The sequence below is a fragment of the Heteronotia binoei genome, chromosome 18, assembly GCF_032191835.1.
Source record: "Heteronotia binoei isolate CCM8104 ecotype False Entrance Well chromosome 18, APGP_CSIRO_Hbin_v1, whole genome shotgun sequence".
NCBI classification, from domain to species: Eukaryota; Metazoa; Chordata; class Lepidosauria; order Squamata; family Gekkonidae; genus Heteronotia; species Heteronotia binoei.
In genome coordinates this window covers 18,499,665-18,565,929 of record NC_083240.1, presented here as the reverse complement: position 1 = coordinate 18,565,929, position 66,265 = coordinate 18,499,665, and the positions used below count along the sequence as shown (strand labels likewise).

The 66,265-nt window shown below is 46.5% G+C and overlaps 2 protein-coding genes and 1 non-coding gene across 3 annotated transcripts; 2 read left to right on the top strand and 1 right to left on the bottom strand.

Moving 5' to 3' along the window:
• The first annotated feature begins 8,304 nt into the window (after positions 1-8,304).
• On the top strand, positions 8,305-42,794 carry LOC132587372 (ATP-dependent RNA helicase DDX19B). The gene is made up of 13 exons (XM_060259648.1): positions 8,305-8,470; positions 15,875-15,923; positions 16,517-16,570; positions 16,996-17,049; positions 19,819-19,954; positions 26,349-26,441; positions 26,656-26,758; positions 29,027-29,141; positions 30,994-31,171; positions 32,248-32,485; positions 33,971-34,133; positions 35,474-35,665; positions 40,275-42,794. Exons 1-13 carry the CDS (start codon positions 8,414-8,416, stop codon positions 40,334-40,336), a joined length of 1,494 nt encoding a protein of 497 aa, XP_060115631.1. The 5' UTR covers positions 8,305-8,413; the 3' UTR covers positions 40,337-42,794.
• On the top strand, positions 19,220-19,360 carry LOC132587425 (small nucleolar RNA SNORA57). The gene has a single exon (XR_009556433.1). It is a non-coding gene; the product is annotated as a small nucleolar RNA SNORA57 (small nucleolar RNA).
• A 1,071-nt stretch (positions 42,795-43,865) lies between the features above and the next one.
• UBXN10 (UBX domain protein 10) lies at positions 43,866-53,284 on the bottom strand. Its single transcript, XM_060259382.1, has 3 exons — positions 53,039-53,284; positions 48,703-48,823; positions 43,866-47,210 (listed from the first exon to the last, which is right to left on the bottom strand). The coding sequence occupies exon 3, from the start codon at positions 47,193-47,195 to the stop codon at positions 46,302-46,304; it is 894 nt and encodes a 297-aa protein (XP_060115365.1). The 5' UTR covers positions 47,196-47,210; positions 48,703-48,823; positions 53,039-53,284; the 3' UTR covers positions 43,866-46,301.
• Between the last annotated feature and the right edge of the window lie 12,981 nt (positions 53,285-66,265).

Sequence of the window (66,265 nt, the reverse complement as noted above, 5' to 3'; positions counted from 1 at the left end):
GCATCCAGTGCCTTTCCCCAAAACACCCTCCAAATTTCAAAAGGATTGGACCAGGGGGTCCAATTCTATGAGCCCCAAAAGACGATGCCCCATCCACTATTTCCAGTGGAGGGAAGGCATTTAAAAAGTGTGCAGTCCCTTTAAATGTGATGGCCAGAACTCCCTTTGGAGTTCAATTATGCTTGTCATAACCTTGCTCCTGGCTCCATTCCCAAAGTCTCCTGGCTCCACCCCTAAAGGTAGGCGAGCTTAGCCTTCTTCACGCCCCCAAAGAACGGAGCGGATGCAGAGGAGTGCGACGAGGATGATCAGGGGCCTGGAGACCAAGCCCTATGACGAAAGGCTCAGTTTAAGCTGTGGAGTCTTGTGAGCAAAAATTCTACTTTGCGAGCTACCAGCAGTAAAGCTGTGAGAGAGCGATTTAGCTGCTGACTAAATTGGTTTGCTCTGGAGCCATCCTTCCTGAGCCAAGACAAAAATGTGTGAGCTGGAGGTTAAAAAACTGTGAGCTAGCTCACACTAACTCAGCTTAGAGGGAACACTGGAGCTGAGGGACTTGGGAATGTTCATTCTGAAGAAGAGGAGGCGGGGGGGGCAACATAATTACTCTCTTTAAGTACTTAGAAGATGGCGGGGAGCTGTTCTTTTGGCAGCAGAGGAGAGGACTCACGATAATGGGTTTAATAATAGTCTGATAGAGAGGGGCTGTGATTCAGTGGTTGATCATTTGGTTTGCATGTAGAAGGTCCCGGGTTCAACCCCCAGCGTATCTAGTTAAAACAATCAGGTAGCAGGTGATATGAAAGCCCTAAATATTGGAGAGCTGCTGCCTGTCTCAATATAGACAATACTGACATTGATGGACCATGGGTCTGATTTGCTATAAGGCACCTTTATGTGTTCAAAAAGACAAGCTGTCACCAGGATCTCCTCCCTGACGGCTGTGCCCGAAGAGGAGGGCTATGAAAAAAGTCTAACTTCTGGCCATTTGCACCAGTTAAAAGGAGGGGACGGATAAAAGAAGCTGTTCTGAGGACCTTAAATAGGCACGGGTCTGGATAGAATGAAGCTTGGGTGGTACAAAAGCGCTTTACGAAACAGCTCTTTCCCAAAAGCCAGCAATTTGACTGATTGTCAGCTGTCAAAAGCTGAATTCCATGGTGTATTCTCAGCTATCGAATACTGACTGCCATTATATGCCAGCAGCTTCTACTTGTCTCTTTTGTCATTCAGTATTTCTGAGGGAACGTGAACCGCTTTTGACAATTCTTCTCTCTTTTCATGTTAAAGGCAATTTCAGGAGGCATGCTGATAATATTTCCATTTTACAGGCAAGCGGCCGAGCCAGAAAAGCTACAGCCCACCCAAAGCCACGTAGACTCATGGGGCAGCCTTATACTGAATTAGACAATCTGAGACCCAGTGTGGTGTGGTAGTGAAGAGCAGCAGACTCTAATCTGGAGAACTGAGTTCGATTCCTCACTCCTCTACATGAAGCCTGCTGGAAGACCTTGGGGCAGTCACCATTCTTTTTGATGAAAGCGGGAGAACTGAAAGGGAAGAGTGTGCCAAAGAAGAGCTACAATCTTGTGAACCTTCAAACTCAAAGCACGCTATGTTTCTCTATTCAGTTGCTTTACATCTGAGTTTGGTTTATTGATATTCGTTCTTAGACCATATATATATATATATAAAAAATTATATATATATATATATATATATATATATATAGCAGGGGTAGCCAAACTGTGGGCTCAGTAGCTACATATGGCTCTTTCACACATATTGTATGGCTCTTGACCCACTGCTCCATCAGCCAGCTTGGAAAAGGCATTTCTCTTTTTAAATCATTTCGCCAAGCCAGCCAGCAGCTTGAAAAATGCATTTAAAGTTGCTTCCTTTCTGCCTCCCCCTCTCCCCCCACCTTCCTTCCAGCTCTCAAACATTTGATGTTTATTCTATGTGGCTCTTGCGTTAAGCAAGTTTGGTCATCCCTGTTCTATAGTCTCTACCTCCCAAAGTGGGCAGGGGCAAAGCCTTTCCACTAGGGTTGCCAAGTCCAATTCAAGAAATATCTGGGGGCTTTGGGGGTGGAGCCAGGAGACATTAGGGGGCGGGGGGAGCCAGGAGCAAGGGTGTGACAAGCATAATTGAACTCCAAGGGAGTTCCAGCCATCACATTTAAAGGGACGGCACACCTTTTCAATTCCTTCCTTCCATAGAAAATAATGTATAGGGGCACCTTCTTTTGGGGCTCATAGAATTGGACTCCCTGGTCCAAACTTCTTAAAATTTGGGGGGTATTTTGGGGAGAGGCACTAGATGCTATACTGAAAATTTGGTGCCTCTACCCCAAAAAACAGCTCCCCCTCAGAGCCGCAGATACACGCGGATCAATTCTCCATGATTTTCTATGGGAATAAATCTCCATAGGGAATAATAGAGTTTCCAGCAGACATTTCCCTCCCCTCCCCCCGCTTTCTGACAACCCTGAAGCGAGGGGAGGGTCTCCAAACCAGGGGATCCCCTGCCCCCACCTGGGGATTGGCAACCCTACTTTCCACATAGGGAATGTTCTTTTATTTCTCATCATGTACAGCGGAAGGGTGAAGCACCTTACTAAGCTGAAGGCTTTTCTGAGCTTTTTTACCTCCAGGGATGTTAAATAATCTGCTGGCTCAACTGTATTTTTAATACTTGCCCTCATAGTAGTAAACTGGCATTTACATCTGATTGTGATGAAACTTGACCAGATGACACCCGTCTCCAGGTAGATTCTGCAGGAGAAAAGGTTTTGCAGTGCCGGATTAAACCCTTCAGAGGCCCCTAGGCAGTCGAACTCTTGGGAGCCCCTCGCAAATTATCTCAGAGTCTGAGTGCCCATCACACTGCCCACAGCCCCTGTTGCAGCCTGCAGGCACCTTCTTAAAAGCCCCTTTGACTAAGCTGCAGGGGAGAGGCAGAGAGAGGCAAACTTGGCAACAAAGCCAACAGCAGCTGTCCCAGACAAATTGGGCAAAGAGCAGCTTAGTTGCTGGCTGCGCATGCAGGCTGGGAGGGCTGCAAGCAGGGGGGAAACTGGGGTGGCGGGAAGCTGGCCTGGGGCTCCTAAAGGCGTGGGGGCCTACTTGACCTAATTGTTAATCCGGCTCTGAGGTTTTGTTTTGAGGAATAAGATCCCTCTTTTTACCCCTTTCAGGTGGACTTAGGGCGCTGTATGAGCTAACAAGGAATAGAGACAGATCTGAAAAGAGCCCCACCTCCTCTTTCTGCTTCCATTCTGTGGCAACAGCCTCACTGTGTGGGTGCAAAGGCATGAGAGGAATGCAAAAAGAGCTCTTGGCCCCCTTCATCTCCGAGGGCCAAATTTCAGGTTGTCTGCAAGATCTGAGTTTTCAGATGCTTTTAACTTTCATGCAACTGCAGGGCCTGGTTCAGGATTGCCAGCCTCCAGGTGGAGCCTGGAGATTGCCCAGAATTACAACTGATCTCCAGATGACAGAGATTCCTGGAAAAAATGGCTGATTTGGAAGACGGACTCTAAGGCATTATACCTCTGCTTATGTTCCCAGGGCTTTTTTTGAGCAGGAATGGACAGGAACAGTTCCAGCTGGCTTGATGTCAGGGGGTGTGGCCTAATATGCAAATGAGTCCCTGCTGGGCTTTTCCTTCAAAAATGCTCTGCGCAAAACAATGGTGACTTCGGGGTGTGTGGCCTAGTATGCAAAAGAGTCCCTGCTGGGCTTTTTCTACAAAAAAAAAATCCTGGATGTTTCTATCCCTCAAGTCTGCTTTCTCTAAGCTCTTGCCCCCCCCCCAAAAAAACTCCCAATCTCCAGAAATGTCACAACCCAGAGGGGCCAACCTTAGACCGGTGGTAGGTTTTTTTTGATTGAGTGGCAATTGATCAAAATGCAATGCGCTAATTGAACAACTGGTGTTCAGCTATCTGAACAACTGGTGCAGGAAGCAAAGTCAAGGGTAAGCTCCTCTGTTCAGACGGGCACTGATCCTTTGGACCCCAAACTTTGCCACGTGCCAAACAGCCATCTCATAATTAGGATTTAACACAGATGAATTTCTCAACACCTGGACTTTATTTTTTTTCTCTTGAGATTCTCCTGTCTGTCTTTTCAGGCCTCCTGCTTTGGCTAGCTTGCCTCTCCAAACGGCAGCTGTTTCCCATCAACAGTCTCCTTGTGGCTCGGCGTCCTCAGTACACCCTCTTGGGTCCCGCAACACTGTTGCCATGGTAAAGGCTGTGATGTCACCCTGGAAAAAAACAAGGCAGTGAGACCCCAAGTTCACGTTGGCGCAAAAAGCAAGCAGTGTTTGGAAAAGGAAAGTTAATTAGGCAAGAGGAGGGGAGCAGGACACATTTTTTTAAAAAAATGCAGCACAATCTTACATCAAGGAGCGTAGTTCATACCAAACAGCAAACGTTCTGGACAGATAATTCTGGGGACTGGAATGACAGCCTCCGGACAGAGAAAAAGAATGGGGAAGGGAGAGGAGAGGAGAGAGAAGGGAGGAATTGGGCATTCATTAGGTGATGTTTCTCCCCCTCTCACTGGGAGACTTTTTTTTTTTTGTTTCCCCAGACATGAGAAGTAATTGCACCAATTAATTTCTGCACACCACATGCTTGTTAAAGCAGCCTTACTGGACCAGTCATGCGATCTGGTACAGATAATGGGGCTCAAACAAAGAGAGGCCCCAACACTGTAGTCCCATTTCTGAGTGCTGCTTGTAGGGTTGCCAACCTCCAGGCGGGCCCTGGAGATCTGAAATTAGAATTGATCCCCCAGATGACAAGAGATCAGGCCATGTGGAGTAAATGGCTGCTTTGGAAAGTGGGCTGTATGGCAATCTACCCAGCTGAGGTCCCTCTCCTCCCTAAACCTTGTCCTCCCCAGGCTCTATCCCTCAAATCTCCAGCAATATCCTAGCCTAGAGTTAGAACAAAGTTTGAGTCCGATGGCACCTTTCAGACCAACAAAATTTAATTCTGGGCCCCACAACCTGGATAGCCTAGGAAAGCCCAATCTCATCAGATCTTGGAAGCTAAGCAGGGTCAACTCTGGCAAGTACTTGGATGGGAGACTTAAGAACATAAGAGAAGCCATGTTGGATCAGGCCAACGGCCCATCCAGTCCAACACTCTGTGTGTGTGCATATATATGTAGCCGCCACCACCTCCTGTGGCAGTGAATTCCACATGTTAATCACCCTTTGGGTGAAGAAGTACTTCCTCAGCAATTTAATTGAATGCCCATGAGTTCTTGTATTGTGAGAAAGGGAGAAAAGTACTTCTTTCTCTACTTTCTCCATCCCATGCATAATCTTGTAATCTTGTAGAGATCTTGTAATCTTGTAGAAATAATCTTGTAGAGATTGCCATGACTTCCATGGGACACCAGCAGTTGGGATGCAGAGGCAGGCTTTATTCAGCCCCCTCCCTGAATATCCTTCAGGCCCTCAGTAGGGGTCAATCACTAGAGATTGCCATGACTTCCAGGCACCTACACATACACACTGTCTCACACACCCTAAAAGAACACAAAAATATCGAAGAAGAAGGAAGAGGAAAAGAAAGAGGAAGAAAAAGAAACTGGATTTATATCCCGCCCTATACTCTGAATCTCAGAGCGATCACAATCTCCTTTAGCTTCCCTCCCCCCACAACAGACACTGTGTGAAGTAGGTGGGGCTGAGAGAGCTCTTACAGCAGCTATCCTTTCAAGGACAACTCCTACAAGAACTATGGCTGACCCAAGGCCATTCCAGCAGCTGGAAGTGGAGGAGTGGGAAATCAAACCTGGTTCTCCCAGATAAGTATCCACGCACTTAAGCTCTACACCAAAGCACTACACTTAACCTCCTCCAGCAAAGGAGGAGAAGGAGGTTTAATTCTGAGTATAAGCTTTCATGTGGATGCACACTTCTTTGGATACCAAGAACTGGTAATCCTAACTGTTGGCAGATTCAGCCAGAGTTCTTTAGTGTTGTTACATGTATGTCTGCATGTGTGTAATATTGCCCTGCCCTGCAATTAATAAAGATGGATATTTGAAATAACATCCAGGTCAGCAGTACTGGAGGTTGAAATAGACAGTGGTGGTTGATCTGTCTCCCTGACCTGGATGACTCAGGCTAGCCCAATCTCATCAGATCTTGGAAGCTAAGCAGGGTTGGCCCCAGTAATGAGTACTTGGATGAGAGACCACCAGGGAAGTCTAGGATTGGTGCAGGGAATGGCGAACCACCTCAGAACGTCTCTTGGTATTTTTGTAGTTTTGAAATGTGTGTGCACCTGGAAGTCATGGTGACTTCTGATGACTGACCACTACTGAGGCCTGGAGGATATTCAGAGACATGGCTGAATAAAGCCTGACCTTATCCTCCCATCTACTGGTATTCCAAGGAAGGCTCCCATTCAAGTACTTGCCAGAGTTGACCCTGCTTAGCTTCTGAGATTCTATGAGATTAGGCTTGTCTGGGCTATCCAGGTCAGAGCCACCTCTGGACATTTTATGCCTTGAAAACATTATGGGGTTGTCATAAGTCGAGTGCAACCTGACAGCACTTTACACCACTAGATCTGGTTTCGATATTTAGTTTCCGCACCACAAAGAACTGTGCCATAGAAGGGCTGAATCATCCATTATGTATTTTATGATGTTGTAAGCCGCCCTGACTTTGTGTGACTTTGTGAGTGACTTTGTGACCAACACTGAAGTCCTCAAGAGGGCGGAGGTTACAAGCATCGAGGCACTGCTGTTGAAGACGCAGCTGCGCTGGGCAGGGCATATTTCTAGGATGGAAAACCACCGCCTTTCCAAGATTGCTCTGTATGGCGAACTTTTCACCGGCCATCGAAATAGAGGGGCACCAAAGAAGAGGTACAAGGACTCCTTGAAGAAATCCCTTGGCACCTGTCGCATCAACCATCACCAGTGGTCTGACCTAGCCTCAGATCGCAAAGCATGGAGGCACACCATCCACCAGGGTGTCTCTTCCTTTGAGAACACACGCATAGCTGGTCTTGAGGACAAAAGGAGATTGAGGAAGAATCGCACTGCTACAGCACCAACCCCAAATCAGACTTTTCCCTGCAGCCACTGTGGCCGGATCTGCCTGTCCCGCATTGGTCTTGTCAGCCACCAGCGAGCCTGCAGCAGACGTGGATTACTGCACCCTTCTTAAATCTTCGTTCGCGAAGTCAAGCCGAGAGAGAGAGAGAGAAGCCGCCCTGAGTCCGCTTGCGGAGAGGGCGGGATATAAACTGAAATAAATAAATAAATAAATTGAATGCTGACCCTGCCTTATAATTCCAAGCAGGTGCAAAGCTGCTCACAGGATCATATGATCTTTAGAAAAAGCTCATTCAGCTTGCTTTAGGTTTCTAAGTCATTTGGTCATGCACAAGGACGACAGGAGCCAGTATACATACAAAGTTCACACGTTCCCTTTGCAGGTCTCATTTTGGGCAGAAGCTCACAGGAGCAGAGCTCTAGAACCGCTAATTTTTATTGCGCTCTTTCTTACCACCCCCTCCCAATACTTGCTTCCAGGCTCCATTGCATTCACTATTCAGAAGAAAAAAAAACATGATTAGCGTTCATGGGAATTCCAGATATTTCAGCAGTAAATACATTCAGCTACTGGAAGAATTCAGAGACCCTGATAGAGTTGCTGGGCCTGGTATTCTCCCCCACAAATTTACAACTGATCTCCTGATAGGGATGCCATCCTCCAGGTGGGACCTGGGGATCCCCTTGGAATTACAGCTCATCTCCAAACCTATAGTCAATTCCCCTCGAAGAAATAGATGCTTTTGAGGGTGGACTCTGTGGTATTGTACCTCACTGAAGTCTCTGTCCTCCCCAGGTTCCATCCCCAAATCTCCAGGACTTTCTCAACCTGGATCTGGTAACCCTAATCCAGACTTCATCGATCAAATCCCTTTGAGGAAATGGGCAGGTTTGGAGGCGGACTCTGCAATTACAATCCCACTGAGTTCCCTTTCCTCCCTAAACTCTTGCCTGCCCCCCAGATCTCCAGGAATTTCCCAAAGTGGAGTTGGTAATCTTTAAATCTTAATGGTAATTTCAGACGGGGAAATGCAAACGTAAGTCTTGGCACTAGAAACGACCGTAAGCTGAGAGAAGCCTTCCCGAATGCCTTTTCTGGAGAGCCCCGCCAAGGAGAGGAAGAACTTGCAGTTTCCGGAACTGCAGCTCTGGAGCGGCGTTTCCCGGACGGGTTGCCTTTAAAACCGCACCCCGCCCGGCCCTCGGCTTTCTCTCACGCCTGCGCAGTCCCTTCCAGCGGCGCCATTGCGGGTGGCGGTGCTTGTCCGGCCTTCCCCGCTCCCTCTTTCCTTCCCGCCCCTTCCTCCCCCACACGAAGCATGGCGACGGACTCCTGGGCGCTGGCCGTGGACGAGCAAGAAGCGGCCGCGGAGTCGGTGAGGGGCGGCAGCGCAGCGGTGCAGCCGGTCGGGTGGGCGGGAGGGAGTGGGGGCTCGAAATGAGAGGCGTCGGCGTTTTTTGAGTGAGGGGCCGTGGGGTGGGCGCAGTGCTTCATGGGAAGAATGACTTTGGGTGCGGAGGGAAGGGGCATGCCCCGTGGAGAGACGTTGGTCTCTCCCCGCCCCCCCCCCCCAAATTTTGAGCGTGAGTGATGGAGCAGGCAGCGCTTGCCTAGTGGTTACGATCAGGGTTTTTTGAGCAGGAACGCAGTTCCGTCTGGCCTGGCTTCAGGGGGTGTGGCCTGATATTCAAATGAGCTCCTGATTTACTTTTCTACAAAAAGCCCTGTGTGAAACAATGGTGACATCAGGGGGTTTAGCCTGATATGCGAATGAGTTCCTGCTAGGTTTTTTCTACAAAAAAAGCCCTGGTTAGGATGCTGGACTTGCGTTGAAGAAGAATTGCAGACTTATACCCCGTCCTTCTCTGTGAATCAACGGCTTACAATCTCCTTTATCTTCTTCCCCCACAACAGACTTAACCATTACATCAGACTGGCTCTCCAAACTGATTACACCAAACTGGCATTGGTTGGATTCCTTGGTGCCTCTGGATCCTTAACCAGTGTCCCCTCTAAGTTGAGTTATTGTGAGCTATCTCACAGCCTCTAAAAAATTTTTGTCTTAGAAGGAAGGCCCAAAAGCAAATTAATTTATGCAGTAGCTCACAAAGTAGAATTTGTGCTCATGCCTCCACAGCTTAGAGGGAGCATTGCTTTTAACTTTGTTCTACTGCTTCAAACCAACATGGCTGCCCACCTGAATCTGTTGTTATCGAGTGTTTGAAACTTGGTTATGAATCATTTTTGGAGACAGGAGCAAATTATAAATACTTGAAATTATCACATTATTGCTATACCTGCTGCTTTGGATGATTTTTTAAAAAAGGAATAACCAAGGGAGACCGTGAGCTCCCCCTCACTAGCAGTGGCTGGACAAACACTTGTCAGGGATGCTCTAGGCCAGAGGTGTCATACTCATTTGTTATGAGGGCCGGGTCTGACATAAATGAGACCTTGTTGGGCTGGGCCATGTCAGACTGGACCATGTGTGTACCTATTTAAGATTAGGTAGCAGAGATAGAAACTTTATAAAGGACTCAGACAAACACAATTGAAGATTTTTTTAAAAAAAATGCTTAAAACATGAGTGCTTGTTGGTCTTAAAGGTGCTTTCTTTGTATTTCTCCCAAGGGATCCAGGGAACTGGGCAAAGAAAACTCTGACTCTTTTCTTCCTTCCCCAGGGGACCAGGAGGGGGTGGAGCCTCAGCCAATAGAAGGAAAAGAGGCTTGGCTCAGTAGCTCTGCTTGGCTCAGTAGCTCTGCTGGGCAATTGAGAGAGCCTGCCAAAGCAAGCTCTCCCTCCTCCCTTCCTCCCCAACGGAGGAGCCTCAGCCAGTGGAGAAAATAGAAGCTCCTGTGTGATTGAGCAAGCCTTCAGAAGGAAGCAAGAGAGAAGGAGAAGGAAGCAAATGACAGCCAGTTGCTTGGGGGCCTGATAGGAGCCCTTTGGGAGCCTGATTCGACCTGCGGGCTGCATGTTTGACACCCCTGCATATGATTATAGTGCTCAGTTGCATGTTTCTACATATAATAAAATACCATGACAAGCTGGAGGTGGAACAGAAGTGACTAGGATATCTTAGATATTTCTTACAGTCTGGATGCCCAGAAAGCTGCCTTTCCCCCCAGAATAGGACAACCATTCCTGGGTTGCCTTCTAGGGAAGAATGTAACTACACAAAATTGCCTCTTGCTGAGTCAGATCTTTATTTATTTATTTATTACTTTCCATTTATATCCCGCCCTCTCCGCAAGCGGACTCAGGGCGGCTTACAACATCATAAAATACAATCAATCCAGTAAAACATATAAAACCATAATTTACATATATCAACTTTGGTCCACCTAGGCCAGTGGTTTTCCAAAGTCTCCAGCAGAGCAGAGCAACTTCAGGTTAAAACAATGTCAAGCAGTGGGGCTTCCTGAGGCATTTGGAAAGATGCCACTTATGGATATAGAAAAGTTTGGGATAGGTAGATCAGTGGGCATAAAGCCAGGCTTATGTCCGCCGTTTAGGAAGCTGTGTCTTAATGAATTGTCCCTTTGAAGTTGCACATGCAGACCCTCCCCCAGTATGATCATTGCCTTACTTGCAGAATGGAGATGGGAAGATGATGCATTTGTCTTACTTCTTTGATGGCTTGGGTGTAAGTCTTAGCATTGGTTCCACGTGAAAATTAATGAAGAGAAAATATGAACACACAAAGTGTCGGTAGTCTTGGGATCGGTTTCATTTTTCTGCAGAGATGGCCCTTTGTTGCAATGCTGTGGAAGAGCAGAGAGAGATTTCCACCTGGTCTTTGTGCTGAGATTAAAAGAACATTCATGTTCCCTTCCAAGGACCTTAATGCTTTGGAGCACTAAGGAGCAGCACTGAAGAATATGAGATGTTATAATTGAACAACTGACATATTCCTCACTCTTAGTCTTTTTGACCTTCAAATTTACATAAAGCTTTTTTTAACTTCATCTTTTATGTGACATGACCTTTTGAATCTGCTATATCACATAACATTATTCCCAGCATGTTTGGGTATTTGAGACAGGGCGAGACCTCTGGAGTATAAAACGAGCCCTGTTCTTTATTGTGTATCTTTCCATATTTACTCTTTTGTAGCTGTTCTCTTGCTGAATCTTGATCTGACCCTGGCAAGTATTTGAATGGGAGTCCTCCATAGAATACCAGAGTTGGGAGGTGGAGGCAGGCTGTCAAGCCTCTGAATGTCCTCCATTCTCCCAACAGGAGTCACCAGAGGTTGTCATGACTTCCAGGCACAGGGGCACAAATATGCTCGCCTACACACTCACAAAAATGCAAAAAAGAAAGAAATTAAGATTTGTTATAGTGGCTAAAGTGTCCAAGTAGAATTAGGGAGATTGAGGTTCAAATCTTCACTCTGTTATGATGCACTCTCTCTAATTTACCTCACAACGTTGTTATGAGGATAAAATGAGGAGGATAGAACCATGTATGCTGCCTGGAATGCCTTGGAGGATAAAAAATGTAAGCGGCAGATAAATTCTAAACCACAACCAGATCTAAACCATTATATTATGCGCAAGGAATGAACAAAAACTTCAAGGTCACTCTTATAATATATTTGGGTAGTAATGGATTCCAGCTCCATTAGTCAGTCAGCATTTTAGCTAACCAGCAGGAATCTTGTCAGGATTATCCTGTTTTCTGATTTAGCAGTGTTTTCTTTGCTGAACTGAAACATGCAGTGGTGACTCAAACTCCCCCCCCACCACCACCACCACCATAAGACTGTTTCTGATAGTTTGGAAATGCAAGATCATGCTGATTTTTTGTGATTTATTTATTTATTGCTATTTTTGAGTGTGAGGTTTTTGGTTTGTTTAAAATGCTGTCTTGGTGTTCAGATTTATATTCAGAAAATAAAATTATTATTATTATTATTATTATTATATTCAGTTGCTGCTGTTTGCCAGAATCCTGTTTTTAAAATGTTTTAAACATTATGGTGCTGGTCTTATTTTGTAGGTTGGTTTTTTAAAACTCGGTGTTATTTTGGAGTCTTAATGTTTTTGTACTGTTTTATGTCTGGGATTTGTCTGTGTGCATTATTTATTTTGGTAAATTTATATTCCGCCCTTTCCCAAACGGGCTCAGGGCGGATTACATCCAAATAAAACCATTCAAATACAATAATATCAATAAAATACAATTAAAAGCAAACAACACAACACAGTACTATATAACAAAGGTGGGCGAGCTCATAGTGCAGGTTGAAAGATAATCAATGGCCCAGATATAATAAACTGCTTTGTTTTTGATTTTGCAGGGTATTGTATATAAATATATAGATTTTGAAAAATTGCCCAGTTCACACACAAAAAAAGATTGTTTTCAATGTGGAGCCAAAGTGCCTGATCCGGTAGGGGAAAAACAGTCTTCAGCAAACTTTCTCAAAGCAAGAATCATTGTTTCTGTTCAACAAAGGTTCAGAATTTTGCATGTCACTAGATATCAGAGAACATAGTTTCAAAATGGAAATGGTATAAGCTATGCAATCAGCAGCAAGAAACAAAATAATTGCAATTGTGTGGAAGGCAAAAATAATACCCCTCCCCCCAGACTAGTTTGGAAAATATTTTGACTTGTTAAAACTGTCAGCATACCAAAAAATTACAAGTAAACAAAAAGTTTTGAATGAATGGAGACCAGAAGCAGCGTGTGTTATGGATGTAGATGGGATTTCTTGTATGGATTTGGATAATTAGAAACTGATATGAATAGTCAGTTTTATGAGTTGTCACTACATTTTAACATTCTGTATTTGTGCATTAAGTATGAAAATCATATTCTGCATTACAGGCTCACATAATACCAAAATCACTTTGTGCTTTTTAAAATTTGTTTTCTGAATCATATTATTTCATTTTGTTGTTTGGCTATCAGAAAAACAAACAAAACTTGATGTATTTTTACAGTGTATCAGATTAATTTGGTGCTCTTTTAGGTTTTGCATATTAAATATGAGCAAAATAAATGTGCAGAATCTAATTATGAACATCTTAGGAATTAGAATAATTTCTAGTTTGGTGTTTTCTGGGAATCCCACCTCACTCAGCCTTTACTGGATCCTGGGGTTGGATGACCACCATCCATGTTTGTAACAGAGGCACTTGGCTGGCTACTGCAGGTAACAGAATGCTGAACTGGGTGGACATTCGGCGTGAAAATCATTTTCTAAGAGAAGCTGCATTTTAATGATGAAGTAATAATAAATGCAGAAATATAATGCCAGAGTCTGACCTGTTGTTTGTAGTGTTTCTTTCAAGCTCCTGGTTTGAGTGGATTCTCCATTTCCCTCACTGCAATTCCAGTCAACTTCCAGGGAGCTAGGGGTGGTGTTCACTCCATCCTGTTCTCACAACAGCCCTGTGAAGTAGGTTAGGCTGAGAGGGAAGGACTAACCCAGGGTCACTAAGCGTGGCCAATGGAGATTTGAAGCTCGGTCTCCTAAATCCCACATTTTAAAGTCTAAACAATGTGCTGGCTCTTATGAAGGAGGGGGAAAGTGATGTTGCTTCATTCTAATTCTTCAACCCAAGGTTGCAGCCCTCAGGCAGCTCACAGGGCTCTGTAGAACTGCTGTGGTGGTGGTGATGCTATTTGCAAAGACCTGTTGCTTAAGGTCCTTGATTGGAGAGTAAGGATGCCATGCCTGCATGCTGTTAGAATTAACTGGAATAGCAAGGCGAGGTTATTCAGAGACTCTGGCTCCTCCTTTTTTTAACCACATTTTTATTGAGAGTGTTTCTTTAAAAGACAGGAAAAAGTAAAGGAGTTGGAGGAAAAGGAAGAAGAAAGAGTAGAATATAAAGAAAGAGAAAAGGTTTCCAATTTTCTCTACAGCAGATAGTAGTATGATTACAAAATTATCTCTTACTCTCTGATTAAGTTCTCTTTTTTATTGTCTGTCTTTCCTACCCCAAAGCATCGAGACCACAGATCATTAATTCATTTCTTTCTGTTTAATTCAAAAATCTATAAGGGGTTTCTAGTCAGCCGTAAATGTCATTATTGTCTTTTCCCAAGGAAATTAGTTTAGCCAACTCTGCAAAATCCAATGTCTTCACCAACCACTCCTCTGTTGTAGGTAGTACTGAACCCTTCCACTTTTGCGCATATAATAATCTCACTGCTGTTTTCATATATAAAAACAGAGCTTCGTGGCTTTTTCCCAGGTGTTTATCCATTAGTCTGGTTTCAATTATATATTGATCTTTAAAATATGAATTAGTAAGTGCATTTGTATCTGAAACTTCTTGGCTTTACTGCATGTCCACCATACATGATAAAATGTCTTTTCAAATTCTCATTTCCAACATAAATTTGAAGTACTTTTATACATTCTGGCCAATTTCTTTGGAGACATATACCAACCATACATCTTATAGAAATTTTCATTAAGGCTAGAGCTTAATGCAAATTTCAGTCCTTTCACCCACATATTTTCCCATTGTTCCATTTGTTTATTATATCTGAAAATTTTAACCCATTTTATCATGGATTCCTTCACTTGTTCTCCCTCTGTCTCAAATTTGGACAACAACTTATTCATTTTAGCAAAAAACATTCATTATTTGTACACAGTTTCAAGTTCAGTCTTTACTTGTTCAAAACCGTAATGTCTTTTAGCTGCTCTGAACCTTTCTAGTAGTTGTACATAGGAAAACCACGGGCAAGTATATCCTTCTTTTACCAAATCTTCTCGATTTTATTTTATATCCCCCTTGAAAAAATTCTAATATCACAGTATGTTAACCATTTATACTCACTTGTCATTTCTCATCTGTAATGTGCATCTTGTGCTGAGAGCCACAAAGGTGTTTCCTCACACCACCTAGGTTTGCATTTGTTCCACCACATTCTCAAAATGGCACGTCAAACGTACTGATTTTTAAACTCCACAAATATCCATGCCACCCACATCTCAGACCATGGCCTTCCAACTTCAGTAATCTTCTGCTTTCTTGGCAACATTCACTCTCATCCAAACTAAACAACAAGCAGCAAAATATAATTTCAATTCAGGTAAACGTCTGTCGAATCACCTGCTTCTCCCTTGGGCTCCCTGCTGCTGGCTGAGGATTAAAGATGAGTCCGAGTGCTAGAATGGCTGGAGACTTCCCTGCTGGCATTCCTGTCATATATTTTGAGTTTGGTTTGTGAACATGAAGCCTAGCAGCCTTGTGATTAGCCTTCTGATATAAGCCTGTAGTCTGCGTATGCACACACACACACACACACAGACACAAAACATGGTAGAGCAAAGATATCATGCATATGGCAGGTTAGGCTGAGACAGTCACTGGCTCCAAGTCACTAGCATGGCCAAACTGGGATTTGAAATGCGTCTCCCAAATCCTGTGAAGTGAATTTTGATCTCGCTGCTTCAGCCTTTTAAAAAAAGAATTGCCATAGAACGCGCTCTACAGTTCTGCATAAGACTACAAATGCTGAGAATTAGTGCGCCGTAGAGTTTAAGCTGTGGACAAGGGAAGTGATACTGCAGCAAACTGTTCCCCCTTCAGGCCTCAGTCTCCCAGCTTTATGGGTTACAGAGAAGGAAGGTATTTTGAATGTCTGAAACAAACATATTTAATATTGTAAAACTATTGCTGATAGCTTTTTAAAATCAAATTTGCTGAAAAGGGGCTCGCTTGGCTAAGTAGATGTTTCTTTAAAAGCACCTGCTATAAGTTTTGAGTGACTCTTCTTTTTTTCCTCTCTGCATGCTGTTTAGTTGAGTAACCTGCATCTGAAGGAAGAGAGACCCAAACTAGAATCCAATGGTGAGTATAATAGCAATGATCAGTAGAATGGTCTGGCCCTCTGAAGCTGTTTCCCTTGCTCCCAAGGCCCTTACTCTGTGGTGCTGTTTGGCATTAAGGCGGTCACTGGTTTGGTTTTAACACTGTCACTTTTCTTGTTGAATTCTGACTTCTTAAATATGAGATTGGTCATTGTAAAAAATATCAGAGTTTCTCAGGGAGGTGCTAAAACTAAGACTTTTGTTGCTTAAAATCTAGCAAGTATATAAACATTGGCGAACCAAAAGGTAATCTCAGTGGGTTAGGCACGGGCATGACTGGATACAGAGGAGGGAAAAACATGGCTAAAAGTAGGGCCATAAGGGCAAGTTGTGCCACTATGGAATATGTGTATGGATGTGATAACGCCTCCAGCCAACAGCCTCAGATCATAGATCAGCGCAGCAAGTTAGCTGGAGCACTGAAGTTGGGACAGTCACTTTCTGTAGTGAGAGGGCAAATCTGAATTCCGCTGTATGAGTCCCCAGTGAATTTTAATCTGGCTGTTTCAGTCTAAAAATAATTATGAGTGACATTCAGTGTATCAATGTTATAATCACTGTTTGTCCAAACAGGTGCTGTTGTTAAGACAGAATATAATGCAGAGAAGACAGAAGAAGAGGGGAAAGGTAAGTTCTCAGCATCAAAAAGTAAAAACAAATTTTAAAAATGTTCAGACTTTTAAAAAGAATTTTAAAGGTGACTGAACATAGCAGACTAAAACAGAATGTTCCGTGGTGTGTGCACAACGGTAAGACTCTCTCACACTCAGTAAAATAAAACACTTTTTAAAAAGCAGATCTGTGCTTATTTTACTTCAGTGAAGGCTTTGGGGAAATGGACTAAAGATGGGTGGAGAAATCTGTGGGCTGCGTCTGGCCTGTTTAGCTATGGAGCAGTGTCAGTACAGTTGCATAACATGCGTAGCATGAGCTGCACATGGAACAGGTGGCATGAAACATTTTTCTGAGCTATCTGGCAGAACGGTGTTGCGTTATGAACAACTGTCAAGTTCAGGGGATCTGTTTACAATTACTGTTTGTCCAAATAACAGGTGCTGTTGTTAAGACAGAAGATAATTCAGAGAAGGCAGAAGATGAGGGAAAAGGTAAGTTCTCAGCATCAAAGAGTGAAACAAACAAACAAAAATGTTCTGACTAATTGGGGAAGGGCTGTTACTCCACGCTAAAGCACTTGCCAGGTTCTACACTTCTGCAGTTAAAAAGGGGTCTCTGCTAGTGGGCCTGGAGCAATCCTTGAAGCACTGGCAAAGAGCTGCCAGTCCGAGGCCAAACAGGTGTTTGGTTCAAAGGTGGCATCGCTGATACAGTGCTGTAAAGATGCCCAGTAGAGCGTTCCATAGACTTTCAGGCCATTCCACAAGGTGGGGACCACGACAGAGGATGCATGTTGTTGTTGATCTTAACCCATTTGCATGGTGGCACCTGCAGAAAGGCCGCGATCAGATGAGCGCAGCTGCCCTGGTGGAGGATAGAGGGAGAGGCAGTCCTGCATTTATGAGAGCCCAAGGCTTTGTATATGATAACCAGCTCCTTGAATTGAACCCAGTAACAGATGGGCAGCCAGTCGAGTGACTGCAGAATGGGAGTCATAATGCATGCTCTGCTTAGCTCTTGGTAATAACCAGGCCTTTAAAAAAAATTGGGGGGCTTTTATTTGTAAACTTTCTAAATTGCCTGGCTACTTATCATACCCAGGCCAATGCAAGAGAAAACACTATGGCTCCCCTGTTTGAAAGAGTAAGCAGTTCAACAAAGTACGTGGAAACTTTTTTTTTTAAGCCATTGCAGATATAAAAGCATTTCACCCGAAGGCTGGGAATACACCAAAGGAGAGGTCCAGCAGTCCTCTCTAGGGAGGCCGTTCCTCAGCTGTCTAGCACAACTCAATAAGCTTCTTCCCTTAATGCAGTTGCATAACTAACTTAGGGGACTGAGCGACTGCTGTTGGCTTAAATAGCTTGAAAGAAGATTTGACAGATTCGTAGGGGAGAGCAGTGTCTCAACACGATGCATCAGTTCTCAGTGATAACTAGGTGGCACCTCCATGGGTATCTCAGAAAACAAAATGTTTGGGGCAAACAGCAGTGGATGGCCAGTGCCTTCGTGCCCTACTTGTGGGCTGCAGGACTGCAGGCAGCCTTGATCTGAATGATTTAATGCTCAATGTTAGGAGATGAGGCACGGCGAGCGCTTTTTCTTATCACCGCAAAACAATCACCTCGGCTTTTAACTCAGGTGTCAAAATTTTACCCATCAGAAATGTGACCGGCTAGGCACTGGTAGCATTTCAAAACAAAATTTGGTTTATTTAAAACCGATTGGCAGGGAAGGGATGGGATTTGTACAGAGGTTTCTGGGGTTTAGAATCTGTGGGCAGACAGAACAAAAAAATTGAATACCGAACTCCTTCACAGGCAACTTATTCCTAAAATACAGCGTTCCCCTCTGGTGGCTCAACATTCACTAAAATTAACCTTGAAGGTTTTTATTTTTATAATTATAGATCTCTGGGGAACCTTCCCTCTTTCTAGTCGCATGAACTTGAGGGTATCTGCCTCATCCCTTGGGTTAATAGACTCAGGTCTCTCACTTCTAGACTTTTTCCCTCTGGCAAACTAGGTATTCTCTTCTCAATAAGCACTAACTCTGGCCTTTGGCACCTTTGTGGGCCCCCTTCTCTGACATCTTGAAAATGCTTTGTTGCATCCTACTTTGCCAGACTATCAGTCTTTCCTTTGGGACACTAAACTAAATACAGGAACCTTTGTCCGTTTCAAAATGGGTTTGTTTGTTTGTTTTTGGTACACAGAGACTGCCCTTAATTTCTTGGATCAGTCTCCCACCAGAATCTCCAGTATTCAGAGCTATACCACATTCACCCTGAAACTGACTCTGCTGCTGTGACGCACCGTCACACGCTCAAAAGCCTCTCCTGCAGATCCTCTTCAACTCAACCCACTCCCTCCAACGGCTTCTCTGACTCCCAACCACCATAGTTTGACTGTTAGAAGCAGTTGCCCAATCACAGTGAGTTCCATGACCTGTCACTCACTGAGAATTCCGTCATATGCACCGCCCCTTTCTTATGCATAGACTTGCAGTTCATCACACTCAACTACAGGTTGTGAGTTTGCGGGGGGAGGAGTTATGCAGAACAAACATTCCTCAGGTATTACTGAAAACGTTGCAGGGATCGCATGGAAGAAAGGCAGTAGGCACTCCTGCAGATAGGTGTGTCATGGTCTTAGACCCCAGCCTCTTGTTCTTGCCAGGCCTGGGCAGCAGAGTGCTCAGCTTCGTTATGTCTGGAGGTAGAAGAAACTCTGCCCAGGGTTCCATCTTCAGTGCCAGCAGCTTTTCGATTTATTGGTTCTGCCCTCACGCACCAAAACAAAGAGAAATTGCATGGCCCTTTGGTTTTTCTAGAGAGAGGCCAGATCCATCTGACTTTTCTTCTGTTGTGTCAAAATGACTGTTGTTAGGAGAGGCCAGGCCCATCTGGTGGTGGTGGTGGTTTTTCTGATGTGGAAAAATGGCTGTTGTTAGGCCAGTGGTGCTCAAAGTGCTCCTCGTTGAGCAGACAGTGTTAGGAGAATAGGCTATGCCTACGAATCCTCCCGTAGATTGCATAGTTGTGTTTTTGGGGACATCCGTTTGAACTTAAAATGAGCTTCTGCCATGATACTCACAACTATAAATGTCACAAAATTTACAGTTAAGAATATGGCGGCCATTGCCAGCTTCTTGGCTGTGCAGTTAAGTTCTGCACACCTGCTTTCAGCAGGGTTTTGGGGTTTTTTTACCCTTGTGAGAAAGCTGAACGTGGTGTTCGTTTTGTACCTTCCCTCTGCCAGAGGACAGAGCAGCCCAGTCACTGTTGAACAAGTTGATCCGTAGCAACCTGGTGGACAACACAAATCAAGTGGAGGTGCTGCAGAGGGATCCCACCTCACCTCTCTACTCTGTGAAGTCTTTTGAGGAGCTGCGGCTGTAAGTACCTCTTTTTTGGCTACCGTTTTGGGCGTTGCCTGTCGCCGACGAGCTGTTCTTCAAGTTCCCTTTGTACATAATGCACGTGTCTGGGTCCCACATGGCTTGCCTGACGCTGAAAGACCCAGGCTGCATGGGAGGGGCCAGTGCCACAAGTCCCCTCCCCCTCCATCTGTTAACCTTCCCCTCCATCTGTATAGGATAAGCAGGGTTGGCTTGAGGAATGAGCTGCAGTATAAACAATAAAATAAAGAACACTGAAGCAATGCAGAACGAGGTGACAGAATTCCGGGTCAGACATCTGGAAGGGTGTGTGTGTGTGTGATTTTGAACCTTGAAGTAGGTGGTGGTGGGGGAATTCTACTCGTAAAACCCACATCTACTCCTTAGAGATCAAATAAAAACTGAGCTGGTGGAGTCTAAAGCTTCCTTTTGGCCATCCTATCTATAATTGCAGTCATTGTTGGAGATTTTCTGTTTGCACTGTCCCTCCCCCACGCAACTGAGAAGCCGGTGCACAGCTTAAAGTTACTGGGCAAAGCTACTTTCAAGACAACGCCCTGGTTTTGGCCACGGCAAGCCACTTTGAGAGCCGTTGAGGGTTTGCTGGACCGGTGGGATTTGCTTCATTTTTCAGCCATCAGTGGGCTCCGCAGTGGCTCCCTGATTGGGCATAGTGAGCCACTGTACGTGACTGACTCACCTTAAGGATGACAGCTTCTAAGGAACGGTGCCAAAGCAGCTTTGACCTGCTCTCTGTGATGCAGTAATTCCCAGAGCAGTTGCCACTGGAAAAGGACTGGTCCTGTGTTGCTAGAAAGCAATTTCTGAACAACCGCTGCAGGCTTTGCCCCTTCAGATGAGGCTGCTGTATATAAGGAGCACAAATCTAATCTAAAGACTTAGACACAGCCAGATAACATTAAATTCTCATGGTCACTTAGTGTAAATCACTTTGTGTGTCAAATCGCTATAGCGAGCATGTTTCTGAACCCAGTATTTCCCTTGAAAACCATGTTTGTGGCAGATAGTGGCTTTGCTGCCAAATTCGCCCCTATTCCCAAATACCTCCTGATAAAGGCTTGAACAGTTCTAAGGGCCTTCAGACCTAAATTTCCTAAAAGAAAATCTGGCAAGCTTTCACCTTTCCCGGGACACTTCATATAAAACTGCATACTGAATCAGACCCTTGGTCCCTCAAAGCCAGTATCATCTACTCTTAGCGGCAGCGGCTCTCCAGGGTCTCAAGGTGAGGTTTTTCATGCCTATTTGCCTGAACCCTTTTTTGTTGGAGATGCCGGGGATTGAAACTGGGACCTTCTGCTTACCAAGCAGATGCTCTACCACTGAGCCACCGCCCCTCCCACTCCTATCAAAAAGAGTGGAAATGAAGTCTGCTCCCAGCTAGCATGAATCCAACATTGTCGTCTTTTGAATCAGTTCTTAAAGCTGTGGAAGCAAACTCGTGCTGCTTGGAATGGATATTCAAGAGGGCATTGCACAGTCACTTGGACTGCTCATCTTTGTGCTTGTTTAATGTTTCAGAGCAAGAGATGGTTGGTTGTGCATGTGCAAGAGAAATAGTGACTTCATGGGATACACCAAACATTTAGAAGCAGGGGGGGGGGGCAACAAAACTAAGAATCAGACTAGCCCTTACCTGGATGGCCCAAGTTAGCCCAGTCTCATCAGATTTTGAAAGCTAAGCATGGTCAGTCTTAGTCAGTGCTTGGATGGGAGACCACCAAGGACGTCCAGGGTTACGATGCAGAGGCGATAGCAAAACCACCTCTTGTTCATCTCTTGCCTTGAAACAGGCTTTCACAGTCAAACTGCAGCTTGACGGCTTTTTCTGCTTATCTGGAAGCTTTGTCTCTAAGCACTGATGCTTACGTAACTGCAAAGTCTGTTCTCTGTCTTCTTTTTTGTCAGTTGTTGTGCTGTAAATGGGTAGGGAGGTAACATCTGGGCAGGCAAACAAGTAACTTTTGGGGGCTTTGTTGGCAGTGCTGTTGAAGTGTTGAGTATCTTGGATGTTTGCCTGGTGCGCATAATCTTAATCTCAGCATTAGATAAGGGGATCATTTGTAACTTCACAATCAAAACATCTGCAGAAGTAGCATCTCTTGGCACAAGCTAGCTGAAACAGTTCAGTTAGCCCAGGTGAACAAGGGCACCTGTTACCTGGTCTGTTTTACCCTTGAACTATGAGGCAAGGAAGACTTTGAGTTGCCATCTGCAAATTTAATCTGGCCCAGAATATAACATCCCAGTTGTCAAAAGGCCTGTTGTGCAATGCATATATTTCACTCGTGTTTTCTTGGGCACAGTGTCTTCTCCCCACCTGGAACCACTTCGAAGGACTCAAGCTGAATGTAGATTACAACTTTTAGCAGGCTCCTGATTTGAGATTTTGGGGATAAGACCTTTGCAGAGAAAGCAGGGAAGTTTCTCCTGGACAGCCCAGTTGTTCATGAAGCATCTTTCCTAATGTGGAACGTATCACTTCAGCGTTCGTATTTTGCGCAGACGCCCTAACAAAATTTGACTGAAGGACTTGTGATTGGTGGGGGGAGACTTTCCTTCCTCTCCCAGTTCCTTTCATCATGTTACTCCTCTGCTGTCCTCTGTTAACCTAAGATTGTCTCCTCCGCTCCCCGCCAGCTACACCTTCCCCCCCCACCACCTTGTGCCTTTTCAGTGCATTCCCCTTCACTGTTCTGTTGCTTTTGAAAACAAGCCGCGGTTCTTTAATCCTTTCCACCCCTTCCCCAGTCTCTAAGGTGGAAGAATAAAGGGGGCCTAAATCTGAAGTGAAGGCTGTTAAGAAGTATGCAGGTGAAGCATTTCTGAACTCTTGAAAGATCAGTGCCAACTACCAGGGCTTTTTTTGTAGCAGGAACTCCTTTGTATATTAGGCCACAAACACCTGATGTAGCCAATCCTCCAAGAGCTTACAGGGTTCTTAGTACAGGGCCTACCATAAACTCCAGAATGATTGGTTGCATCAGGATGTGTGTGGCTTAATATGCAAAGGAGTTAGTTCCTGCTACCAAAGAAGCCCTGCCAAATACCATTACTGCAACTTCAGAAATGGCTCTGAGCTGCTCCCTGGTTCAAACCCCTTCTTTTGAGGGTCTCTTGTCATGAGCCAGTTTGCTGTCTCAAGCATCCGTACGGCGCAGTGCCAGCAAGGGGGCAGGCAAAGCCAGGCTCTTGTTTTTCATTCTCCTTTTTTTTAAAAAAGGTACTTAAACCTATCGCTTATTGCCATCACTTCCCTTAGGGAGAGCAAGTGAATCTTTTCTGGGAAAGAGCTCCTTCCGAGATGTGACCTTTATGCGTGGCAGGGAAGGCCGCTGCGGATCTCTAAAGATCTCGCTCTCTCAAATATCAAGCGGAAGAGTTTTGAGGAGGGTCAGATAAGATGGGAATATTTCCCCCCCTCCCATCACAAGGAAAGCTTGATGCTCCAAGCCTGAGAGAGAGAGTGCCAACATGGTGTATTGGTTAGCGTCCGGCTTCCTGGGGGAGCTCTGAGTTCAAATCCCCACTTGACCGTGAAGGCTGATGTGTGACTTTATTGAAGATACGGAGGAGGAAGAGGGAGCTGAGTAGGCTGCCTCGAGCTCCTCCACAGAACCAAAATAGGACAGGTGTCTGATCTGAACGCTTTTGCATGTTTTCTTCTCCTCCCTATCTGGGGTTCTTTGTGTGTAGTGGTTGTTTTTTTGCACCATCAGGTCTCAGCCGACTGATGGCAGTCCCAGAGGGTTTTCAAGGCAAGAGACATTCAGAGGTGATTTGCCACTGCCTGCCGCTGCGTAGCGACCCTGGTGTTCCTTGATAGTCTCCCATCCAAATACTAACCAGGACCAACCCTGCTTGGCTTCTGAGATCTGACCAGATTGTGCTAGCCTGGGCTAATCCAGGTGAGCTTTTTTTAAAATTCATTTAACCCCACGTTTCTCCCCATGGGGACCCGAAGCTGCTTACGCTGTTCCCCCAGCTCCCCTTTTTTATCCTTGAAACAGCTCTGCGAGTGAGACTGTGAGGTCACCCAGCCAGCCTTCATGGCAGAGAAGGGGTTTGAACCTAGTCTTGGGTCCTGTTCTGACATCTACACTGCACTGTCTTTCCATTCCGTTCCACCCCTTCTGTAGCCAACACAACCAGCCCTAACCTTCCTCTTCCAGGATATCTTTATACCAGTTTGTTATAGTGATCAGGTGTGTGGATTCTTATCTGGGAGAACCGGGTTTGATTCCCCACTCCTCCCCTCGTAGCTGCTGGAATGGCCCTTGGGTCTGCCATAGCTCTCGCAGAGGTTCTTTGAAAGGGCAGCTTCTGGGAGAACTCTCAGCCCCACCCACCTCACAGGGTGTCTGTTGTGGGGGAGGAAGATAGAAGAGATTGTAAGATGCTCTGAGATTCAGAGTGAAGGGTGGGGTATAAACCCAATATCTCATTCTTCTTCTAAGAGAATCCCATCATTCTTGTCGTCAGTTTTCCATTGTAGCCGCCCTGAACTTCCAATCTAATTCAGCTTCTCTAATACTTTCTATGAGACAGAATATATATATATAGGCAAAACTTCAATTTATTCTGTTCTTGTAAGCCTAATTCAGCATTTTCCAGGAGTGCAAGTCTTGGGGGAGGTTTGATAAATCCTTAGCTGTCGCCTTTCCCTAATCCTCGGTCTCAAAATCACAGCCTGTGTTTTCCCACGAGCTCTGCTAAGGAATCTTGTCGGCAGCGCTGAAGATTTTGTCTGCTGCTGATCATTAAATAATTCCCAAGGGGTTCTTTCCGCCTGTTGCTGTTCCGCCCCGCAATTGGTCTCAACATCCTATTCCCGCTGGCGCATCCCCGCAGGGTGCCCGCAGTAGCGCAGTTTTCGTTGCGGCGTCAAACAGCTTCATTTTCATCCGCACTGCTTTGTTGCTACAAAGGACTCTTTAGATCATGTACTCTTGTCCTGGTAGGTTTTTGAACGCTGAGTATTAGTGGGGAATCAAAGGCAGAGCTAATGATAGCCGTGCTCGGATTAAGTGACTCTCCTGTTCCGCTTATGGCGTAACCCTGGCAACCAACCGTCTTGGTAGATCTCTCACTTCTGAACAGCACCCGGTTTACGTTTTCAGAGGGCTTTTCTGTAGGCCAAAAAAGACGCAAAGGTAGCAGGTCTGTCTTATAACATAGGCCTGCCGCAGTGGTGTATAAAGTGGGGAGGTTGGGAGCTCAGATATTCAGTGCAATGCGGACGAATGGTTGAGTTAATTGTTGTTAAAGTGTAGAATTCACTGCCGGAGGATGTTGTGACGGCCACAGGGATAAACAGCTTAAAAGGGGGATTATTGAGATTCATGGAGGGGGAGGGCTGTCAATGGCTACTACCCATGGTGACTGAGGGGAACCTCCCCATCCAGGGGCAGTCAGCCTCTGAATCCCAGAGCCAGGAGGCAACATCAGGAGTAGGTCTTGGCCTCTGTGCCTTGTCGTTGGCTGCTGTGTGAGACAGGATGCTGGACTAGATGGGAAATTGCTCTGATCCAGTAGGGCTCTTCTTATGTTCACATGGCTTAACTCCACACAGCCTTCCTCACCCCAGGGCACGTTTTTAGTGTCCAGACTCTGGACATGGGAGAAAAAGGGCAAGGATAGTCATAGGAGGGTTCAACATTCCTGATCATCTGCTTAAAAAAAAAAAGAAAAACCCTCCATCCTCCTTGCAAGACTTGACAAATAGAACCTACCCAAAAGGAGAACCATTCTGTTAAAATATTTATTACACAAAAGACAGGGATCCCATTAGGATCTGTGCATAGCTAATGTCTGCATTGTTCTCTCTAATAAGCTAAACTTGGCTTCAGAGCGAAGAAGTACTTTCAGGATAGTGGGGAGAGCTTTACTAGGGACTAGTCCTGATTTGTATCTTAGCACCAGTTGGAAAATTGATTCACAGATCTGTTGGAGGTAATGCTGACTTCTAGCTGTGCTGGAGCACCATAACTCAGAACAGGGAGGCTGTGTGTATTGTTGTGAGGGCAACCTGCCTATAAAATTTCTTTTTTTCTTTTTAGTATTTTTTTTAGTGAGAGTGTGTGTGTGCACCTGGTGACCCCAACGGAGGCACGGAGGATGTTCAGAGAAGTGTCTTGATGTAAGCCTGCCCCTGCCCCCGACTGCTGATATTCTTTGGCGGCCTCCCATCCAAGTATTTGCCAGGGTCGGCCCTGCTTAGCTTCCAGCATCTGCCACGATCGACCTTGCCTGGGATATCGAAGTCAGGGCCTCACTATACCATTTCCGTCTCTTTCTGAGGAATACAGAGACCCGTTGGGTAGAACCCCAAGGCCTTTAGCAACAGGCATAAATGCTTTTTGTCTTCTAGGAAGCCACAACTGTTACAGGGTGTCTACGCCATGGGTTTCAACAGACCATCCAAAATCCAGGAGAACGCCTTGCCTATGATGTTGGCAGAGCCGTATGTATTTGCACATGCTATAAGCACGCGTGCCCATGCGGGGTGTGTTTGGAGGGCGGGGAGAGCAAGGGTTTGGCTGCTTACTATATTGTGTGGTCATAGAAGGACTGTTCACAGTCCTTGTTGCAAGTGTACGATCTGCTGCAGGCCAGCCTTTTACTAAAACGCTGTTTTCTGCCTGTGTTGAAATTTCTCTTTTTTGGTGTGTGTTTAGCCCTCAGAACCTGATTGCGCAGTCTCAGTCTGGTACCGGCAAGACAGCGGCATTTGTGTTGGCCATGCTTAGCCGAGTAGAACCTGAGAACAGGTACCCACAGGTAATCAATTAGCCTTTGGATCGTCACAACTAGCTCCCCGCCATGAAGCCAGGTCTCCTCAGAGGAGGGCAGGGCACATGTACTTGCATTCAGATATACTTTCCCTTAAGGAAGGGCTGGAAGCTTTACTGAGCAGGTCAGCCCACTAAACCTTCAGCCGATCAGCAAGAATTTTAAGGTTCTGGGAGCCAATTCTATGCAAGAGCCTCAGTTGTGAAGCAAGTACAGTTTGAAGTGCATCCCCTAGATGGTGCTAGATCCCTGAGATGACCTCAAGGTGGTACTACAGCATAATCCTTGTGAGTAAAAGGCCTGTTTAGTTGGAGTAAGAGCCCCGTGGCGCAGAATGTTAAAGCTACAGTACTACGGTCCTAAGCTCTGCTCACAACCTGAGTTCGATCCCTGGTGTTAGCTGGGTTTTCAGGTAGCCGGCTCGAGGTTGACTCAGCCTTCCATCCTTCCGAGGTCAGTGAATTGAGTACCCAGCTTGCTGGAAGGAAAGTGTAGATGACTGGGGAAGGCAATGGCAAACCACCGTGTAAAAAGTCTGCCATGAAAATGTTGTGAAAGCAACGTCACCCCAGAGTTTGAAACAACTGGTGCTTGTACAGGGGACCTTTCCCTTCCTTTTCCTTAGTTGGAGGAGAAAAGAGCTAAGAGTCCAGTCGCACCTTAGAGACTAACAAAATTTGTGGCAGGGTAGGAGTTTTCATGGGTCACTGCTCACTTCTTCAGATACAGCTAGGATGTGAATCCATCTGTCGTCATATCTTGGAGAACGGAGTGATTTCAGATGTCAAATGACTGTAGCAGGTGAGTGACAATAGTAGGCATGACTGAATTAGGTGTGACATACAGAGAGGTAGTAGATGTGGAGAAACCCTGGATCTCAATTCAGTCCAGGAGGATGCCCCAAAATTTGTTAGTTTTTAAGGTGCTACTGGACTCCTGCTCTTTTCTAGCGCTGCAGACAGAATCTTGATGTTTAGTTGGGCTATATTTCATTTTCAAGGCTCCTTTGGGTCTAGTGTGTTATGAAATGGAAAATGCAACAAGATGGATTTTCCTTCCAACAATTACCACGGTGTTAGTGATCCCAAACATTATGAATTGCAGCAAGAAAAAGATGGAAGACCTCTTGTCTTTGGCTTTTCCTCCTCTTTTATCATATCAGCCAGCCTGGTGTAGTAGCTAGGGCGTCAGGCAAGGATCTCAGAGAGATCCAGGTTCAAATCCTCACTCTGCTATGATGATTGCTGGGTGATTGTGAACCAGCCACACCATTTCGGCCTAACCTACCCCCACAGCATTGTTAGGATAAAACGGAGGAGAGGAGAACATTGTCGATGGCTTTGGGAAGAAAAGTACAGGATCAATATCTGAGATGAACCGATGTACCACAAGCGGAGTGAGCAAAGTTCAGGGCTACCCTAGACCTGCTTTTCCAAGCCTGGCCTCGCCCAGAAGAAGAGCTTCTCCTTCTCAGCCAGTCCCATCTCAGCAGCTGCATCCGGTTATGAGGGTGAGGGAAATCCTCTTGGCTTCTTTCTTCTGAGCTCGGTCCAGGTGTGATAAGAGGAGCCCGCTAGAATCCGTCTCCCCGTCCTTGCTGAGGACTGCCCAGAACCAAGCCAGCCTGCTGCTGTTTCTCCTCAGCCTCTCGGTTAGTTCTGTTGTCAGGTTCAGTTTCTCATTGATATAGTCCTTTGCCAAGGGGGTTACAGTAGGTGGCGTTTGGAGCCTCGTTTGAATTGAAGTTCGCGTGGATCCAGGTGGAGGTGGTGGGGAGATCGCCTGATCACCTACCAGTGCTAAGAGCCAAGCCTTCTTCATAACCTGTGTTTTACCACTGAGATAGAACAGGGAGTGTAACGAAGCTGAACATCTAGCTGTGATATAGCACCATCTAGGGGATGCACACCAAATCGTTCTCGAATCTCATCTGAGGCTATTGCATGGAAAGTGCAGAGAGCAGGCTTTCCCCCCATAACACTCGAATATGCCATTTTGAAGGACCATCCCTTCTACGGGTCTTTGGGGAGCAGGATGGAGGACACTGTTCTGCTGCTGGGGTTCCTGTCAGTGGTGACTGAGTTGCTCAATATCAGGGCTGGGGCAGAAGGCCGCCTACATCCCCAAGAGTTGTGCTTGTCTTTCTATGAGAATAAGCGAAGCCATGTATTCAAGCCATGTATACCATTAGGGCACGTTGAAGCTTAACTGTTGCACAGAACAGCATCCCAGAGCAGCCTTTTCTCTTCTTACCAGTGTCTGTGCCTTTCCCCAACGTACGAGCTGGCGCTCCAGACCGGGAAGGTGATTGAACAGATGGGCAAGTTTTATCCAGAGCTGAATCTCTCCTACGCGGTTCGGGGCAATAAATGTGAGTGCGTGGGCTGTCTTCCTTGGATGCTTTCTGGGGCGGCAGGAGACTGTCCTGTGGGTTGTTGGTTCCAAGGGAGCAAATTCCCTTGGACAGGTGGCTAGGGCTGGATCCTTTTCACGCTTGAGGACAGACTATAAAGGGATTCTGGAATTGGGGCTTCTGACATTGGGGGTTGGCGGCAACTCAATTTCAGTTTCAGACCTTTAATGGCATAGCATAAAATACAGGAAAAGATTTGGATAGAGAAGGTAAGTCAGGACTGAACTTAGGTTAGACATAAAATCAAGCATAGCCGGAGTTGCGTTGGAGAATGGTGGCCAAAAACTTTGCAACAGCACAGGTCATTTCTGAATTAGAGTCGTTCAGGAAAAATCGACAGAAAGACAAATAGTTTTGATTGACAGTAGGAGGGGAGAATCTGTGAAACAATTCCTGATAACAGTTATTCAATAAGTGAAAAATTGTTTCAGGGGAGTTTGCACTGCAGGAGCAGAGTCTTTCGTGAAAAGAGATTTGGAGATCTCCCCTGCAAGACCTTGGAGGGAAATGCATTCAATTTGGCCAACATAAAAGCCCTGCAATATGTAGAGATCACTAAATCAGTTATCTGTGCATCTTACTGCAACAGATGTCCAAATCTAAGGTAGCTGGAGAGCAGACATTAGGGTTAGCTGAGCATAATTTAAATTTATCTGAATTAACAATAAAAGGTTTCTGGAATTGGGCTTCTGACCTTGGGGGATGGCAGCAACTGCTAAAATAGAGGGGGAAATTCCTCACTGCACACAGACATCATTGTATGCAGGTGGCTGTTGTTATGAGTGACACAACAGTTCACTCACAGAATAGGAGTTTTCTGGTCATCTGATTGAGGAGTTGCTTAGGTCCCTCAGGTTGGAGAAGGTTGGTGTGGCAGAATTGCTTTTGGGGTCGGTCCTCTTTATGAAATTGGCCACAAGACCTCTTTATGAAATTGGCCTCAAGGAGTCCAAGCTATCCATCACTCATGCGTTCATATTGCTAATAACAGCTTAGGCTGAGAGCTAGCTGCTACAATGTAGGTCAGTAGAAAGTGGGTGAAAGGTAAGAGCTATCTAAGGGCACCCTTAAGCCTTATATATGGTATGAGCAGGAACCGGAAAGAGTGAAAATAACTGGCCATCTGTAAGATGCAGCTGGTAGTTCTGGAATGCATATTATCAGATAAGATAGAGATAAGTGATAAAGTTTCCAGGGGGGCGGGATGCTTTATAAATTCTGGGAGGCTCCCTGCAGGAGAGACCCGATGTCTATGCTGGTCAAGCCATGAAATTAACAACCCTTGTTAATTTCAAGCCATGAATCTAATATCTCCTGTTTGAGACCTCAAACATAGAATATAACACTGATATAGAATGGGACACAAGTTTTCATAGATTTAATTCTTTCTACAGGTATTAGATGATAAGATAGAGTAAGCTTAGCTACAAAAATTGGGTAAAGTTCATCTGAATTCTAAATGCATAACCTTTTAATGGTATCGAAAAACTGTACTAATCTTGTCTATTGTTTTGCCTTTCTCCTTATTTATCTTCAAGTCTTCTGTTTGGAGTAGAAACTTAAGTGTGATAAAGTTTATCTGTGTTAGTTCCTGAGGTTGTTTGGGTTACTGAGAGTACAAAAAGGTGTACAAAAGTAAATCCCATCTCAGTTGGAATCACAGCTTTGATGGAAATGGTATGAATTCACTACAGTAAGGCTTGTTCAGGAGAAGACATGCAAGTGAACTGTGCCTGTTTTCTCTGGAGGAAAAGCAAAACCCTCAGAGGTTCTCCTGCTCCAATCAGGTCTCACCGTCTTCTCTTAATAGTGGAGCGTGGTCAGAAGATTTCCGAGCAGATCGTCATCGGCACCCCAGGCACTGTCCTGGACTGGTGCTCCAAGTTGAAATTCATCGACCCCAAGAAGATCAAAGTCTTCGTCTTGGACGAGGCAGACGTCATGATAGCCACCCAAGGACACCAAGATCAGAGCATCCGTATTCAGAGGTACAGAGAAGCACCCGCCCTGTCATCCGAGGTGTATCCCTGTTTGTGTTTGAGGCTGTTTTTCCTGGCACAGCCTTTACCATGTACTTTCTATTAGCCGCGAACTATAACACAAACTAAACTTATTTTTTATATGATTTTGAGTTTTGCTAATCATGTGAGTTTTAGTTCACTGATGTCATCTGCACCAAACAGTTGGTGGGAGGGGGCTTGTATATATTGTAGCAATCTCTAGAATGGCTTTCCTGCCTGTGTGCAAGTGGATGGGGAGATGTCTCTCCTAAGATAGCATTTGCTTCAGTTTATTGGAAGGCTTTTCTGGATCCCAGGTGTAACCACAACAGGAACCTTAAGTGGAAACCACTGAATTTAGCAAAACAGGCTTCCTCCCATATCTCAAAAGAATGCCAAATGCCTGGGGAGCTAAGATCACAGGGACAGGGCCTTTCCAGTGGCAGCCCCATGACTACGGAACCACCTTCTCAGGGACGTGCACCCAGCTTTCTCACTCTAAACTAGTGTTTTTAATATATTTTATTGTGTGTTGTTGTTTTACCACTGTAAGCAGCCTCGAGTCCCTCAAAGGTAGAAAGGCAGCCAATAAATATTTTCAATAAATAAACAAAACCCCACCCATCTTGCGAGTTTGGGGAAATGCACATTTGATTAGAGGCATTAGAGCTGTGGCGTGCAACTGTAGCTTTCTCCCAAGGAGACCCAAGTGGCTGCTCCTTGCTTTTAATTCTCCAGCTGGCTCTTGGGCCTGAGGGTCACAATTCTGATAATGTGAAGAAACATTAATAAACTTGTCCAGCGATGGAGGGGGAAGGAGGGGAGTGACATGGGAAGTCGTCTTCGAAGGACAGCCGTCGGTCGCTCTGCTCCTGGGCAGGGATGCGTAAAACGGCACACTGGGAAGCGTTGATGGCCTTGCCCAGATTTGTACCCGCCGCCTTTGAAAATTCCTTGGCCGTTTTGCCCAAGCAGGTACCTCAGACCTCGAGCACGAGTTCCGGCATCGTGATGGGAATCTAGCCTGGCCCTAGAACCTTGGCTTTTTCTACCCAATCTCCCAGGATGCTGCCCAGGGACTGCCAAATGCTCCTCTTCTCGGCCACCTTCGAAGACTCCGTGTGGAAATTTGCAGAGAAAGTCGTTCCCGACCCCAACATCATCAAGCTGAAGCGCGAGGAAGAGACGCTGGACACCATCAAGCAGTATTACGTCCTGTGCAACAGCCGCGAGGAGAAGTTCCAGGCCCTATGTAACATCTATGGCGCCATCACGATCGCACAAGCCATGATCTTCTGTCACGTGAGTCTGATCAAGGATGACCTGTGGGGTGGGGTGGGGGCACAAGAAGCTGAGTTTTGCACAGCTGGGTGAGGCTGCAGAAAGGCCTGGTCTGGGGATGCTGCTCTCTGGAGGAGTTCTTCTGAAGAATGTCTCTTGAGGCACTGCCTTGCTGTAGGGGTAAACTGGAGAGCCAGTTTGGTGTAGTGGTTAAGAGCAGTGGGCTGCAATCTGGGAGAAGCGGACTTGATTCTACACTCCTCCCTGTGCAGCTGTGCTGTGACCCTGGCCAAGCCACGGTTGTCTCAGAGCTGTTCCTCTCAAGAGCAGTTCTCTCAGAGAAGACGATGATGATATTGGTTTTATATCCCATCCTCCACTCCAAATCTCAGAGTGGCTCACATTTATCTCCCTCCCAGGGTGTCCGTTGTGGGGGAGGGAAGGGTAAAGGAGATTGTGAGCCGCTCTTGAGACTCTTTGGAGTGGAGGGGGGGATATAAATCCAATATCATCTTTTTCTTCCCCTACAACAGACACCCTGTGAGGTAGGTGGAACTGAGAGAGCTCTCACAGAAGCTGCCCTTTCAAAGACAGCTGTGCCAGAGCTATGGCTAAACAAAGGCCATTCCAGCAGGTGCAAATGAAAGAGTGGGAAATCATACCAGGTTCTCCCAGATAAGAGTGCACGCACTTAACCAGACTGGCTCTCTCAGAGCTGTTCTCTTGAGCAGTTCTCTCAGAGCTCTCTCAGCCCCACCTACCTCCCAGGGCATCTGTTGTGGGGAAGAGAAGGAGAAAGAGATTGTAAGCTATTCTAAGACTCCAGGTGAAGGGCGGGGGATAAATCCAATCTCCTCTTCTAATCCTAGCTGGCTCCAGGGGGCTGGGGGGCGGGAGTGGATTCAAAGGTGGGGGGAGGGAGTTCCCAGTAGGGCTGTTCTTCACCCTGAGCTGGAACAGTTCTCTGAGGAGAAGTTTATTCTGAGGAGATGGCATTCTTAGGATGGCATCTGTGGAGGAGGTGTCCGCATTCAAACGAAGGGACCCTCTTCCCCATTCTGCTGTTGAAACGGAAACTAATTTACCACAAAAGGACCTTTTATTGAAGAAAGTAAAGTATCTCCTCTACCCCCACATACAGTGTTGTCATTTCATAGTCCACCTCTTTAAAATAATGCAAGAGATCCAGTTGTTCTGAGGTATTTCACATTGCTTTCTCTGTTTCTCTCTTGAGAGTTTTTACCAAAAAGGCATTGGGGGTCAATTAGACATCTCCTATTAAAGTGACAAGGGGGAAGGGAGAACATCCTCAGTGACTGGGAGTCTAAATGACACCCTCCCAATGCACTCTGGGAAAACTCATCACTTAGCAGTGCTGGAGCTACTTCTGTGTTGATTTGTGGGGGGGGAGGGGGGCAGACAACCCATCAGTATTGTTTCCCATTGGAGCCATTGTCAGAGACGTCTCCTAAGCAGGCTGCTCTTTGTCGGCTGTGTCCTCTACAGACTCGCAAAACGGCAGGCTGGCTAGCAGGTGAGCTTTCCCGGGAAGGCCACCAAGTGGCCCTCTTGAGCGGCGAGATGATGGTGGAGCAGCGAGCAGCGGTGATCGAGCGTTTCCGAGAAGGCAAAGAGAAAGTCCTGGTGACCACAAATGTCTGTGCCCGAGGTAACTGGCATCTGGTGCTGGAGAACCTTCCGGCCAAGATTTGCTGCTGTTCTATGCACTCTGCTTCTGACCATGTGTTGAGAATTCCTAGAAACTAGGGGTGCCAGCTTCAGGTTGGAAAATACCTGGAGGTTGGGGGGGGTGGAGCCTGAGGTGGACAGGATTTAGAGGGGAGGGGCTTCAATGGCAAATAAAGCCATAAAGTCCACCTCCCAAAGCAGCCTTTTCCTCCCAGTTAATTAATCTCTGTCGCCTGGAGATCAGTTGTAATCCCGGGAGATCTCCAGCCACCACCTGGAGGATGGCAACCCTACTAGAACCTGTGCATCAGATCCTATCAGCACTTCCTCCTAATCTCTTCTAATTGTCATTCTTTCTGTTGCCTCTGTCCCATGTGGCCTTCCCCCCCCCCCCAGCTCCCACAATCCTCTGCAGCTCCCCCCCTTCTTTTATTTCACCAGTACAAAATGTCAGACACTGGAACATGAATGTGATAAAATGCTTAGCCTAACTGACTCCATTTTCTAACCCATGTTACTAATCCTGAGAAAGACCTAGCATATCAAAGTAGAGGCATAGAATGTTACTAACAGTTGGTGTGAACATTCCTTTCCCTGAAACTAACAAAAGCTGCCTTCCTTTGAAGATAAGCGCCTCCAGGGATGGCAATTCAGCCATCCCCGAGAATGGTAACAACCATGAGATAAGAAGGAATGACCGTGTGAAACCTTGCACCTAGACCCAGCAATGTATATGTGGTTTTTTGAATAGTAACCTTTGATGCAGAATTCCTTAAGACATGCCTTAGTAAGCAATACTGTATCAGTTCCAATTTTCCTTTGTTCAGATGCTATGGACTTTTGAATAAAGCCTTAACTTTGTATCAACTCAGAGTCTGGTTGATTTGATATTCCACTGTCTGACACAAAAGCTTATTAGCCCCCCCCCCCCCCCCCCCCAGTTCTAAAACAAAGGTCTAGTCTTTTATGGTGATTCCCCAGAAGGTTCCCCTTTTCCTAAGCGCAAAAACCCAGGGAGTTTTGCAGTGCAAAATGTATTGTGGCAAATCTTTCATGGGCCTAAGGGGGACGATGAGTCCCTTTCACCCAGCTTTGCATTAGCAGAGCAAAGAGCTTCTGGGCAGGAGTCCTGTTGGCAGACCTCCCCGGCACGAGTCAAAACTGGCTGTCCCAACAGCAGCTCCTGGTGCATTCCGTGAGCGCGCTTGACCACATACCCCCCCTCCCCCCGAAGCTGCTTCCTTAGCCAACCTACGAGCATCCACAGCTCTTGCGTCCCTTTCCGTGGCATCTCAGCCAGCGCTGCTTTTCCTCCATTAGGGATCGATGTGGAGCAGGTCTCTGTCGTCATCAACTTCGACCTCCCAGTGGACAAAGACGGGAACCCCGACAACGAGACGTACCTTCACCGCATCGGGCGCACGGGGCGCTTTGGCAAGCGGGGCCTGGCCATCAACATGGTGGACAGCAAGCACAGCATGAATATCCTCAACAGAATCCAAGAGCATTTCAGTATGTCCCTTACTGGCTTTTTTCCCTGTCTCTCAGCTAAGATGGTTTTATGGAGCAGGAGCGCCTTCTCTCTCAGGAAAGGCCTCAGCCGTTTTAGTTCGGGGGGGAGATGGCAGGGGACATGATAAAGGTCTATAAGACTGTACATGGGGACGGAGAAGGTAAATAGAGCTCTTCGTCTATCCATAATAATAGAACTCAGGGCCATTCAATGAAAATGGTGAACACTAGATTCAGGATGGACAAACCCCTTAACTCAATGAGTAATTTAAATTGTGGAATTCACTGCCAGTGGATGTAGACTCAGGGGTGGGTTTGTAGAAAAATAGGTGGTGGAGCTCATTAGCATATGCCAGCCCCACCCAGGCAAAAGCAACCCGATGCCAAAAAGGAGAACCCTGGGCGGGCGAAGCCTGATAGAAATCCAGCCAACCCAAGCAGGCCTCGCTTGCCTGGGGCCCTCCTGGGCCACCCCCCAGTCAAAAGACACAGTAAGCCACCCGCCACCCAAAATCACATAAGAAGTGGAGAAAGGGTGGTACAGGCTTCTCCGGGAGTTAATGAGGGCTGCTGGAGGTGTGGCAAAGCTCCTGGTGGCTGGCTGCCCACTCTTCTAATCCAGAGATTGTTATGCAGCTGCACCTACTATTCAATGGACAAGGTGGGGAGGAGGAGGGGAAACCCTCAGAAAGGTTCAGGAGCTGAGCTCCTGCTGAATCTGAGGCCTGGATGTAGTGATGGCCACAAGCAAGGTGGTGGAAAGTGGCATCAAGACACAACTGATTTCTGGTGACCCTGTGAGGAGGCAAGGGTCAAACAGGGGCAGTTGGCCACTGCTTGCCTCTGCACGGCATCCCTGGGCTTCCTTGGTTGCCTCCCATCCAAGTACTAACCAGGGCTGGCCCTGCTTACCTTCAGGGATCTGATGAGATGAGGCTATCCTGGGTCATCCAGGTCAGGGCGCAAGCACAGTTGAATTTAAAATGAGATTAAATAGATTCATGGTTTATCAATGGGATGCGAGGCATGGTAAATTAAGAGGCAATAAGCCTCTGAAGCCCAGTGCCAGGAGACAACGTCATGGGAAGAGCCAGTTTGGTGCAGTGGTTAGTAGGGATGTGCAAAAAAAAAAAAAATCGGAATTACACGGATTCGGAAATACACGGGGGAAAAAATTTCGGATTCCCCATGCACTACTGAATACCGTATTCGGAATAGCCGCATATACGGTAGATGCACGGCTATTACCGAATATACGGCCCTATTATACCCTATGGGCCATTAAAATCAATGGCAAATAGGGTATAATTGAAGCCGCCTGGAGGGGGGTGGTTTGAGGGAGAGCCCCCAAATTTGCAGGGGACCTGCAGGGGACTCTCCCCTCCAACCCCCCCCAAGTCCCAAAAAGATTGGGCCAGGGGATCCCATTCCAGGGGCACCCAAAGAGGGTGCCCCTATTCCATCATTATACCCTATGGGCCATTAAAATCAATGGCAAATAGGGTATAATTGAAGCCGCCTGGAGGGGAGGGGGTTTGAGGGAGAGCCCCCAAATTTGCAGGTGACCTGCAGGGGACTCTCCCCTCCAACTTCCCCAAGTCCCAAAAAGATTGGGCCAGGGGGTCCCTGTCTTTGGGCTCCCCAAAAGGCCCATTGCCAACAATGATGGGGAAAGCCCAATTAGCCACTTCCTCCACTACAATTGCTGTGGGGAAAGTGGCTCTGGCCAGAGGGGGGTTTGAGGGAGAGGCCCCAAAACTGCAGGGCAGCTTCAGGGGACTCCCCAGCATGCAACCCCCCTGGCCCCAAAAGACAGCACCCATCTGTGGGCACCCCAAAAGGAACACTGCTCCCAATGGTGAGAAAAAACCAATTAGAGCCACTTCCTCACTGCAATTGTCATGGGAAGTGTGGCTCTGGGGAGCAGGAGGTTTTGAGGAGAGCCCCCCAAACTGCTGTGCAGCTTCAGGGCACTGTCCCACACAAAACCCATAAGGCCCAAAAAAAATTGGACCAGGGGGTCCAATTCCTGGGGCACCCAAAGCCAAACGTAACTTCACACCAGAGAATCTCTATAGGCCCCAAATGCACTACATCCCTCTATCTAATCTATGAACCCTGGGCCTGCAGGCCTGGCACCAATATAAACCCAGTTGCCAACGTCACTGCCACACAAAACACAATCTGCTCAAGGTCTGCTTTGCAGACCTGGCTGCAGCAAACCCAGATGCCAGCTCTCCAGCCCTGCCCCAAACAACACGGGGAGAGCTGGCCAACCACAAAAAGCCTGCTGGTTCTGGGTCTCTCACCCAGGTGCCAGCTTCCCTGCCACAGAACACACAATCTACAGATGCCAGCTCTCCAGCCCTGCCCCAAATAACAAGGGGAGAGCTGGCCAACCACAAAAAGCCTCCTGGTTCTGGGTCTCTCACCCAGGTGCCAGCTTCCCTGCCACAGAACACACAACCTACTCTATAAAAACAAGAAAGTGACCCAGCCCACACACACCCTCACCAACCCCCACACCAACCAGAGGCAATTTAAAAAACCAAAACAAAACCAGCAGAATCACAAAAGGCCAAGTGTTAAAAAAGTGGCCTTTTCACCAACAAGAAAAGGGGGACAAAAGTGGCCTTTTAAACAATGGAAATTAGGCCAAACAGCACCCGCCCCAAGAACCCAAAGAAAAGAGTAACAGGCTAACAGCAGCAGCACAACACAGCACAGCAGCAACAAATCAAACACTGAATACTTTTAAAACAGTAAAAAATTAACTTTTAACAATACAAGAACTTTGCCACCCCCTCCCCCCAAAAAAACCCTTCACCCTAACCCCAAGAAATCCAAGCCACCCAAATCAGGAGAAGTAAAAGGACACTGCACTTTTAAAAGTCCTCTCACTAAATTAAGATATGGGCAAATTGGCAAAACCCCCCACCCCAGGCCCCCTCCCCAAGCAGAAACCCCCAAATAAGCTACCCCACCACCACCCAAATCTGGATAAGTAAAGGGACTCTAAGTCTTTAAAAAAGTCCTTTTACCAACAATAAATAAAAACAAGAACCCAAAGAGTGTCTTACCTTGTCTTCCAGGGAAGTCTGAGTGAGAGAGCTGCAGCAGGCAGCAGCTTAAGCAATCTCTCACACACAGCATGGAGGAGTCAGCCAGGAAGGGAAGACTCCTTAGAAAGCCCTTCAAAGCATGCATTTGCAATGCATTTTGCAAATGCATGCTTTGGATTGGCTGCTGGGGCTCCTCTTCCCCCTCCCCCCCTCCCTGATTCCAGGGAGGTTAAGGCAGAGGCGGGAAGAAGCCACTAAAGGCGCCTTTGAAGCTCCAGAAGCTAATTGCCGCCTTTTGTTTTGAATTGACAGCTGTTTGCTTACGAATAGCTATTCGTAACTACACAGCGAGCCTATTCGGCTGCCGTATAATGGGCGCTTATGGAAGTCGGCTGCAGGCTATTCCGTATGCGGCCGAATCAGCACTGATTCGGCTGTAAATACGGCTTGGCCGAGCCGAATGCACATCCCTAGTGGTTAGGTGTGTAGACTCTTATCTGGGAGAACCAGGTTTGATTCCCCACTCCTCCACTTGCAGCTGCTGGAATGGCCTTGGGTCAGCCATAGATCTCATAGAAGTTGTGCTTGTCGGGGCAGCTGCTGTGAGAGCCCCCTCAGCCCCACCTACCACACAGGGTTCTGTTTGGATGGTGGGGAGGTAGAGGAGATTGTGAGCCGCTCTGAGACTGAGATTCAGAGTATAGAGTGGAATATAAATCCAATATCATCTTCTGTGTTTTGTCAGCCACCATATAAAATGGTACTGGACCAGATGTGCTGCTGGTCTGATCCTGCGGTGCTCTTAGATTCCCTTTTAAAAGGAGAAGTTCTCTGCTGCTGTTGCCTTTGGGGTCCTGGTCTCCAGCAATGGCTAGCAAACTGCAAAGTAAACCTGTCATAATAATTGAATAATCTTGCCTGGTTTACGCGGGGCCCAACATTACGCTTTTGCTGGGTGCAGAATTTTGATTTTTGTAGCGCAATCCTGAGCAAAAAAGGAAAGGAAAAAAGCTCTTATTTTCTGATGAAAAGGGGGGTGGCAGCTAGGTAGAATTTACCCTGCTTAGGCTGCTGATAGGGGGCTGAGGGACGTGGGTTGAGGAAGAAGGCACCGATCCCTAAGCCGGGTGGGCCAAAGCGAATTCTCCTATGTTGAAAAAGCTGCATTACAGGAGTTAGTCCCAAACTCTGTGCTGCCTGTGTTCCCAGAAATAAATATGTGCATTAAAAATTAACAGCTCCTGGGAGTCCAGGGCCTCAAGGCAGCTGCACAAAGACTGTTTGAAGCAATGTTTCATGCTGTCAGTCTGTAGATGTGAGTAATTCTGCATCCTCTCTGTTTTTTGTACAATCAGGTCACATGTTTGTTCCCAGAGCACAGAAATAGTATAATTATTTCCTCAGAGGAAGCTGCTTGCTGTATCTCTGGATAAGTTACCACTTTGGGCTTTTCTCCTTCTCTCCAGGTGGAATGCCCAGAACTTTTTCTGGGTTTCTGTTGACTTGGAATATAGACTCATAATCCGCCCGGTGTTTCTCCTTTCTAGACAAGAAGATCCATAAACTGGACACAGACGACTTGGATGAAATAGAGAAAATAGCTAATTGAAGTGCAGCTGCCAGAACTGGCACACGCCCTCCCACGGTAGCTCTCCTACTACGATTGGATCAGCATTCTGATTGGCACAGACCTTAGCCAGTCACACGCAAAGGGACGTTTTTAAAGATAACAAATATACAGAAATTACCTCATCTTAAAAAAAAAAAATGTGGCTGGACTTGATTTTAAAACAAAGTGCAACTCTGGGGAAAAAAAGAAATGTTTACAGAAACTTTTTTTTTTTAGTTTAGCCTTAAAATGGGAAACTCTTAAATTTTAAAGATGTACTGATGCCAAAAACATAGCTGGTTCACATAGGAGAATATATCCCCTGCATTATCTCTGTCAGCAGGGAGTAACTTTTTAAAAACACACCCAAGCGGTATATTTAAAGGTTCAAAAACCCAGGAGTAAGGAGGTCACCTTTCTATTCAAACAACAGAGAGCAGAGTCTGACTAAAAATGGAAGACTTAAGGAAATTGCGTTTTCAGGTTGAGCTCTCGGTCCTAGATTTCTGGCAGGCTGCCTGCTTTTTTTCTCAGGCAAATGATCTGAAAGGATTGCTTTTTGCTGGTAAGCACAACTGACTGATTTGAAAGCTAGCTTTCCCTGAAAGGACAAGAGCCCGGCGCAAGTCAGGATGGGGCGGTCCATGAATTTAATAAATAAATGATAAACTTGCGAAGTTCCTGCAGTTGCCTTGCAGGACTCCAGTTCCCAGAGATCCTTGAGGGGAAATCATAGCAATTGACACTTGAGTTGCAAAAGTTCATAGTTACCAGAGGGTACCTAGAAAAACATAGTCACCAGGGGTACCTAGAAAAACAGATTTCAATTGGTGTAGTGATGGGAAGTGTAATATGTAGTGGAATGGACATTTAGATTAAAGATGTATTTTAACTTTGCTGTACCAAATAGACGATCTGCAAGGGAAGTGCTGGGTCAACCAGGGAAAGGGGGAGGTAGAAAGCCTCAGCCAATCTGTCCAGGCTCTTGTTGGTTAGGAGACCATCTAGTATTGCTGGGAAGTCAACACTTTGCGGCAAGGGGTGTGTGTTTGAAGAAGTGGGGGGAAGTGTGTGGATGATTCAGCCCCTCTCGACAAATCTGTTCCTGCAGCTCCCAGCTTTGAGGTGGGAGGGACGTCACAGCTCAGCGCTATAACAGTTTTGCCACCGCTTTTATAGCCCACCCAAATTTCTCTCTCCTGTCCAAAGATATTGACTCAAACACGCCAGCTCCCCTCACTTGCTTGAACCACAGCGTAGAGACCCAGTGGCTCATAGTGCAAGGGTGAAGGGAAACAGGAGGCAGTTGGTGTAGATGAAGCTAGCTTATTAGCTAGTTCTTTACAAAACATTTTGGTCCTGAGCATGTTTTTTCTCTCAAAAGGAGACGTCGATTTGCTTTCTGTTTAAGTGGGCATCAGGTTTTTATTTCTGCAACGCCGCTTTCGTCAGAGCAGCTCTGAACGTTGGAGGGCTACCCACCAAGCACTGTTGTTGGGTAGCCCTCATGCAGCCTTGAATAGCGGTCCCTCAAGCAATACTGCTTGGTTGAACATGCCTGGTCTTTAAGGGACTGCTGGACTCAAACTAGTCAACTGGTGTGTGTGTGTGTGGGGGGGGGTGCTTTTACCTGCAAGAGGCCAGTGGTGGTTGTGCTGACCAAGATCTTTCAGTGGGTCACACTGCCTGTACAAAGCATGGCTTTGGGTCTCTCTGCTCGACTCCATCAGTTCCGCTGCCTGCTGGTTGGAAATCCATCTGCTTCCATCTTGCCTGTGCTTCAGTAAACCCCAGCACAGATTTTTTTTTTTTATCACTGTGGGTCTTCCAGTTCCTGTGTAGCAGTCTTTGATGCACAACAAAGGTCTGGATTACCCTCTGATTTCCACCCTTCCCTCTCCTCCCCGCCCCCCCCCCCCAGTGTTTTTCTCACCGATGACTGAGAATCGGAGCAGCTAACAAACTCTTTGCTCCAAAGACTCCCCTCCCTCTAACCTTTTCCAATTTTGGCTGCTAAGTTGTTCTGTTCAAAGACAGAATTGTGGATTCTTTTTACCGAGTAAAACAAAACCGAACCCACACACACAGGCAGAAAAGCTTATTTTAAAAAAAATGTACCTAAAATTTTAGGAACCTTAACGGCAATCTTTTTATCAATTTGTGTAAATGGCTTTCAGGGGGTGGGGTGAAGGAAGTTTGGGGGAAAAAATTCCACAAATTTTGTATTCTGAGGTGTATCTATTTTTATTCTGCTGGAAGCCTCTCTTGAGTGGCAGGTGAGTGTATGCTTGTGTGCTGAGCGGCAGAGGGCCTTCAGAATCCCCCCTCCCCTTAGTACCGCTGAGCGACAATGTGAGACCAGCGTGTGCCGGCTTTGAAATGGTTGCACGGACGCTGCTGGGCCAGTGTACTCTTTCAACTTTTCAATTGGAATAAAAGAATACAGAAATAACTGCAATCCATTGAGTCCAGGTTTCCTTTTTTCCCCCCACATCAGCATCATTTCTGTTGGGATAGGGATTGCTGTGCGGGTTTTTTTTTCTCCCCCCCCTCCCCCCCCCCCAAAGGTTGGCAACAGGTGATGCTCTGCAGTCTTGGCTGTGCAGCTGGAGAGGAGCAGGTTCTCCTAAATGCATTTGTTGCCAACTGGACTTTTAAGCTGGGAAGGCCAGTGTTAGGAGACACACACATTACACATGCCCCACCATGGTGTCTTTTTGTTAATCCTTCATCCAAGCCAGAGAGGTGGGCAGGTTGCACAGAGCCATTTTTCTGCCTAGTTGCTTCTGGCATCCACAAGCTTCAACGGTCGACTCGTTGGACCGACCAAAGGTCTTGAAATACAAGCTAAAGATGACATCTTCATCCCACAATCTAGCTGCTCCTGGGGTTTCCTGATGGTGCTATACAGACCCTTTTTTTGTAGCAAAAGCCCAGCAGGGACTTATTTGCATATTAGGTCACACCACCTGATGGCACCATTGCTTCACACAGGGCTTTTTTGTAGAAAACGCCCAGCAGGGACTCATTTGCACATTCAGCCACACCCCCTGATGCCAAGCCAGCTGGAACTGCGTTCCTGCTGTTTGTTTTTTTAAAAAAGCCCTGGTGCTATGTATTCAGGGGCAGCTTCTCTCATATCCATGGAGCAGCTCTTGACCAGAAAAATCACTCCGGCTGTGGGATAGTAGCCCCAGCATCACAGCACATATGGACAGGTCAAAACCTTAAACCTACTTGCTTTCTCTTCTGTCTTTCCAACAAGGTTTTTTTTTTTCCCTGTCATCTGACTTAACGGTGACCCTGTGGGGTTTTCCAGGCGAAAGATGTTCAGAGGTGGCTTGCCATCGCCTGCCTTTTGTATAGTGACCCTGTCGCTGCATTGGTGGTCTCCCATCCAAATACTGACTAGGGCCTGACCCTGCTTAGCTCCCGAGATCTGATGAGATTGGGCTAGCCTGGCCTATCTGTTTTCCAACAAGCTGGCCGGTATAAAAACCAATCGCTTTCATGGACTTAAAACAAGCGGTCACACCCAGAATATCTTTATTGAGCCTAACACTACATATAACAGGTTTCATCGTGAATTACGTGCAAAAAAATCATAACACTTCTCTGTACGTTAATTGACTGTTTTCAAGCTTGATTTTTCCCTTTTCCAGAAAAGGGCATGAAGTGCATCATGCCCGCATGCCCTCCCGACTGTGGTCTGAGACTAGTTTGCTCATCCCGACCCCAGAGAGAGATGCAGCCCCTCGGGTGGCTTCAGAAAATAAGAAAGCAGTGCTTGAAGGCAACGGCTTGCTCCAACATCATGGAGTTCATCTTCCCCTGCTCCCTCCAAATTCAGTGCGGAAGGTTTTGTACTGTGGCTCCAGTGTCAATGAAGAAGAATCAAATTATAGGCCACCTTTATACACATCTTGAAAATCTCCCCCGAACGTACACAACTTGCAGTGTGAAGGGTTCAGCCTAGCCTGAGCACTGACATGCTTTCCTAATATGTGTGCTAATTCATGCAGGAGGGGCATTCGCTATACATCTCCCCCTGCAGGCTGAACTGGTACAGCGTTTTGAGAAGCCCGACGTCTGCTGCATGTCGGAACTGGTACCAGCTTAGACTTAACGGCTTCTTTTCCTCTCATCCTGTTTCTGACACAAGCTGGAATGGCTCCTCCTTCCAAATAAAGACTCAGCGGTACAGAATGCACGGTGCAATTCATCCGACCCAGCCTGTCCCTCCTGACCAAAAGGGGCTCAAAGCTGCACAGAAAGTGAACCGCTGCTGCTTTCCTGCTTGGGGAGAACTGGCAGAACGGCAGCTGCTCCCACCCATTCCTCAAGTTGCCTGAATTGAAAAAAAATTCTGCCCTCTAGTAGCTGGGGGGACTCTGAGCTGAATCGGGCTTTGCCTCAAGACTATCCTGAAGGGCTAATGCTGTCTGTCAGTTAGGTCTCACCTCGCACAACCTCCAGCCCAAAGTGGTCAGACTTCTTTTATATTTTGCTCCCCAGACAATGCTCTGCAGGGAACTGACAGGCAACAGAAAGAGGTGTGATGTGCCCTGCCATTGCTTTCTAATTCATGGCATCCCAGGTTGCACAGTCATTGCTTTATAGCTGAGAACGGCAGGCAGCTCGCAGAGGGGTTTGGCCAGGAACTCAGCAGCTGTAATCGAAGAAAAAGGCTGTCTCCTTTAGAACTAGCTGGGGCCGACATTTCTGCTAGATGGGAAGGAAGAAAAGTCAAACTGCCAATTCTGTACAGCTTATTTGGAAGTTGCCTGTTCCAGCAGACCTAATGAAAGCAGCGGTGAAAGCCCCCTCTAATCTGAAGGGGTTAGTTTGGCCATTTTGTTGGAAGCAAAAGCTGAGAAACATTCGTGAGACATGAACACTCAGGAGTGGGCCCATTTGGCAAGCAATCCAGTAGGTTAATATAGTTTTTGTATAATACAAACTGTCCAAGCCCTAAAGGTTGCCTTTGGATAGGTTCTTCCCCTCACACACACAAATACAGATTCTTTTTTTTACAAGAACATAAATGGCATTTTGCTAAATACAAAGGTTGATTTTAAAAATGAAAAAGCAGTTTTCAGAGAGAACTGCGGTTAATACACAAGCATCAACTCAATTTGGAGAACAAGAATACCAAATCAACGTTAAGTTTGCAATTAACTCCGGGGTTTTTTTTTAAAAAAGGTTTTGCACCAGCTGCCAAACACTGAAACACAAATTTATACTGATAACCGATTCCTTCAAGAACAACAACTTACGCTGTAATCTTGTAAGGAACAGCTGATTAAAAATATGTACCAAACCCAGTTAGGTGGCTGGAGAAAGCAAATGCCGCTTATTCTTGAAGGCAAGAGAAAAAGTGCGCGGGTCTTTTTCTGTCTCTGCAACCAAACCCAGAATGTTCTCTGAAGGAAAGAATTTAAAAACAAAGCGCTAGGCAAAGCTAAAGATTCTGTACAGACATTGCCGCTGGATGACAATTTAAGTGGGATTCGTCAGAAAACGAGCCTGGCTGGGATCAGACCCCTGGTGGCTGTCCTCCTATCCTACGGGCGCTAACCTTAGACTTACAGTGAGAAAAAAGGATCTTGCTTCTAGAGCCAAAGAAAACTTAATCCTACTGAGAAAAAGCGAATCAGAAATACGAAACAAATGAGCAGAACGTGTGACCTTGAAAGGCAGGGCTGCTGTTTGCTGAGGGAAAGGCACTTGTAACGATTCTAGAGAAGGGGAGTACCAGGGAAACGGCTGGGAGGCAGGCACGTAAAAAAAGAGAACTGAAATGGGATGGTTGGAAACAGCTCCCTCTGAGTATGCAGGGAACAGCTTGGAAAATCAGACTTCTTAGGCCGCAAGCAATGCGCCTGCGGGGTCCGAAGAAGTAGACATCAGGCGAAGAGCCGTGGCCTCCAATGGTACTTTAATACAGAGAGCAGCCCCTGGCTGCTTAAAGCTCTCCCTCTGGCTCCTCCTGCAAGATACAAAGCACTGACTTGTGGAGGATCGCGCACTCTTGCAAGGACTTGGTGAGGTCCGAGAAGGTCCGCCGAGGCACTTCCACTGTTTCAATGCTACAGCGCTCGTACACGGTTGAGTTTTTTCGCTCCGCCACCGCCAGGACAGTCTCGAGGCTGTCGGTCGGTCGGAAGTGGTGTTCAAACCTTTGACCCGAAGGAGACCTGACAGCCAAAAGCAATCTGGGCTCCTCCTCGGAGGGCTCTTCCAGAGCCAGTGCTAACAAAGAGGTACTTCCTTCTTTCATTTTACCAAATGGCTTTGTTTCCAAGGGAGGTGGTGACATTTTCACATGTTCGCCGCTGCCCCTGTCGTGTTTTGTCATGGCAGAGATGGGCATCCTCTCTGGAGGGCGAGCTTTGAAGCCCTGCTCGTCCTCCTTCAGTTGGTTGCTCACTCGGAGTTGACTTGCCTGTTCAGACATGGCTTCCACTGCGCCTCTCCTCAACTCCTTTCTGCTGATGGACGGGAGCACCCTGTATTTATTCAAGGAAGAGGAGGTCCGGGCGGGCACTTGCTGGAGGAGATCAGGGATTTCAGCAGGAGATGCCTGAACAGGTTGGCACAGCTGCTGGGAGGAGGCTGCCCTCCGGCCACTCCCTGGTTCGTCGGAGGGAACTAACGGCTGAGGGGACGATGGCACTCGACAGGAATAGGCCTCCACGCTATGGGAGTGATTCAAGCTTGGCCTCACGCGCCCCTTTGCAGATTTCGGCCGAGTGACGTGCATGGTGACGGAGGATGGCTGCCAGAGGGAAGGCTCTGCGATGCCTGCGGAGGTTTGCCGTTCAGGGGGTGCTACGTTCAGATGTGAAGCAGCAGCCATTGCTTTTCAGGACCCCTGTGGAAACAAATGGACAACAACATCTCAAGGGATGCCTACTGCAGGCGTGACCTATCACTCATTGCAAGTCACAAAAGCAGCCCTGGTTATTCTTCAAGCCAGCTACAATAAGTTGTCACAGACCATGAGGAGGTTCAGATGCACAAATCTCCCTCAAAATGACCCCACCTGTTACCACAGTATGTGCATGAGAATCTCCTAGTAGATTAAGCCCCTTGTGATTTTTCACACCTTCTGTGGAAGATATGGCAAAATGGAAGGAAGCCCACCCATCTCAGGAGCAGGCAACTAAAGTTAATGCTCTGCACACTGACTTTCAAACTATTTCAAGCATGGTCATGTCTGTGGCCGTCCCTGGCAATATCTGAACAAGAGCGACCAGGACAAAAGCAGCATGTGGCCAATGAAGGAGGAAGGCTTTGACTCATGGACTATTTTGGGGGCTCCTGTCATCTGAGTCAGCTGCAGGAAAGGACTTGCAAGTGCTTTCATGGCCCATGCAGAATATTAACCACTGCTGCTAGAATAAGTGCTAAGCCTATCGCTTTTAACAGGTTCAATTAAGAGGAATGTTATGTCATCTGAAACGTAACACAACCATCCTGAGCCTTTTTTTTTTCAGGGAAGGGCAGTCTATAAGCCAAATAATATATAAGTAGTACTTCAATATTTAAGGCAGTTCTGTTTAATAAGATGCTTTTTAATTGGCACAGCCAATCAGAAGCCCTGCTGGGCATGAGACTCGCCTGGCCCTGCCCACTTTCTAAAAGCCTTTGGCAGATGCCAGGAAAGGTACTGATGGGGCCATGGCACCAGTAGGCACCCTGTTGAGGAGCCCAGCTTTAGAGGTCCATCAAAGCCCAAGACTCCTGTTCCCATATGTTCTTACTACTTTCCTGGTCAAAACTGACATTTGGTAGCCGTGACTAACCAGACTAGGGTGATCTTTGCCAGTCTAAGCTGTTTCTAGATTAGCTGGTGTTTTGTTGTAATTGTAATGTTATACAGCAAGCTGTCTTTGGCCGTTGAGGAGGGGTAGGTGGGAAATTACTTGGAACACTCACATTTCACGTGATCTGATCAATGTCCTTCCCTTGGCCACTTCAGCCACGTTTCTTTTTTGTCATGTCCCCTCCCTAATTTTCTGGCTTAATACTTCCCACAATTCCATTCTTCCTGTTTGAAGCAATAGAATTCACCAAGTAGGCGTTTGTTGAGTGGAAGAGAAGTGGTTGCTTTGCCAAACTTGGTGCAAAGTCTGGGACAGTACAGGAAACTTCTGTGGATGCCCCCCAAAGGGGACAATTGCTGGGAGGAGGAAGTGGGCAGGTGGAGGGGGGCGGGGGAAGAGTGTATGTAGCCTTGCCTATGCGTGCAGAAAAAGACAAAAGGGTGAGCTAACAGCAGCAGCAATGAAAATATACCCCCATTTTAGAAGTCAGACAGAATGAATAAAACGTTGGGAGGGGAAAATAGAATACAGGCTCACCTGCAAAAGATGCTCCATCGGTTCCAAAGGACTGGCAGCTCCAAAGCTCCCACTGATAAATAGGTCAGTCACTCTGATATAATCTCCAATGGCAGCTCCAGGGAGTCACAGGTATTCAGGTCTGAAACCCAGGAAGAAAAGAAAGAACAGACTTGATGTTTGTCTCTGCAGAGTGTTTGTTGCCCTTTCAAAGGGAGGACCAGGGTGGGGGTCCTCTAGAACAGAGGCTGAGTCCTAAGCCTGCCCCCATTTTTTTTCTTTCTGGCAATGGCATCTTTAGCAGCTGAAGAAAATTCAGCGGTGGCAGTTTCCCCAGCAACAGAGATACAAAGAAGTAGTTTGCCCCCTGTCTTATGCCTTGCTAGAGTACACTTTCCTAAAAGACAATGCAAAGAGGAGAGACTTGTCTCAGGATGTCAGAGAACAGTGAGAAACATCTGAGCGAAGGAGCTCCTGAAGGTGTGCCAGGCCCATTCTTAAAGGTCACCACCAGCATCTTGAACAGAGGCCAGAAGCTGACTGGTAACTGAAACCTTCAAGCCTCAGGTCTGTTGAATACAGTCTCAGACTCGTCAGCTGACAATGTTTTCCCTAAGCGCTGGGCATCTTTCCCCTGATCCAGTTTAAATTATTTGAATTTACACAGCCTTACATCCAAACCACCTTCTGCATCCAATATTTCTCAAGTCCACCCCAACCTGGAATGGTGCCTTAAGAACAAGGTGCCTATTGTTACACTGTGCTCTTTTCTGTCTTTGGAAAAGACAGTCACTTGGAGGCTGTTTAGCATCACCCTTTGGTTTCGGCTCTCCTCAAAAATAGGAACCAGGAAAATGGAAGGATCCCCACCAATGGCAAAGGCAGCTGTAGTCCCAAAGGTGGGAGGTGCTGCTGCTATGTGTCGAGCAAAGCTGGGTTGGCAGTTATAGGCCTGTTGACTTTGAGAGCAAAAAAAGGATGCAGAAAAAGCTGGCCTGAGTTAGCAGCAAAAACCAGGCCCCAAGAGAACTCTCAGCCATTGAACAGGAGTGCCTTTTTTTGTTAAAAAGAGCAGGTGTGTTTTGTTTGTTCAGTTTAATATGCCCAGCAACAGAAACTCCAAGGCAGCACAAGCAATACAAAAAGCCTGGGCAACAGCAGTACAGGCCCTGTCAAATGATAAATTCAGTCTGAATTAATAAACTATCGACAAGGGTGAAAAGAACTGAATCTCAGGGTTACGCTGCCCAAGGCCAGGGGAGAATATCTCCTCTTGTTTTGTAAATAAGCATTTACCATTTTTTACAAAATTGAGATGGAGCAGGTATTTGAAAATGGGCACAGTTTAGTTGTATATATCTTGGAGTATGTAATTTGGGTATGTGATTTGCACTAAGATTCACTACTAAGGTGTGTCGCTTCCCACTCTGCAGGTGTACACCCACCCACCCACCCTTTCTCTTGCTGGAACTGTGATGCCGACTATTCCCACAAGCGGCAGTAGGGCCGCTGCTTTTAAACTCTGGCAAATCACACTGAGGATTTTAAAAGGCACTCCTAGAACTTCTTGCAAAATAGGGGCTGTGATTGAGCAGGGGGAGGAGCCAAGAAATAGGAGCAGAGCATATGCAATGAGAACATAAGATGATTTCTGCTGGATCAGACCAGTGGTCCATCTGGTCCAGCATCCTGTCTCACACTATGGCCAACCAGTTCCTCTGGAGGGCCGACAACAGGGAACAGAGGCTGAGCCCATGATGGTGCCTCCTGGTTCTGGGATGCAGAGGCTTAGTACCTCTGGATGCGGAGGTTCCTCTCAGTCACCACGACTAGTAGCCATTGATAGATTCATGAGGGATAAGCCTATCTGATCTCGTTTATTCTTGTGGCCATTACTACATTCTGTGGCAGCGAATTCCACATTTCAGTCACTCTTTGTGGACTGGTTCTGAGGTGATGTTGAAAGTTATGTATGCGATGGCCCATGTAAAGATCCCTGGATGCAGCAGACATCTAGCAAATTTTTATTTCACCTCCCCTCTAGCCTCTTATTTGGAACCCACTCATGGTTCTCTTTCCCAGTTTATACACACGATAACTGGACTGACATAGGATAGGGGATGCCTATTGAGAAACAGATGTCTACGTGGTAATTACAACTTAGAATGAATACATTTAAATGGAGGAAACAGAAATATTTAGTAGTTTTAGTTTACTGGATTTCTATATAGTGGCATTTACCATTTTTTAAAATTGAGATGGAGCAGGTATTTGAAAATGGGCACAATTTACCTTATAGCAAATCTAAAATGCGTCTGTGGATGGGGTACTTTACAAAAGGAGGTGCTGAAGTCTGATGGACAAAACATTCTGGAGAAGGAGATAAATATTTAAATGCTAACAATTGAATAAAAATTCCATTTGCTTGTCGCCTTTTTCAGTAATTCTGTAAAGAGCAATGTACAGTATATGGTAGTTATATCAGATGGTCACACGTTATATGCAGAGCTACAGTAGCACACTCTGACCTGGATAGCCCAAGCAAACCTGATCTTGTCAGATCTCAGAAGCTAAGAAGTGCTGGCCCTGGAAAGTACTGGGATGGAAGACCTCTAAGCAATGCCAGGCTTATGACACAGAGGCAGGCAATGGCAAACCACTTCCAAACATCTCTTGCCTAAGGGGTCACCGTAAGTCAGTTTGGTGTAGTGGTTAAGTGTGCGGACTCTTATCTGGGAGAACCGGGTTTGATTTCCCACTCCTGCACTTGCTGGCATGGCCTTGGGTCGGCCATAGTTCTGGCAGAGGTGGTCCTTGAAAGGACAGCTGCTGTGAGAGTCCTTTCAGCCCCACCCACCTCACAGGGTGTCTGTTGTGGGGGAGGAAGGGAAAGGAGATTGTGAGCCGCTCTGAGACTCAGAGTGAAGGGCAGGATATAAATCCAATATCATCATCTTCTAATTTGATGGCACTTTCCAGCACCATAGAGGTGCACAGAATCCTTGACCAGAAAACCTAGAAGGGCAGTGCGGTTGCAGTGCTTCCAGTGTCATACGAGGACCAGAGAGATGCGGATTCAAATCGCACTCTCACCTAATAAGCTCACTGTGTGTGATTTAGGGCCAGTCTCTCTCTGCCATTAAGCCCACTTCACAGTCCAACTCATATAATGGAAAGGAAGGAGAACCACATATGCTACCCTGAGGTTGCTGGAGGAAGAATGGGTTCCAAAGAAGAGGCTAGATCTGAGTTTCTGCCTGCTGCACACCCCTTTTGAAAAAATAAAAACAGTCATTCAGCTTCCCCAGAACACTCCATTTGGTAAGAGGGGGGTGGCAGGAATGTTGGCGTGTGCAGCTTTCTGTTATATAAGATTTTGCGTATAACACTTTTCACTGTCTCGCCTTCCAAATCTCTTCCCAACCACTTTTCCCTCTGAGTTAGTGTGAACTAGCTCACAGTTTTTTAGTCTCTGGCTCACACATTTTTGTCTTAGCTCAGGAAAAATGCCCCCAGAGCAAACTAACTTATGCAGTAGGTCACAACTTTAATATCAGTAGCTCAGCAAGTAGAATTTTTTGTTCACAAGGCTTCACAGCTTAGAGGAAGTATTGTTCCCAACCCCATTTAATTACGCATAACATTGGGTGTGTTCACATGTCACTAAATAGTGCATATTGCAACTGGATTTTTGTTTATTCTTACACAGTAAAAATCCAGTTGCAAAATGCATTATTTAGTGTAGTGCGAACACACCCATTGTGAACCTCTTGGAAATAGGAGACTGGGGTTTAGTCAGTCATAAAGCTCATTGGGTGAATATGGGATAGTCATGGTCTCTCCAAGCAAAGCATGGCTGCCAATCTCCAGTTGGCAGCTGGAATTCTCCTGGAATTTCACTTATCTCCAGCTTTAGTTCAGCAAGAAAAACAGCATCAGAAAGCAGACTTTGTGAAATCACAACCCCGTGAGCTAACTTCCCTGCCTGCCCAAACGCAGGCCTTTTCCCAAACACCATCCTCAGATCTCCAGGAATTACCTAAGCCGGAGTTGGCAACCTTAGAGCTTAGCCTACTTTACAGGATTGTTGTTAAGAAGAGAGCAGGAGAAGGGTGACGCCGCCCTCAGCTTATTGGTGTAAAAGTCAGAGAAAAATATGTGTAAGAACGCAAGCTGGGGCGGAAGCCCCTAGGCAAGAATTGCAAGATACTACTAACCCCCACCCATCCACCCACCCAATACATCGACGCCATCCGATCCCCTAGGAGGAAGGGAAGATATGTACCCTAGACAAATGCGGGGCAAGGCAGGAAGGGATATCGGCTGGGAGCCGCAGAGCAGCGCCAGCCCCTCTCACCTCCCACTGGCTCCATCCAGCGGCCCCGCTCGCAGCAGGCCCCGTCCTTGGTGGCAAACAGCGGCGTGTCTCCACGGCAACGCTCGCCAGCCGTCCACTTCCGGTCCCTGACCGGAACGACGTTATGTCTCCCAGAACCATAGAACGGAAAACCAGATCGTCACCTCAAGCGTAAAAACTGAGGGACGCGGTTCGACCAGAGGCGGCCGCTCTAGGCATTCTGTCCTCCCAGCCAAGCACAATAAATTTTCCTTCTGTGAGCGCGCGTTTGACCAGAAAGTCATTTCCGGTTTTAGATCGGAAGTGCCGCGATGATTGAGCGGGTATTTTTGTAACTCTAGGACCACCACGGCGTCTTATGGCGAGAGGAGCCATAGAGACCGATGCTCGGGGAATGAGAGATGGTACCGCCTAGAGTGGCACTGCGCCAGGCGCCGAAGGGAGTGATGGGCCAATGGCGGCTTCCCGTAAAAAAAATACCAACAGAAGTTTAAGCTGCGCGACCGCTTTCGAGTTCTTGTGGTGTCGGCTGTTGCTTTAGTGCGTTCTATTGGTTACTTTTTAAGCTGCTTTATTTCTACTCTGCAGGGAAGAGCGCAATAGTGACAGTGATCAGTAGGAAACGATGGTTGCAACGACATATACTAAATAATATACTTTCAATCCACTTTCAGTGCATTTTCCAGCTGGATTTTACCAGTTCACACAGTAAAATCCAGTTGGAAAGATGCATTGTTGTGTGTGTGTGATCACAGCCAATGGAGTACTTTCTTACCAAAAAATCTGCATCATAAGATTTTATTATGATTTCTAGCCGGTTGCATGTAAAAAAAGAAAAACGGTGTGTGTGTTGTTCATTCAAGTAGATTCAGAAGAGCAAGGAGGTGCGGATGGTGTAGTGACTGAATTTGCTTAAGAGTTGTCAACCTCCAAGTAGCATCTAACGACCACCCGCTGTTACAATTGATCTCCAGGCAGCCAAGATCCGTTCCCCTGGAGACAGTGGCTGCTGTGGACCCTCCCTTCCTCACACCCTGCCTTCCCTGGGCTCCATCCCCAAAATCTCCAGGTATTTCCCAAAGCTGGCAACCCTAATTTAGACACATTCCCTTCAATTTTACAACACGTTGGGGCTTGTCCCAAGATCACATGACCTTAGAGCAAACTGCTGTACAAGATGTTACTTCCTGCTTTATTAAGCCATTCCTCATTCTTGTAGTGCTGGACTTGGAATTACTGCAGGCAGCATCTTAGCCGCAGTAGGCAGGGAATTCTAGGCTTTCTGGGATGATGAAGCAAAAGAGGAAGCCATCAAATTATGGTAATTTTTAAAAACATTGTCAGTCATCTCTGATGTCAAACTGAATTGAGAAGTCAGCCATAATAACATTGTGGTCTGGAAGACCTGCATCTCTTTTTCTCATTTTAACATCGAAATTGCTGAAAGGTTCTGCAGAATTTAAAAGCAATGTTAGTTTGGTTGGTCTTAATAATAATAATACAGCTTTTGTTGTTATTGAACCAGCACAGCTACTTATTTTTTAAAATAAAAAATTCTATGATTTTTAGCATAGTGATTGACAGCAGTCTGTTCTATACCCTTTCCCCTTTTTCGTAAGTACAGACTGGCAGAAATGGCATGCCCTTTCTAACTGGTCTCATTCAATTAAAACACGGAGGTTCCTTTCATGTATTTATTATGTTTTAGGTATATTTTTATTTTTAGAAAACAAAGTAAAGGTATAAAGAGGATACAGAAAGGAAAAGGGGATTGTATTACACAATTATGTATATCAAAAATAATTATATGTCACATAATGTATACAACAGAGAGCATTTTTCTCCAACATTTCTCCAAGAAAGTCCAAGATGATAGTTTTTAAACACTGTCTATAGCTAACTGGAAACCCCTTATTGACAGAAAACAATGAACTGATGATCTATGGATTTGAAAATTAAGAATTATAGACAGAGGGTTTTTTTTTTCCATTTCATATATTTAGAGAGAATGAATAGAGAATTAAGTTGTACTAGCCATAAATGAAAGTTAAAATATATTCCCTTCTTTTCTCTCCCTCCCCCCTTTCCTTTTTTTCTCCCTCTTTTCTTTGGGTTTTTTGTTGGGGGGGGTGGTGTTCCTGAATTTGTATGTGTGTGTATTCTTTTTAATGTATTCTGCTTAAAATTTAAAACCTGAAAAAAAACCCTGTCTATAAAATACAATGGTACTTCTGTTTGGTACATTTATATTTAACATCTTAGATTTCAAATTTCATAACTAATTTTTCTTTACATCTTCATTATTGGTTTCATCTTTACTACATATTTATTGCATTTTTGATCCCACTTTTCATTCCCAAATAAGAACCCTATATCTGCTCACAGGAACAACGAGAAAGTACAGTAGCATTAAAAAGCTGGATTTGGACAGGATGGAGAGATACCTGGCTGCTTCCTACTCTTTTTTTTTAATGGTTTAAATGCAAAAACAGAATCATAACGCCCAGGGTTATCTAGTCCAACCCTCTACACAATGCAGGAAATTCACAAGTACTTCCCCCTAAGTTCACAGGATCAGCACTGTTGTCTGATGGCCATTTAGCCTCCATTTAAAAACCTCCAAGGAAGGAGAGCCCACCACCTCCTGAGGAAGCCTGTTCCCCAGAAGAACCGCTCTGTCAGGAAGTTCTTCCTAATGTTGATCTGGAAACTCATCTTCTATTGTCATTGAAGCAAGAGGCACAGCCATCAGGCCTACAGTGTAGCTGGCCATCCCTACCTGCATTGTGAGAAGAGTAACTGGTTTTAGGGAACTTGTACAGCCTGACTAGCCCAATCTTGCCAGGACTTAAAAACCTAGCAGGATTAGCCCTGATTAGTACTTGGATGGGAGACCACCAAGTAAGTCCAAGATTGCTATACTGAGGAAGGCAATAGCAAACCACTTCTGCTCGTCTCTTGTCTTGAAAAACACATGGCCCTGGATCACCATGAATCCTTTGCAATTTGCTAACACACTATTATTACCGTATTAGGGAAAGTTATATATATCCTGTCAGTTTTCCCTACAAGGCAAATAGCAGCTCCCAGAGGCAATTTCAGGTTGGGGAAATGACTGGGGGGCGGGGGGACAGACTCCCTGCACACAATGATCCTGTTCCAAATCAAGCCTCCACACAACGAAGAAGTAAGTTTCAGCTTGAAACTTCTAGCTCCAATCTGGTTCAGTAGGACATGGGGTGGACCCATTAACAACATAGCATGTAGTTATGTCCTGATACCAGCTCTGGCTTGGGAAGTTCCTGATGATTTGAGTGGATGGATGTTGGTGAGGATAGGAAGTTATACAGTGGCAATCTGAGATGGAGCTTCCCTTCCACCCTGATCTTTGTAGTTTGGAGATTTGTTGTAATTCCAGGAGAACTCCAGGCCCTACTTAGAGGTTGGTTACCCTAACCTCAGTGTGACCAAGAACTAAGACTCAGAATAGTTGTGTGCAGATAAAAGGCTTGATTCTCCATGGCTGGGATGCTTGCTGAGAGGCCGAAATAGGGTTTAGCCTACCGCCCAGTGGAGCCTTGAATGTTTTGTTTTGATGTCTCCTGCGTAAAGTTATGGCCGATAGCAGATGTTCATTAACAACAGTGGAGTGTCTCTCTGCTTGGAGAAGTGGGGAAGGAGCACATAACACAAACTTCAGGAGCTGGCTTTAAATCAAAACTGTTAACACTTGGAGGGCTGGTGACCTCCAGATGGCACCTGGAAATCTCCCGCTATCACAGTTGATCTCCAGATGACCAAGATCGGTTCTTCTGAAGAAAATGGCTGCTTAGGAAGGTGGACTGTATGGCCTTATCCCCTGTTAAGGTCCCTCCCATTCTCAAATCCCACCCTCCCCAGGTTCCACCCCCCGAATCTCCAGGTATTTCCCAACCCAGAGTTGGCAACTCTAGCTACTAGACAGCAGCATGGTTTTACATCGGACTCTCTCCTCTGTGCCCAAGCCCACTCTGCTTCTTCCTTTACAGCATTGCAAGAGTGTGGTCTTTCTTCCTCCTCACTGAGTGCCCTGCTTCCTCCATTGATTATCTCTTGCTTTGACAATTGCAACCTCCATATAATATAGAGGGTTCAATGCAATGAAGAGGCAAGAAGAAGAAGAAGAAGAAGAAGAAGAAGAAGATATTGGATTTATATCCCGCCCTCCACTCCGAAGAGTCTCAGAGCGGCTCACAATCTCCTTTACCTTCCTCCCCCACAACAGACACTCTGTGAGGTGGCTGGGGCTGGAGAGGGCTCTCACAGCAGCTGCCCTTTCAAGGACAACCTCTGCCAGAGCTATGGCTGACCCAAGGCCATGCTAGCAGGTGCAAGTGGAGGAGTGGGGAATCAAACCCGGTTCTCCCAGATAAGAGTCCGCACACTTAACCACTACACCAAACTGGTAGTGATCATAGCTACAGGTACAGCATATCATAGGCAGGGTCGGCGCATGGGAGTAGGTGACCTAGGCAATTGCCTAGGGTGCCAGCTCCCAACAGGGGCGCAGGGGCGGGCACCCCCACCCCGCTTGTGCCATCCCTAAGCCTCTGACTGGACGCTGAAGAGTCCGAGGAATTCCCCCACCCCTCAGCGCCCAGAAACAACGGTGCTTTCAGGCTTTGGCATTCTCTTCAGAGTTTCTGGACGCTGGCTCATTGTTTCTGGCGCCGCTCATTGTTTCTGGATGCTGAAGGGTCAGAGGAATTCCCCCACCCCTCAGTGCCCAGAAACAACGGTGCTTTCAGGCTTCGGCGTTCTCTTCGGAGTTTCTGGACACTGGCTCATTGTTTCTGGCTCCGCTCGTTTTTTCTGGGCGCTGAAGGGTCGGAGGGTGACGTCATCACGCTCCGTGCATGCAAATTTTCCCCTGTGGCAGCAAAATTTCCCCTCGGGCAGCAAAACCCCGCACACCAGCCATGATTATAGCACCGCATTCTAAGACTGCTTAACTGGGCCAACTTGTATACACTCCAAGGTTCCCGCGCTAGCATGCCATTGGGTCATTCAAACCGGTCAGGGGCTCGTGATGGGAGCAGGGCAACAGCTGTTTGGATCCTCATGCTGTCCATTGTTCCTGAGTCCCCAGGCTCAGTCCTTACGGCTCCAACGAGCCAGGCAGGAACACACACAAGAGTCTTCGCTTTGGTCCGCATACACAACACTCCCACTCTTCTCTCTTCTGCTGTTGTGCAAAAGGACAGCCCACCAAAGCAAGGGATGTCCCTTCCTGGCCTGGCCTCACCTAGTTCAGCCTTGCCACGGCAAGGGGACAGGACAGGTACGCCTGGGATCACCCTGCCTGGCTGCCCAGCTTGGCTGAGCACCTCCTCAGAGAGCAGTTTGGCGTAGTGGTTCATGTACTCTTATCTGAGGGAACCAAGTTTCACTCCCCACTTCTCTGTTTGCAGCTGCTGGGTGCCTTTAAGCAAATCACAGTTCTCTCAGAGCTGTTCTCTCAGTTTTGAGCCAGTTTGATGTAGTCAGGGCTTTTTTAAAAGAAAAAGTGCAGCAGGAACTTATTTGCATATTAGGTCGCACCCCCTGACATCACCATTGATTCACACAGGGTTTTTTGAATAGAAAAGGCCCAATAGTAACTCCTGATGCCAAGCCAGCCGGAACTGTGTTTCTGTGCGTTCCTGCTAAAAAAAAAAAAAGCCCTGGGTGCAGTGGTTAAGTGCACAGACTCTTATCTGGGAGAAGCGGGTTTGATTCCCCACTCCTCCACTTGCACCTGCTGGAATGGCCTTGGGTCAGACAGTGCTCTCGCAGAGCTGTCCTTGAAAGGGCAACTTCTGTCAGAGCTCTCTCAGCCCCATCTAAAAGGGGACTGGATAAGCATATGGAGCAGAGGTCCATCAGTGACTACTAGCCACAGCGTATTATTGGAACTCTCTGTCTGGGGCAGTGATGCTCTGTATTCTTGGTGCTTGGGGGGGCACAGTGGGAGGACTTCTAGCCCTATTGGTGGACCTTCTGATGGCGCCTGGGTTTTTTGGCCACTGTGTGACACAGAGTGTTGGACTGGATGGGCCATTGACCTGACCCAACATGGCTTCTCTTATGTTCTTATCTACCTCACAGGGTGTCTGTTGTGGGGGAGGAAGGTAAAGAAGATTGTTAGCCACTGTGAGACTCTGAGATTTAGAGTGAAGGGCGGAGTACAAATCCAATATCTTCTTCTTCTTCAAGGACTGCTCTCTCAGCCCCACCTACCTCACAAGGTGCCTGTTATGGGGAGAAGGAAAGGAGACTGTAATCCACTCTGAGACTCCCAGTGAAGGATGGGATATAAATCCAACCTTCTCCTTCTGTTTGGAGCTATAGAAAAGAGCAAGAGTCCACCAGCACCTGGACCTGAAGAGGACAGCTGAATCTGAAGAAGTGAGCCTTACCTCACAAAAGCTCCACCCCTGCCACAAATTTTGTTAGTCTCTAAGGTGCTCCTGGACTCTTGCTCTTTTCTACTGCTAGAGATAGACAAACACAGCTGTGCTTCTTGATCTGTTTGGAACTGGCTAGGCAAGAGCTATCTCCCTCCTTTGAGGTGGGGATGGGGCCCCTTCCCAGGGCCATTCCTCTCCCCCCAAATCCACTGGCAGCCTCTGAAAAAAACCAAGCCCAGAGCATTACTGAACATGCCTTAACAAGCCGCCTCACAGAAACATGAAGGAAGAAGCAGTCCTTCCGTTCTGTGGACCCCAGGTTACGAAGGCTGTTAAAGGTGAGCACCGACACCTTGATCTGGTCTGGGAAACTCCACAGCCAGTGAAAGGATCACAGAATAGAACTGACACATGGTCCTACTGACAAGCCCCTAATAACAAAAGGACTGACAAATTTTGCACCAGCTACCGCGACTGGGTCATCTCCAAGGGAAGCCCCATGTAGACCACATTATAGTACTCTAACCTCAAGGCCCCTAACCTCAAGGCATGGTCAAATCAGGCATCCGCACACAGAAATCCAGCTTGTAGTTAAGTACAAAAGAACTCCTTGTTTTGTTTTGTCTACCATAAAACCTTTGGCACCGCCCCCTTTCCTAAGCCAAGACACATATGACAGCAACGGGCTTAAATAGTTCCCCTGCGCTAACCCCACTGCCTCTTGCTTCCTTTTGTTGCCTCCTTTTTGACAGGTTTTTGCTTGGAAGCTCCTCAGGGCAAGGAACCTGTCTTGTTTGTAGTCTTTAAAGTGACGCGTGGAATGGCGACAGGAGATGTGGCCAGAGAGAACCTGTCAGGTGAAGTCCTCCTCACTCAGTAGAATGAATCATGATGCGGCTGAGCACCAGCCAGGCCCAGTGAGAGGCTATAAAGCTTGCAAAGATGTGAAGAAATGCTAGTTTTGCTCCTCCTTGGCTCCTCCCGCTCCAAGATGCAACAACAGAGACACCACTGTCCTTGAATGAGCTCATCTGAAAGCCAGAAGAGGCACCGAGTGTCACGGATGCCTCCGAGATATGATAAAGGCTGCTCAGTCCACTTGTCAAGACAGCTGAGAAAGCCCCAAGGGCTGACCCGGAGCGGTGCCACCCAGCACGTAGCGTTGGAAGGGCCTCTGTTTGAGGATTCTTCCTCAAGAAAGTAGTTAGCCTATTCTGATTGGCAGACTGAAGATCTGCTGGATCATACCTGATTGAGAGTAGTAATATTTTGGAAAAGGGCAATGAAGAAGAAGAATAGAATCATAGAATTGGAAGGGACCTCCAGGATCATCTAGTCCAGCCCCCTGCACAATGCAGGAAACTCAAAATACCTCCCCCTAAATTCTGTTTAAAAACCTCTGTTTAAAAACCTCCAAGGAAGGAGAGCCCATCACCTCCCAAGGAAGCCTGTTCCACTGAGGAACCGCTGTAACAGTCAGGAAGTTCTTCTTAATGTTGAGCCAGAAACTCTTGATTTAATTTCAACCCATTGGTTCTGGTCCTACCTTCTGGGGCCACAGAAAACAATTCCACACCATACTCTAGATGACAGCCCTCCAAGTACTTGAAAATGGTGATCATATCGCCTCTCAGCGATCTCCTCTCCAGGCTAAACATGCCCAGCTCCTTCAACCTTTTGTCATAGGACTAGGTCTCCAGACCCCTCACCATCTTCGTCGCCCTCCTCTGGACCCGTTCCAGCTTGTCTATATCCTTTTTAAAATGTGGTGCCCAAAACTGAACACAATACTCCAGGTGAGGTCTTACCAGAGCAGAATAAAGCAATATGTGATCTGGACACTATACTTCTGTTGATGTAGCCCAAAATTGCATTTGCCTTTTTAGCCACCACATCACACTGTTGACTCATGTTCAGCGTATGGTCCACTAACCCCTAAATCCTTTTCTCACATACTACTGCTAAGACAAGTCTCCCCCATCCTAAAATCATACTTTGGATTTTTCCTACCTAAATGCAGAACTTTACATTTCTCCCTATTAAAATTCATTTTATTGGTTTTAGTCCAGTTTTCCAGCCTGTCAAGGTCATCCTGTATCCTGTTTCTGTCTTCTACTGCATTTGCAACCCCTCCCAATTTAGCATCATCTGCAAATTTAATAAGATTTCCCTCTATTCCTTCATCCAAATCATTTATAAAGATGTTGAACAATACAGGCCCCGGGACAGATCCTTGAGGCACTCCACTTGTCACTTCTCTTCAAGAGGATGAGGAACCATTCACAAGCACTCTTTGGGTGCGATCTGTCAACCAGTTACAGATCCACCTAACAGTAACAGGATCCAAACCACATTTTACCAACTTGTCAACAAGGATAGTATGTGGAACCTTATCAAAAGCCTTACTGAAATCAAGATAAACTATGTCTACAGCATTCCCCTGATCCAGCAAGGTAGTCACTTTCTCAAAAAAAGAGATCAGGTTAGTCTGACATGACTTGTTCTTGAGAAGAAGTGGAAGAAGAAATTGGATTTATATCCCACCCTATACGCTGAATCTGAGTGCTCACAATCTCCTTTACCTCCCCCCCTCCACAACAGTTACCCTGTGAGGTAGGTGGGGCTGAGAAAGCTCTTACAGCAGCTGCCCTTTCAAGGACAGCTCCTGTGAAAGCTATGGCTGACCCAAGGCCATTCCAGCCGGTGCATGTGGAGGAGTGGGGAATCAAACCTGGTTCTCCCAGATAAGAGTCCGCATACTTGACCACTACACCAAACTGGCAGCGTGTCATCTGGGAAGCACATATCAGGTTCCCTTGCAGTTCTCTTAGAGGATACTGGGGAAACACCTCCATCACATAAACGCATGAAGCCACCTTGCTCAGAAACAGACTCTCAGTTACACCTGTAGCAACACCCCAAGATTTCTGGCAGAGAGGTCTTTCTCATCCCAGCTGGTTGAGATTCTGTTCACTGGGGATACTGGGCTCTGGGAGCCTCTACATGCAACTCGGGTGCTCTCCTCGTGATGACCATAAGTAGCTGCTTCATACCAAGTCGAAAAAGCCTGATCCATCAGTGGCCGTACAAGGGCCAAAGCTCAGCAGGTATCATCCTGCAGATTGATATCCCTTTTCCAGATAACTGTATTCACAAACTTCTGTGAGGTCCCTGTTTTAACTGTTCTGAATTGTTCATTGTTGTGCACAGCCCACAGCAGGGGCCTCTGACCTCTTCTTCAAGGACAGCAACTCTTTAATAATGAAAAATATCCCCAGCTACTTCCTCCCCCGCTACCTGTATGCTACCAAGGTTTGTTCTGTCCTACAATCTGAACAAGGTCTAGGACAAGTGCCAGCAAATGAAGCTGTTGAAAAAATCCTATTCATTTTTTTTTTAAAGCGAATAGCAGGTTTTTGTTTTGGTTTTTTGCCATCTTTTTCTCTGTCTTCCAGGGGGGGAGGGGGAATGCGTTATTCTGTAGTAGTCAGTGAGCTATGGGTAATTCAATGCAAGTTTCCTGTTGGAGACCCCTGGCCTACAGCCTACCATAACACTGCACATATAATATATAATCTTCTTCCTTTTATGATACCTTGAATTTCACACATTCACATGTGTGTGGCAAAAGATCAGGATGTTTTTAAGCATATAATGGGGTGAATAAAACCAGGGCTTTTTAATAGTGGGAACATACAGGAATTCAGCTCCCGCTGGCTTGCTGTCAGGGGGTGTTGCCTAATATGCAAATGAGTTCCCGCTGGGGTTTTTCTACCCAAAAGGCCCTGAGTGCAACTATTTACCAAGGGGTAACTTTCCACTGTAACATGTCAGTTCTCTCTATTATCCTGCCAAGCACTTTGTAGGGTTTTTTCTCTTTCTCCGGCGGCTTCCTTGGCTTCTTCTGAGTGTGGTCAGATTCACCACAGCACTTAGGGGCAGCATTGCCAAACACCCAGTGGTGGCTGGAGATCATCTGGGATTATTACTGATCTCACAATGACAGAGATCACTTCACTCAAGAGAAAACGGCTGCTTTGGAAGGTGGAGCCTATGACATTATACCCCACTGACGTCCCTCCCCTCCCCAAATCCTGCCCCCCCTCAGATATCCCCTCCCCCAAATCTCCAGCTATTTTCTCATCCAGAGCTGGCAACCCTACTTGGGGGACAACAGAGACATCTGGGCTTCCTAAAAGCTTATTCTGGGTATTCCCAAACTCTGTGCTGCACACATACGCACACAAAAAGCAGTATCTTTTAAAACGTCAGTCCTCTCGAAAATCAACTACATCATCTACCGTTTAAAAGCGAGTTTAAGTAGAATGTTCGTGTTGGTTTTTCTACAAAGGCTACGAAGTCAGGGCTCAGATGCTTGCCAGTGCTATTGGGCCACAACACAAAAGGCCCTGCCCCAGCACTAATCAATCTCCCCCTTTGATTAGAAGGGATATAGCCCTTGAGATGGCACAAAGCCCTGACTGGTTATATTGTTTTAGGCAGAGGCCAGCAGAACAGGGGTGAGAAGAGGCTTAAAAAAAACAACCACCACAAAACCCAATCTTCTAGAGTTGCTCATAGAAACAGAAAAACGCCAGCAACACCCCAAACCTGAATTTCTGATATTCGTTGAAAATTCATTGGCTGTTACTGCCCATGAACACAGAGTGGCATCTGTTCTCTATGGCGAAATCTTTTTGCAGCAGAAAATAGGTGAAAACCAGTTTAATTGTATAGCCAAAGCAACTATGATAAATGTATTAGGACAACATATCCTTGATGCCAATCAGCCAACTGGAATTCTTAGGTCCAAGTGACTGGAGGCCAGCAACCTAGGGGTGGGTTTTCTGGCTAGTGATTTGCAAGCTGGCAGGAGACTGTATGTGCTCCCACCCTTTGGAAGAAGATGAACACAATTCTGTCTCCTTCCCCTAGGGTGGAGAGCCCCTGCACCTATTCCTAGAAAACTGAGAGGGCTCTGCTTTTCCATTAGCTTGATGGGCACGAGGCACAGTTGGCAACCTCCTGGTGGGGCGTACAGATCTCTCAGAAAACTATCTTCAGACTGCACGGATCCATCTCCCTGGAGAAAACGGCTGCTTTGGAGGGTGGATCGCATAGCATTATACTCTGCCAAGGTTCCTCTCCTCAGCTTGCCTTCCCTAGGTTCTACCCTCAAATCTCCAGGAATGTCCTGGCTCAGAGCTGGCAACCCTACCACAAGGACTCATCCTTTGTCATTACAAAGGACTCACACAGGCTCTCCCCCTCCAAGTACCCTTGTGGATGCTCTGGGATTTCCAAATGCCCATTAGAAGACCCCCCCCACACACACACACACGTATTCTCCGGTATATATGTGTGAATTCCAACCCCACATTTGTTTCAAGTTTAGCATCACGTGAAATGTGAATCCACAAGTAGTATTTCCTTCCGTGGCTTCTTGGGCTGGATCCAGGCTAATTTTCCATCAACAAAACACCACTTCCCTGCCTCCTCCTCCCACTGATCACCGCAAAATGCAGTTCATGGGGGATTAAGAACTCTGAAGGGTGAAGATCAGCAGCAGGAACGGGGAATTGGTGCAAATTGCCAATTGGTCTGGATTCAACCCTTTTTTGTACGTGTGCAACTAAAGGAGGAGATGTTATCATAGCAAACAGAAATAACCGGGGTCTCTCACGTGATCTTTTCCATTGCCCTATTTCAGGAACAAAAGACGAAAAGCTAATCTCAAACCTTTTCAGCCTGCCAGGAAAGGAATGGCCTTGTGTAAGATTCTTAAAAGCTCAAAGGCGAGAGAAGAGGGATAAGGAAGATATGAAACCTTCTTCGCTCGGTGGGCCAACTGCCTCTACGGCAGGAGGCCCCTGCGTTATCCCCACAAACAATTTGGCCCAACTTTTTGTCGAAAAAACTGGTTGCCATGACCACTCAAAGTGGATCTTTCTTCCTCCCCCTTTTGACGGATGTTTCTGGAACGCAAGTTGCTGTGGCAATAGGATGGAGCTTTGTAATCTTTTCTTCCTACAGAACTCATCTTCTTTGCCAGCCCTCCTCAATTTATCCTTTCCTCCCTCAAATCTGTGATAACGGGAAAGTGAGCCTAGCAATGCATCCCCCCCCAAAATCGACTGCTGTGAGGAGAATGACAACACATTCCTTCTCTCAGTGGCAAACCTTAGGTGGCCTGCCCTGTTCATGCCAGCCACCCCTTATGGGTTCCTCACCAGCTCCTCATGAAACATGGAAGGTGCCGTCCAGCATTCACATTCCATTCCCTCACAAAACAAACATCATGGCACCACAAGCGAGCATTTCTCCACAGAGCTGAATGGAATGAGAGAAAAACCCATTCAGAATTCCAAGTCACAGAGACAATATGGCACTCACAGAGCATTGGGTTGGCATAACTGGGGGGTGGGGTATAGCCAGGAGCAGACTGGGAAGTGAAAATGGCCCTCAAGCTAGTTAAGCTGAGCTCGCCTCTATAGAGCTACACACCTGGACTGAAGAAATCCCTAAGCTCGGTAGTGCAAACAGTGAGCGTTAGCTCACCCATTGCTTCCTCCTGCAAATAGCAGGAAAAGAGTTAATGAAATGATCAGGGGCCTGGAGACAAAGCCCTATGAGGAAAGGCTGAGGGACTTGGGAATGTTAATTCTGGAGGAGGTTGAAGGGGGAGTGATTGCTCTTAAGTTTGTGAAGGGCTGTCACTTATGAGGTGAGCAGGGAGCCGTTCCTGTGGGCAGCAGAGGAGAGGACTTGCAGTAATGGGATTAAATTAAGGGTGAGGAGG

Excerpts from the sequence above, each read along its gene's own strand:
- LOC132587372 (XM_060259648.1), top strand. The coding sequence starts at position 8,414 with ATGGCGACGGACTCCTGGGCGCTGGCCGTGGACGAGCAAGAAGCGGCC. Across the intron at positions 26,442-26,655 it reads CCTATGATGTTGGCAGAGCC|CCCTCAGAACCTGATTGCGC; the intron begins GTATGTATTTGC and ends GTGTGTGTTTAG. Across the intron at positions 32,486-33,970 it reads AAGCCATGATCTTCTGTCAC|ACTCGCAAAACGGCAGGCTG; the intron begins GTGAGTCTGATC and ends TGTCCTCTACAG.
- UBXN10 (XM_060259382.1), bottom strand. The coding sequence starts at position 47,195 with ATGGCTGCTGCTTCACATCTGAACGTAGCACCCCCTGAACGGCAAACC.